Below are 72,089 nucleotides of genomic sequence, written 5' to 3'. Positions count from 1 at the left end.
TTTTTTTCGCTTGTTTTAATTGAGCCTATCCAACCAACGTGTTTAACCAACGTGTTAAACCAACATGTTTAACCAACGTGTTTAACTAAGCAACCAACGTGTTTAACCAACCAACCAACCAATCAATCAATGCATGTTTCCGTTTCATGTGTTTCATACGGGATCCAAGGTGGTTTTTTTTGCTTGTTTTAATTTAGCCTATCCAATCAACGTGTTTAACCAACGTGTTTAACCAACGTGTTAAACCAACATGTTTAACCAACGTGTTTAACTAACCAACCAACGTGTTTAACCAACCAACTAACCAATCAATCAATGCATGTTTCCGTTTCATGTGTTTCATACGGGATCCAAGGTGTTTTTTTTTCGCTTGTTTTAATTAAGCCAATCCAACCAACGTGTTTAACCGACGTGTTTAACCAACGTGTTGAACCAACATGTTTAACCAACGTGATTAACTAACCAAACAACGTGTTTAACCAACCAATCAATCAATCAATCAATGCATGTTTATGTTTCATGTGTTTCATACGGGATCCAAGTTTTTTTTTCGCTTGTTTTAATTGAGCCTATCAAGGTGTTTAACCAATCAACGTGTTTAACCAACCAACATGTTTAACCAACGTGTTTAACCAACCAACGTGTTTAACCAACCAATCAATCAATCAATGCATGTTTCCGTTTCATCTGTTTCATACGGGATCCAAGGTCTCTTTTTTTTCTTCCCTTGTTGTAATTGAGCCTTTCCAATGTGTTTAACTTACCAACGTGTTTAACCAACGTGTTTAACCAACATGTTTAACCAAACCAACTTGTTTAACCAACCAACCAACCAACCAATCAAACAACCAATGCATGTTTCTGTTTCATGTGTTTAATACGGAATCTAATGTCTCTTTTTTTTCGCTTGTTTAAATTAACCCTATACCACGTGTTTAACCAATGTGTTTAACCACACAATGTGTTTAACCAACCAACCAACCAATCAATCAATCAATCAATTCCATTAATTAATGCAAGTTTCCGTTTCAGGTGTTTAATACGGAATCCAAGGTCTCTTTTTTTTTGCTTGTTTCAAGAGACCCTATATCAAGTGTTTAATTAATAAACCAATCAACCAACTAATCAATAAATTAATCAATCAATATATATGATATTTTTATTTATGACAGTATAATTAAAAGAAAATGGAAGGAAAGACCTATCAATTATTCAAGAAGAATTGAACTTTAATTATTATTATTATTCTTCTTGTTCCGCCAAACTTTGACAAAATTTCCCTCCGTAACCGTAAGACGTGTCGCTTTCATGTTCACACTTTGTATCGGTGTCATGAATACCTATCCGGAACTCACCCTGTGAGTCGAAATATTTTGTCGGTTCGGAGTAATCCCTCCGAAACCCAAAAACCTTGTTATCGTTCCAACACCGTAACCGTAATAGGTAGAAAAAAAATGAAGGGTGAAATTTGTTCAGGACCAGACCCCAGTTCTTCGTTACATTTGGATCGAAAAGATTCAACGACTCATTGGTAGGGTTATGCCCCTTTGAAAATTAACCGGTGTCGGTTGGCCACCAAAACTCAGAAACCGTAAGTCGTAGACACATAGGATCTTCACCAATCATCATCATTTCATGTATCTTTTAAAAATACCTCAAGGTCAAATTTGTATGTTGACCTTGACCTTTGACCTAACACCTTGTTATGGGATAATCTCAGAAACCATTATACTTACAGAAGTTTTAAATAGTGGAAAATGTTTGGGTCATTATGGCGCAACTTTGTTACATTTTGACCAGAGATTTGACCTTTCTATAAGGGGCATAACCCCTGTTTTAAGTTTTTGAAAAGACAAAATCAGCTTTTACTATATAACCAAAGGTCCTAGACCCTTAAGGTCTTCAGTAATGGCATTGGGGACCAATGACCTTGACGAAGGTCAAAAGGTCAAAGGTCAAGGTCATGTCCCAGATAGCGAATTTAGTGTTTTTAACCTTATTTAAAGGATTTTTAGTGTGTTTTCGAGCTTTTTAAGGTTGACCTTGACCTTTTCAATACATTCTACGTCTGTTGGAACATGTATTTTACATTAAAAAAGGAAAGACCTCTCAATTGTTCAAGAACAATTGACAGTTTAATTATTATTATTATTATTCTTTTTGTTCCGCCAAACTTTGACGAAGTTAGCCTCCGTAACCGTAAGACGTGTCGCTTTCATGTTCACACTTTGTATCGGTGTCATGAATACCTATCCGGAACTCACCCTGTGAGTCGAAATATTTTGTCGGTTCGGAGTAATCCCTCCGAAACCCAAAAACCTTGTTATCGTTCCAACACCGTAACCGTAATAGGTAGAAAAAAAACAAAGGGTGAAATTTGTTCAGGACCAGACCCCGGTTCTTCGTTACATTTGGATCGAAAAGATTCAACGACTCATTGGTAGGGTTATGCCCCTATGAAAATTAACCGGTGTCGGTTGGCCACCAAAACTCAGAAACCTTAAGTCGTAGACACATAGGATCTTCACCAATCATCATCATTTCATGTATCTTTAAAAAATACCTCAAGGTCAAATTTGTATGTTGACCTTGACCTTTGACCTAACACCTTGTTATGGGATAATCTCAGAAACCATTATACTTACAGAAGTTTTAAATGGTGGAAAATGTTTGGGTCATTATGGCGCAACTTTGTTACATTTTGACCAAAGAGATTTGACCTTTCTATAAGGGGCATAACCCCTGTTTTAGGTTTTTGAAAAGACAAAATCAGCTTTTACTATATAACCAAAGGTCCTAGACCCTTAAGGTCTTCAGTAATGGCATTGGGGACCAATGACCTTGACAAAGGTCAAAGGTCAAAGGTCAAGGTCATGTCCCAGATAGCGAATTTAGTGTTTTTAACCTTATTTAAAGGATTTTTAGTGTGTTTTCGAGCTTTTTAAGGTTGACCTTGACCTTTTCAATACATTCTACGTCTGTTGGAACATGTATTTTACATTAAAAAAGGAAAGACCTCTCAATTGTTCAAGAACAATTGACAGTTTAATTATTATTATTATTCTTCCGCCAAACTTTGACGAAGTTAGCAGCCTAAACCGTAAGACGTGTCGCTTTCATGTTCACACTTTGTATCGGTGTCATGAATACCTATCTGGAACTCACCCTGTTAGTCGAAATATTTTGTCGGTTCGGAGTTATCCCTCCGAAACCAAAAAACCTTGTTATCGTTCCAACACCGTAACCATAATAGGTAGAAAAAAAACAAAGGGTGAAATTTGTTCAGGACCAGACCCCAGTTCTTCGTTACATTTGGGTCGAAAAGATTCAACGACTCATTGGTAGGGTTATGCCCCTATGAAAATTAACCGGTGTCGGTGGACCACCAAAACTCAGAAACCGTAAGTCGTAGAGACCTAGGATCTTCACCATTCATCATCAATTCATGTGACTTTGAAAAATACCTCAAGGTCAAATTTGTATGTTGACCTTGACCTTTGACCTAACACCTTGTTATGGGATAATCTCAGCAACCATTATACTTACAGAAGTTTTAAATAGTGGAAAATGTTTGGGTCATTACCGCAAAACTTTGTTACATTTTGACCAAAGAGATTTGACCTTTTTTTAAGGGGCATAAAGTCTGTTTTATGTTTCTGAAAAGACTAAATCAGCTTTTTCTATATAACCAAGGGTCCTAGACCCATGGGGCTTCAGCAATGACATTGGGAACTAATGACCTTGACAAAGGTCAAAAGGTCAAAGGTCAAGGTCATGTCCCAGATAGCGAATTTAGTGTTTTTAACCTTATGTAAAGGATTTTTAGTGTGTTTTAGAGCTTTCTAAGGTTGACCTTGACCTTTTCAATACATTCTACGTCTGTTGGATCAAGTATTTTACATTACAAAAGGAAAGACCTCTCAATTGTTCAAGAACAATTGACAGTTTAATTAAGGTCTTTCCTTTTACAAAAGGGAAAGACCTTACTGTATTTCTTTTGTTTATTAAGGTCTTTCCTTTTACTAAAGGGAAAGACCTTACTGTATTTCTTCTGTTTATTAAGGTCTTTCCTTTTACAAAAGGGAAAGACCTTACTGTATTTCTTCTGTTTATTAAGGTCTTTCCTTTTACAAAAGGGAAAGACCTTACTGTATTTCTTCTGTTTATTATTATTATTATTCTTCCGCCAAACTTTGACGAAGTTAGCAGCCTAAACCGTAAGACGTGTCGCTTTCATGTTCACACTTTGTATCGGTGTCATGAATACCTATCTGGAACTCACCCTGTTAGTCGAAATATTTTGTCGGTTCGGAGTAATCCCTCCGTAACCAAGAAACCTTGTTATCGTTCCAACACCGTAACCATAATAGGTAGAAAAATAACTAAGGGTGAAATTTGTTCAGGACCAGACCCCGGTTCTTCGTTACATTTGGATCGAAAAGATTCAACGACTCATTGGTAGGGTTATGCCCCTATGAAAATTAACCGGTGTCGGTTGACCACCAAAACTCAGAAACCGTAAATCGTAGACACCTAGGATCTTCACCAATCATCATCAGTTTATGTATCTTTATTATTATTATTAAGGTCTTTCCTTTTACAAAAGGGAAAGACCTTACTGTATTTCTTCTGTTTATTATTATTATTATTCTTCCGCCAAACTTTGACGAAGTTAGCAGCCTAAACCGTAAGACGTGTCGCTTTCATGTTCACACTTTGTATCGGTGTCATGAATACCTATCTGGAACTCACCCTGTTAGTCGAAATATTTTGTCGGTTCGGAGTAATCCCTCCGAAACCAAAAAACCTTGTTATCGTTCCAACACCGTAACCATAATAGGTAGAAAAAAAACAAAGGGTGAAATTTGTTCAGGACCAGACCTCGGTTCTTCGTTACATTTGGATCGAAAAGATTCAACGACTCATTGGTAGGGTTATGCCCCTATGAAAATTAACCGGTGTCGGTTGACCACCAAAACTCAGAAACCGTAAGTCGTAGAGACCTAGGATCTTCACCAATCATCATCAATTCATGTATCTTTGAAAAAAACCTCAAGGTCAAATTTGTATGTTGACCTTGACCTTTGACCTAACACCTTGTTATGGGATAATCTCAGAAACCATTATACTTACAGAAGTTTTAAATAGTGGAAAATGTTTGGGTCATTATGGCGCAAATTTGTTACATTTTGACCAAAGAGATTTGACCTTTCTATAAGGGGCATAACCCCTGTTTTAGGTTTCTGAAAAGACAAAATCAGCTTTTACTATATACCCAAAGGTCCTAGACCCTTGGGGTCTTCAGTAATGGCATTGGGGAGTAATGACCTTGACAAAGGTCAAAAGGTCAAAGGTCAAGGTCATGTCCCAGATAGCGAATTTAGTGTTTTTAACCTTATATAAAGGATTTTTAGTGTGTTTTGGAGCTTTTTAAGGTTGACCTTGACCTTTTCAATACATTCTACGTCTGTTGGAACGTGCATTTTACATTACAAAAGGAAAGACCTCTCAATTGTTCAAGAACAATTGACAGTTTAATTCTTATTATTATTCTTCCGCCAAACTTTGACGAAGTTAGCAGCCTAAACCGTAAGACGTGTCGCTTTCATGTTCACACTTTGTATCGGTGTCATGAATACCTATCTGGAACTCACCCTGTTAGTCGAAATATTTTGTCGGTTCGGAGTAATCCCTCCGTAACCAAGAAACCTTGTTATCGTTCCAACACCGTAACCATAATAGGTAGAAAAATAACGAAGGGTGAAATTTGTTCAGGACCAGACCCCGGTTCTTCGTTACATTTGGATCGAAAAGATTCAACGACTCATTGGTAGGGTTATGCCCCTATGAAAATTAACCGGTGTCGGTTGACCACCAAAACTCAGAAACCGTAAATCGTAGACACCTAGGATCTTCACCAATCATCATCAGTTTATGTATCTTTGAAAAATACCTCAAGGTCAAATTTGTATGTTGACCTTGACCTTTGACCTAACACCTTGTTATGGGATAATCTCAGAAACCATTATACTTACAGAAGTTTTAAATAGTGGAAAATGTTTGGGTCATTACAGCACAACTTTGTTACATTTTGACCGAAGAGATTTGACCTTTTTTTAAGGGGCATAACACCTGTTTTAGGTTTTTTGGAAAGACAAAATCATCTTTTACTATATAACCAAAGGTCCTAGACCCATGGGGTCTTCGGCAATGACATTGGGGACTAATGACCTTGACAAAGGTCAAAAGGTCAAAGGTCAAGGTCATATCCCATATAGCGAATTTGGTGTTTTTAACCTTATTTGAAGGTTTTTCAGTGTGTTTTAAAGCTTTTCAATACATTCTACGTCTATTTGAACATGTATTTTACATTACAAAAGGAAAGACCTCTCAATTGTTCAAGAACAATTGACAGTTTAATTAAGGTCTTTCCTTTTTCTATAAGGAAAGACCTTACTGTATTTCTTCTGTTTATTATTATTATTCTTTTTCCGCCAAACTTTGACGAAGTTAGCAGCCTAAACCGTAAGACGTGTCGCTTTCATGTTCTCACTTTGTATCGGTGTCATGAATACCTATCCAGAACTCACCCTGTTAGTCGAAATATTTTGTCGGTTCGGAGTAATCCCTCCGAAACCAAAAAACCTTGTTATCGTTCCAACACCGTAACCGTAATAGATAGAAAAAAAACGAAGGGTGAAATTTGTTCAGGACCAGACCCCGGTTCTTCGTTACATTTGTTTCGAAAAGATTCAACGACTCATTGGTAGGGTTATGCCCCTTTGAAAATTAACCGGTGTCGGTGGACCACCAAAACTCAGAAACCGTAAATCGAAGAGACCTAGGATCTTCACCATTCATCAACAATTCATGAGACTTTCAAAAATACCTCAAGGTCAAATGTGTATGTTGACCTTGACCTTTGACCTAACACCTTGTTATCAGAACAACTCAAAAACCATTATACTTACAGAAGTTTTAAATAGTGGAAAATGTTTGGGTCATTACGGCGCAACTTTGTTATATTTTGACAGAAGAGATTTGACCTTTTTTTAAGGGGCATAAATCCTGTTTTAGGTTTTGAAAAGACAAAATCAGCTTTTACTACATAACCAAAGGTCCTAGACCCATGGGGTCTTCAGCAATGACATTGGGGACTAATGACCTTGACAAAGGTCAAACTATCAAAGGTCAAGGTCATGTCCACAGATAGCGAATTTAGTGTTTTTGACCTTATTTTAAGGATTTTTAGTGTGTTTTCAAGCTTTTTAAGGTTGATCTTGACCTTTCAACCCTTTATTGAATATCTCGAAAACGATTATACTTACAGAAATAGTAAATAGTGAAAAATGTTGAGTTGACTAAGGCGCAACTTTTTTACATTTTGACCGAAGAGCTTTGACATACACTTTAGGGGCATAACCCCCGTTAGGGGTTTCTGAAAAGACAAAATTAGCGTTAACTCTTGAACCAAAGGTCCTAGACCTATGGGGTCTCTTATAATGACAATGTGGACCAATGACCTTTTTCAAGGGTCACAAAGTCAAAAGTCAAGGTCATATTCTAAATAGCGAATTTGTTGTTTTTGCCATATTTTAACGGTTTTATGTGCGTTTGAGAGCTTTTCAATGCATTCTATGACTATTGGTAAGTTTGTTCCTTAGTTATCTGCCCAAATAAGAACATTTACCTGAATCATAATGGATAGACAAAGCCTAAAGAGTTGAAATTATACAGGATGTTAATTTTTGACGGGATCATATAATCAATTGTGATAGTTTCAGAAGTCTTGAAGTGGAAAATGGTGGATCATTAAGGCTCAACTTTGTAATATTTAGCCCAAAGATATTTGACCTTTCTTTGAAGGCATAACCATAATTGACAGTAAAAAAAAATCTAGCCATGTTAACATTCACAGTATCATTAGATGAAATAATAATTTGAGAATGTGTTCATGGGACACAGATGATGCCCCCTGTTAAAGGGAGATAACTCAAGATCGGTAAAAGTGACAATACCCAAATTTCTACTTGATCAAAGTTTTGTGGTAATAAGCATTGTGTATACGTTTCATAACACTTAAATTAGAGAACGGAAACAAAAAATTTAGCAATTTCTCCATTTGAAAAATAGCATAACTCTAGAACAATGAAAGTGATGCCAAAATTCGAACTTGATCTGTTTTTTGTGGTAATTAGCATTGTGTATAAGTTTCATAACATTTGGTTGAGGGAAACTAAAGTTAATGAACAGAAACCAATAATTCAGCAATATTTCCATTTGTAAAGCTGCATTACTTTAGAAAGGTAAAAGTGATACCACCAAAATTTAAAATTGATCTGTGTTTTGTGGTTATAAGCATTGTGTATGGATTTCATACCATTTGGTTCAGGCAAACTAAAGTTATTAGATCAGAAACAAAAATTCAGCAATATTTCCATTTGTAAAGGGGCACGACTCTAGAACGGTAAAAGTGACGTCACCAAGTTTCAAACTTGGTCTGTGTTTAAAGATAATAAGCATTGTATATAAGTTTCATAACATTTGGTTAAGGCAAACTAAAGTTAGAGAACGGAATTAATCCAAAAAATTAGTAATTTTTCAATTTGTAAAGGGGCATAACTATAGAATAGATAAAGTGACACCATCAAAATTCAATCTTGATCTGTTTTTTGTGGTAATAAGCATTGTGTATAAGTTTCATATTATTTGTTTGAGGAAACTAAAGTTAGAGACCGGAAACAAATTATGGGATGTATGGAGATGCAGACGGACAAGGGTAAAACTAAGTGCCCCTTTCGCTATGGCAGGAACATACAAAAAATGGTTCTTGCTGTTTGCAAAAGAGCATGCTGGTAGGGTGAACAAGTGAAACTTTGAGCTACTGCTCACTGATGATACCCCCGCCGCAAGTGGATAATATTAATAGTGTAAAAATATGGAAGTGTTCGGTAAACAGGAAGTTGTCGAGTGATGAATCTGAAAACGCATCACACCGTAAAGCTGACTTATATAAATCCTGAAACCAAATTTCAGAAATCCATGTATTGTAGTTCCTGAGAAAAATGTGACGAAAATTTTCAACTTGGCTATCATGTGTACTCATACAAGTGTTCGGTAAACAGGAAGTTGTCAAGTGATCAATCTGAAAACGCATCACACAATAAAGCTGACTTAGATAAACCCTGAAATCAAATTTCAGAAATCCTTGTATTGTAGTTTCTGAGAAAAATATGACAAAAATTTTCAACTTGGCTATCATGTGTAAAATCATACAAGTGTTCGGTAAACAGGAAGTTGTCAAGTGATCAATCTGAAAACGCATCACACGGTATAGCTGACTTAGATCAACCTTGAAACCAAATTTCAGAAATCCGTGTATTGTAGTTCCTGAGAAAATGCGACGAAAAATATTCATGGGACGGACGGACTGACTGACGGAAGGACAGACAGAGGTAAAACAGTATACCCCCCCTTTATTAAAGCGGGGGTATAATGAATAACAAAAATGTAAAAGACAGTTAATACATTTAATCATATGGTAATCAAATACAAAATTATTGTAAAAACATAATTATTTTCCTAGTAAAAGTGTACATTCAACCTAGCTAAACCATGATTCTTCTTTTAGTGAAAGCAAGTTTTGTGTATTAATATTGAAAACACCTTAATTTAAATAAATAACATGACAAGCACATGTTCCTTAAATTTTGATTTCCTGAAATTCCTGTACTTGTTAGAAACATTTTAAGTATTAGTCGAACTTTCAAAATTGTTCCTAATTAAATAAAAATATGTAAAATTATTTAATAGTATACTTTGTCTGGTGTCTTTGGGTATAAAAGGACTTTGTACCTATAATAACACATGTAAATGTGAATATTGTCACTGTCCAGAATGAAAATTCAAATTAATTATTCACCGCTCCACCATTCCTCCTTTGCATATATATATTGCATATATAAATCTTCAATAAAAAGATTTAATGCCAATAAATTATTGTTCAAGATAAACTTTGGAATAGTATTGTCTGAGGATACAGAAGTAAACTAGACAAAATGATCAGTAATCACCACAAAGCCACAGAATTTATTGTTGGTATAGTTGGTTTGTTTCTTATTTTCAATTTCTATCTTCATTTTACTGAACAAAAACAATCTGATGTTTTGGATTTAAATCCCTTTCGCCTAGGATGCACAAATCATCAAGGTTAAAATAAAATAGCACCATAGATTGCTGTTTGTCTATAATATGTATATAGATATGGCTGAGTAGTCTAGAGCACTAGATACAGTGATGGCAGTGTTGTCTCGATATCCCAATAGCACGAGTTCTATTCCCAACAGGGGAAGAACACAAATTTGCTTCCAAACATATGCAGATTAAACATTGTTGTCTTGATATTTAGAGTAATTATGAATTAAATGTGGTTTCACAACTGTGTATCACCTTCACTAATGATCCAATGGATGGATTTGTCATAGATTTGTCACTTGTTTAAACGTACTTATATATATATGCTATTTTCTGAAGAAAAAAAACATGCTGATAAAAAGGCTTACAGACAAGTACATCAATAGCAAATGATACAGTTGTACAGCTGTGAATTCGAAGTAACAGTATATAGTATAAAACAAATACAGAAAAATATGAATTATAGTGAATACAGAGGATAAATTTCTCTATTATTTTATGTTAAGATTTAAAGTTTTTATACTACTGACAGTTTTGATACTTTCATTAGACTTTTCAATTTCAAGTATATTACAGTCAGTTAAACATGTTTATAATGTATTTCTTACACAGTTAGCAATGCAAATAAAATATTTGTTCATTGAAAATTTAAACATGGTACATACTCATTAATTGGAATTGTGCAAATTACATTTAAAGTTTTAACTGATATATAAATGCTTGTGGCTACAGGAAATAAGCTTTATTAACAGTACAAATAAATTTACCAGAAAAAAAAAACTATGCATTGTCTTCTAACTGTAAAAAACAACAACTTTAATACATTATCATTACATGGCATACAAGCTTCAAAACTCTAACAATTGAGCTATTCAATATAAGGACATCATTTCTTCTTATGCAGTCATTTACAAAGTATACACACAATATATCTATTACATTTCATTCTCAACCAAAACTATACAGTCCATCTGACCAATAAATAACACACATCTTAAAAAAATGAGCACATCTAAAACCCAGGGCATACATATAAATTACCATTTACTGTAGTAAATTCAATTTTGAGACAATGACATTGGAATCAAGGGTCAATGTCAGAGTGACCATGATCTTTATGCATACAAAGTGTTGTCTATTTATTTGCTACAGTACACAAGTTATGCACAGTACACAAATCAGACAATGCTTTACTTGCATAAAGATCAAAGGTCAAAATCAAACAGAGTGACCTGACTTGATATAGGACCCCCCACCCCAATCCCATGATGCATCAGCAACCAGATTATTTAACCTACATTCTACAGTACAAGTTATGCACAGTACACAAATCAGACCATGCTTTACTTGCTGTTGCATAAAGATCAAAGGTCAAAGTCAAACAAAGCGACCTGACTTGATATAGGACCCTCACCCCCCCCCCCCCCCAAAGTGCATCAGCAACCAGATTATTTAACCTAAATTCTACAGTACAAGTTATGCACAGTACACAAATCAGACAATGCTTTACTTGCATAAAGATCAAAGGTTGAAGTCAAACAGAGTGACCTGACTTGACATAAGACCTCACCCCCATCCCATGGTGCATCAGCAACCATATTATTATACATACATTCTACAGTACAAGTTATGCACAGTACACAAACCAGACATTAAATGCTTTACTTTTAAATTTTATAAGGGTCAAAGTCAAACAGAGTGACCTGACTTGGATATATGACCCCCACCCCCCACCAAAAAAAATCCCAGGGTGCATCAGCAAACCAGGTTAGTTAACCTACAATCTACAGTACAAGGTATGCACAGGACACAAATCAGACAAGGTTATATTATCACTGGTGTCAAAAGTCCATGTCAAGGTCATATAAATGAACTGACTTTGGTATAAGACACATCCTCAGCACATGACACAACAGCTTACCAAGTTTGGCTGGTCTTAGTTTTGTGAAACAAAAGTTGTGAGCTGGACTTGAATTGGACAAACATTTACTTTAATAGGGAATAAAGGTCTAAGCTATGGTCAGTGTGACCTGACATTTCTTTATCACATTCCAAAGCCCATGAAGCAGACAGACAGACATATATAGCTTCAAAATCTTTGTTTTCAGGGGGTAATAGTTATTCAGCAGTGCATCCTATGTTAAAGCAATTTGATAAATATTAACATTGATTATTACAATTTGAATTCGACATGAAACCAATTGTTAATAAAATGGTAATGAAACAACCTACTTATTTAGTCTTTACTAGAGGCAATATTAAGTGGGATACATAACTTTTATATAGACACATTACCTTTAACCATTTTTTTATCCTTTGTTTAACAAAGGTTCAATACAATTCATGCTTATGTAATTATTATTTTTTTACAAACATTTGGTCTCAATAGCCTTGTAATATCTTGGAGAAAGAAAGAGTAGCGTTTTACCTCCCATGTTCTATTTATAGTAACATGGGGCATGTTAATTGGATGGCGAGCTGAACAAACATACCATTTTAACTAGACATCCTTAGAATGACTCAGGCCATGATTTGTTTAAATTGACCCAGCAGTTTTAGGGGAGAAATTTTAAAAAGTTTCCAGACAACTGAAAGACAACAGATGACGCTTTCAAACATACAATAATAGACAACACAGGACAGTTGGCCCTTAGACAGTTTGCATTAGTTATCTTTTGTAAATACTATTTGATCGAACCTACCTTTACATAATGCTGTATTTTAATCTTATATCTCCTATTTCTTTTTACTTCTCAATCATAAATAGACATCTCTCAGCTGATGATATATATTCATCAACTATCTAACCCATTGGCAAGTGCTGTATTAAAATTACCAAAGCATGCACAAAAAGTTAGACAATTGATTTAACTTCTTTACTACTGACGACTACAAATTTGATCTGAAATTAAAGTAAACATATAAAACTCTTTTAATATTCAGTTAAGAAACAAATTCCACTTTATAATTTAGAGTTTGATACTTAGCTAAATAAAATAGGGAAACTATTAATAAACTTGAAATTTAAATACATAAAAAACATATACACAAAACTAGGTTGTTAGTACCGGCTTAGTATTTTGAAAAATAATATGTAGGGAAACTATTGATCATTTTGTACAAAATGAATTTTCCTTTAACATGTTTAAGGCACTCTTATCATTTTCTATTAATACTATACAGCTTTCAAGTAGTAGGATTTATTTCCAAAATGACAGATATTGCATCATGATAACTGTAATAAGTTGGAATAACACTTACTTGTACTTTTTCACAACTTTTGATATAAACATGGTCAATCAGTGTACCACCCTCTGTTGTTGCCTCTTGTACTAACTGTTCAAATCCGAATGAAGCCATAAAATCTTGTATTGATCTGCCACCCTTTATAATGTCTTGATTAAAGTCTCCTAAAACAATAATACTGCTTGAAAGCTGTACCAATTCTGACAAAAGAGCATGAACATTTCTTAAAAATAGTTCAATTTGGTATTTTTGAGTTCTATATATTGTAGCAATTACAACATTCATTTTGGGAACTTTGAAAATTATACATTCAAGATTTTTTTGAGATATATCAAATTCTTCATACTCAGAATCTGATTTAACATATACGCCAACTCCACCATGACTCATTTCTTGTAAAGAAGCATACAAAGGATTATTTGATGCAAATGCTGCTGACCTTGGCAAATGATGAAGTTTATAATTAGGAAGGTGAACATCATCACTACAAGATTCCAACCATGTTTCAGTCAAACAGATATAATTTGCATTTTGGAAGTCTGAATTGGCTTTCAAATCATTTTGGTGAGCCTTTAGACCTTGAATATTGTGGTAAACTATTGACAAACCTGCTTTATGATTTGAAACTATGGTGTCATTTTGAGACAAAAAAAAATCCATGGATTTGATTCCCTCCATTATATCAGGATCACTGTATATTTTTTTGTTCAAAGTTTTATCATCAATTGGTAATATAGTCAACCCCTTTTTTGAAGTAACTCTACTCAATGCAACATATGCCTGACCATAAGCAAAACATTTATTCAAGCAGACAACTGCCTGTGGCACTGTCAAACCCTGAACCTTGTGAACAGTACATGCCCATGCTAGCTGCAGAGGATACTGTTTTCTTGTTCCATTACTGAATGGTATATTTTCTGTAGATGGTTCTAATCCAACACATCTTTTTCCATTTATTATCTTCTGTATTTTTGCATTTTTTCCAACTCTATCATTATCAAAATGAATATATATGTTGTTTGGTAATGCTCCTTTTGAAAATTCTGAAATACTTAGAACAGTACCCATAACACCATTCACCAAACCATCACTGACTGCTTCATTTTTTATCATCATCACACGAGCTCCTTCTGCTAACAGGATTGATGTTGGAAGACAAATATTAGTTTTTGCAAAATTCTGTCTTCTCTTCGTAAGTTTCCCTGTTGTCTTATCCTTTTCAAAATCTTGAGCTTCAATTAATTTGGGCTCACTTGACAACTTCATAATCATTTCATTATTGTACATGTTAATTTCATTATTAGTAGCATAAATGTGCAGAGCTTCATCTGGTCCGCTATCTATGCACTCTTTCAACATTTCTTGATCTGAAGATTTTAGTGGATAATTGTTCTGTTTGACCCTTAGTCTATTCAACAACTGGGCAAACAAACTATCTTCTCTCTGTCTCATGACTTCATCTAATTCCACAACAGAAAAAAGATCATTCCACAGATAATTCAAAGGATTTGATGGATCATTAACATAAAGTTTATCTGACCTTTTTGATTTTACTGGTGGTAATTGATAGAAATCACCCACTGCTATCACTGAAACTCCTCCATAAGGATACTTCTCAGGCCTTTTCTTAATTTGACGCAACCTTTCATGAATAAAAAATAACAACCTTTTGTTGACCATTGAGACTTCATCTATGATGAGAATTTGTAAATTCTCTAATTTGGACCTCAAACTATTCAGCTTATCTTCTCCAAGCATAGCTTTCTCAACAGATAAACCTTTAAAAATGGAAAGTGAACTGTGAATTGTCAATCCATTTATATTAAAAGCTGCCGTGCCAGTTGGTGCCGTTAACAACACAGTCAAATCATCAGGATTTGGGGAACAGTGCGCAAGAATTCTTGTGGCCTCATAATACAAGCATTTAATCAAATGGCTTTTGCCTGTTCCGGCTCCTCCAGTTACAAAAACATGAAATGGCGGTGGATTCTTACCATTCACTTTTAAATTGCACCACTCTCTGATCTTAAAAAATATGCGCTTTTGTTTCTCATTCAAAGTTCTCAACAACGGTATAACTTCAGACCGTGTAAAACTTGTTTTTTGAACCATTTCATTTTTATCAGTTGACTTGTCAGTTTGATTCAAATCTGGTATTCCTAATTCAGGACTATCTACCTCTTGAGTGGTTGTGTTTTCACCAATTTCATTACATTCATGTCTTTCTTTCTCTGTTTCTGGACATAGTTGTGCCCATGCATCCTCTTGATATCCTCTTTCTTCCAATTGTTTCTCTGCAATCTCTAGCTCCTGGTCTTTCTTCACAAATTTTGACATGTTAAAGTTGACTATATTTTGAACTGAACTGAGGTCTTCCATCTGACTGTACCTTATGAATCCGGAGTTATAAAAATCTGCATATGATAAAAACTGTGGTGGTTTCAATTGTTCATTTAATCTGTAAGGCAAAAACAACTGTAATATACTTTGGTAGTATTGTTCAGGAGCTGACTCTACAGAAAATCTTGCATATTTGATAACAGCATCAGAAGTTCTTGTTCTCTTTCTTATATACCCCATATCATTCTTAAGTTTGAATGTAGTGTCCTCATTAATTTTATTTGGTATCTGTGTCTCTGCCAACACTGAAAATTCGGAACAAAATGTTGCTAAACACATCTGATCAAATCGTTCTAAATCAGGCCTATCTTTATACCTGTCAGTAATACTTTTCAGCCAAATATCATCACTATCACCATCATCATCATCATCATCATCATCATCATCACTGCCATCATCTATAGACTTCTTCATCTTTAATGTTTTTGATTTTTGTTGAAGTTCTTTGAGGGGTATACTCATTCTGCATGGGTTTTCTCCTAGTGGAATGAATTGCACTTTTCTTGAACACTCTTTCAAACGTAAACCTATGACTCTGAAAACAGCTTCTTGTGTACTGAGTTCGCGAAAGTGAAAGTATGCTGTACCTACTTTTTTCATAGTCCGCTGTGCATCCAAATTTCCATCAGCTGCCTCAGTTTTTGTCTGCTGCAGCAACAAGCCGAGTTCACGTTCTGATTTGCTTATATAGCTTATAATGTAAACCACACATGAGTAGGCATCCAAAATGTACTGAATATCCATATTTGCATTCCATGATTTTAGCAGATGAGGATTGTACTGATTAATAAACAACTCATCTTTATTTCTCTTCAATACTACAGTATTTCTGTTTGTTATCCATCTAAAACATTCTTGAAAATCCTCTTGAGACAATCCGGCTTTCAAAAATAATTCACTGGTAGTCAAAGTTTTATCTTCACACTCTTTAATTACATTCCATAAACATGCTAACATCTGTTTTGCTTTTAAGATACTGCCCTTAGATTCTGATTTCTTATTTATATCACCATCGGTATGTTTATCATGATGATCATTATCATCATGTTTCATTGGACATGGTATAAATATCTTTTCAGATGGTTTACTGCTTTCAGAATCTGACTTCTTACCATCATCAGCATCTTCATCATGTTCCTTATCCTCCTCATTGTCTTCAATTGGACGGGATATAAATGTTTTTTCAGATGGTGGTCTTGGGAAATTGAACCGACACTCTGTTCCTTTTTTGCGACAACTTTTTGAGTGGTTTTTGCTATGCTGTTGAACAGTTTTAACAATGTCAGTAAGCTCTGGGTCATCACTTTCCAATGGTAATTTGCAAGAGATATATTTATCAATGAACTTTGTAACAGTATCATCATCGTCTACTCCAAATTTGGGGGCATCTTCTACCCAAAATACACAATGAGTATGTGGAGAACCTCTCTGTTGAAATTCAACTCTATAAAAGTAGTCAATCACATGACCAATTGGTTCAGCACCTGACATTATTACATCTTTAAGAAATTTATGAAATCTGTGATCAAACATTCTTGTAGTTGTAACAGGGTTACTACAAAGGACTTTACATTTTTCATCCCAACTAAGACTGTCAACATTACGAATATCTCCTTGTTGCTTCAGTATGGTTTCTACAATTTCTTTCCATCTAAAATCTGCAGATGAGAATGAAGCAAAGAATGACGGTATACCTAACTGTCTAATCATACAAAAAATATCCTTCTGAACAGATTGCCAATACGGTGGTGTTCCTCGGACAGGCTTCATGAACTTGATTGCTTCATCTTTTCTAAATAATCCATTTAATGACTCCTTATTACACAGCATTTTACTTGTTACTTTCTGTCCATCTGAAAAAACTGACCCTTTCCGTAACGATATCTGTACGTTTGACATGACCCTATCTAGTTCAGACATATACTGGCTAAAGAATATGTAGGAAGTATCTCTAGCAAACCTGTTTTCAACACTCATTAATCTCAGATTAAAATATCTTAATAAAGATAGTTTCTCTTCTCTGTCCTCATTCCAAGTGTTTTTACCTGTAGGGTAATGCACTGGAAAGGTTTTTGCTTCAATGCCGTTTTCTTTCAGTAAACTGACTGGATTATTTCCTTCTGCAGGCGATAAATTAAACTCTTGATCAAACAATAAATCCAATGCGTCCTGTGCAATGTCAGCAGGTTGTAAGCATGTGTCCAACTGTACACCCTGTAAACTATCATCTAAATATGAATCAACTGCATCTTCCTGTTCTTTTTTGTCTGTTTTGTCCTCCAAGTTATCCTCTTTCACTCTGTCAATTCTTGTACAACTTTTATGGTCTTTTTTTTCAGCAACACAAATATTCTCTGATGATGGAATTGGATTCAACCACTCTCCATTTATTTCAACATTTGAATACCAATCATTCTTTTCTTTTAAAAAGGACAAGGCTTCTTCCAAATGTTTAGTGTCCACAAACTGATATTCCTCATAACCTTTGTACTGTAATTTTCTTTTGAGTTTTACTTTCACTAAACAATTATCATCTTCTGATCTAGGCAAAGTTGATGTGACCTTTGAAATATCTGATGGTACACAAACACATGGACCATGCACAGCTTTTTGTCCACCCTTAGGTAAAGCAACAATTTTCATGAAAGGTATATTTAATGAAATAAGGTGTTGTTCTAGTTGATTTAATCTGTTTAGTTCTAGTGGAATATCTTCTAAAGCCAAGTTGTTGGCAAAAGATTCAGCAGGTATTTTTCCTTTAAGAATCTTTCTATGGCATGTGTAACAAATCCAAAGTGTAGCTCTGCTGGCTCCCTGATATAAACATTCATCTTTGCATTCTTCTGAACATCTATGTAAATACTTCTCAGAAATACATATGTCTGCTATATCTTTGCCACAACCTGGTTTATACAATTCCCTTTTACATTGTACAACTTGATTTTCGAATAACAGTCTAAAGCAGCAAGAACAAACAAATTCTGGACCCTTACTTACATTTTTCCTAAAGTTTTCAATAACTTTTGTAACATCATTACTGTCCTCTTTGGCATTCTTTCTTCTAGTCAATATCTGATCTTTGACTTTACTTTTGAAATCATCATTATCAGCATATTTCTGAATGCTTGCCTGTTTGACCTTACTTTTAAAATTATCATCATCAGCATATTTCTGTATGCTTGCCTGTTTGACCTTACTTTTGAAATCATCATCATCAGCATATTTCTGTATGCTTGAGTTTCTGACATAACTGTTGTGTTCTATATCATTTGCATACTTTTGAATACTTTTTCTTTTCTTTGATTCCCTGTATTTAGCATCATTCCTATACTTTTCCTTACTTGTTTGACTTAACTTTTCTTTGTATGATCTGTCTTGTTCATACTTCCTATTTTGCTTTTCTAATTTATTGAATCTAAACTGACCATCCAACTGATACTTTAGTTTTTCTTTTTCAGTTTTTGTCAAACCTTGGTTTGGTGCTCGAGTTTTACAGACAGCTAGATCTTTACCTGGCCATTCCAAACAAGTTTTTTTCTTAATTAAACCAAAACTATTTTCATCTTCTTTTAAGCATTTCTTTGGAAAATTAAACTCATGTTGTTCATATTTTCTCTTCATTGTACCTTCATGAGATAGTTCATAGTGTAAGTTCATTTGGTCTTTCTCTGAACCGGATTGATTTCGTTTCTTGGCACTTTCTTTACTGTTTAATGTTACCGCTTCTTTACCACCAGGTAAAACAGAAATAACAACTTCATAGTGATTACCTACATTATTAAGATAAATTGCTTGATCATTCACATTATTCTTGCTACAGATTTGCTTTGAGGAGTATTTAATCCATTTACCTTCTAAATAGGTAAAAATGTCAGTTTTTAATAAATCAGCAGCAGCTATAATTTCTAACTCGGTTCCCCAAACATTGTCTTCTATCATATTAGTACGTTTCATATACTCATTGACTGTTTCAGAATCAAGAAAAGAATTGAACTGATGTGAATGACGCAAGATGTGGCGCACTAATTCATTTCTTATTTGTTTAAAGTTTTCTTGCCTGTTTGATACTGCATATGAAATAGCTCTGAATAAACAGTTGCCGTCTGCAGTGATTTGTTTTGATTTTAAAGGTGTACCTATATTGTGTGCTGGCATTAGCGGGTTTTTCAAAACAAATTTTGATTTAATATCTAAAATATTACAAAGTTTTTTTTTTGTATAATAATCAATTGGATTAAATAAATAGCATGTTTGAGTTGGGACACCAATAAATTCTACGTCAGAGTTGTTTTCATCCACTATAACCTCTCTATTGTTAATATTTCCAATAAATTTGTCAAGATTGTTAGTGGCAGAATCTTCATCTTGAATTTCGATGTTGATTCCTGTTACTTCAAATTCTGCATTTACATCTCCTTGCACAAAATTGTAAAAGTGTTGGTACAAACTGTTCACATCATTAATCTGAATAACAATGCTTTTACCACAGCTGTCTTGTAAACCAAAACAATTTCTAGCATGCGAATCAAATAAATACATTTTCCCATTTTGCCTAATAATGGCACTAGTAAAACCCCTTACACAAACAAAACATCCATCTGAATCAATAAGAGCCTCTTGAAGAGCATGATCCAAAGAAAGAACATTAAATTCAATTTTACCATTATTATCTATCAAAGCAAATATCGACTCTTTTCTGTTACACTTAACAATCATATCTCTTATTTCCACCATTTTCGGCAATTCTGTTACTAACAACTCTTCATTATCACCATGAATCCAAGTATACAAAATATTCCCTTCTATCAAGATTTTGTCCAAGAAAGTCATATTCCAATTATCAATCAAACTGAGTTTGCTGTAAGCTATGGCTGTTAATGAATTTGCTACACATTGTTTACCACTATTGTTTCTGAACCTGTCATCACCTTGATGGAAACTACCTTGCATCATAAATGGTTGATTAACTGAACATGTATTTTCTAAATTCCTTACCTCATTTCTAGTTTCTTCTTGATCTACTAAATTAAGGTCAGTTTCTTCATTTTCTGTTTTCCCCTGAATCAGCTTTCTTGATATTATTTTGCTGTAATGAGAAGAATCAGAGGAATGTTTATTGTTTCTAATATCAACTTTGCCACCTATAAAATTTATTTTATTTTTTGAACTACCATTCACTTTTACTGACTTGATATTATTGCTTTGTTCACTCCCTGAAGCTATGTTTAAATGAACATCAGGAGGCAACATTTTAAAGCCTGAACTACATACAGATTCTAACTTTGCTTTTTTTGTTTTTGGTGGTTCATCAAATTCTAATGTTAGCCTCATTTTCGATTCAATCTCGCAATCTGACTGGTCTGTTTGTAATGTTGATATGTTTATGTCTTTTATTTCTTGTGTTCTGTACACAGATTTGGGTTTAGTTTTTACTTCTGGTATAGGTTCAGTTTGCATTTCTTGCATTAGTTCATTGTTAATTTCTTGTTTAGATTCAGTATTGCATTCTTCAGTATTGATTTCTAGTATTGATTCAGTATTGTATATTGTAGTATTTGACTCAGTATTGTATAATCTAGTATTTGGTTCAGTACTGTTTATTCTTAGTATTGTTTCAGTATTGTATTCTTGAACCTTTTGCTTTGTTTCAATTATACTGGTGACATCTAATGATGTTTCTACCACCAGTTTCGTCTGTCCTGCAACACCAAGCTTTGGTGAGGGTACTCTCGGTGGAGTACAAACCCACGGTGGGGAGTCAGAGCTCAGTGGCATATCCATGCTTTGGATAGACAGGCTTCCCAGAGGAGGTTCTAACCTCTGGGCATTTGAAGGATTTTTCTCACAAGGAGAAGCCAACCTTCTGGCTAAGAGTTCTTCCTCACCTAGAGGTGCCAACTCTATAGAGGCAACACTGCTTTGTCGTCTACTTCTCATTCTCTCCTTCTGCTCTCTAGCTACAGTAGCTTTACTCTTTCTTTTACGACCCATTTTCTGTCAAAATAGAAAATCAACAAGTTAATAAACAACAGACTTTTGAGAGTCTGTATCACTCACCTTGTAAAAATACGCTATTTGATTTTTATTTTTCTGTGATTGTAATCATATATGTTTCCTTGTTAGTGTTATTTGTAAATCTTATTTAGTGGACTTTATGTAGATTTTGTATTGATGATCATTTTTACTGTTTCCAGTTTATACTTACATGTATCTATTCAAGCTTTCATAATAATTGGCAAAATAATAGAAATAAGAGAAAAAAAGCTGAAATTTTTTGCCTGCTTTACTAACCATGATTGGTTTTATGTTGATAGTCCTAAAGAAAAGTTTTAATACTAGTATCACATAAACTTAAAATTATCAATGATCCATGAAAATGAGGTCAAAATCAAATGAACCCTGCCAGACAGACATGTACACCTTACAATCATTCCATACACCAAACATAGTTGATCTATTGCTTATAGTATACAAGAAAAAGACCAAACCATAAAAACTTAATATTGACCAATGAACCATGAAAATGAGGTCAAGGACAAATGACACTTGCCAGAAAGACATGTACAGCTTACAATCATTCCATACACCAAATATAGTTCACCATTTGCTTATAGTATTAGAAAAACAGACCAAAACACAAAAACTAAGCATTGACCAATGAACCATGAAAATGAGGTCAAGGACAAATGACACCTGCCAAGGAGACATGTACACCTCACAATTAGTCCATACACCAAATATAGTTGACCTATTGCTTATGGTATTACAAAAACAGACCAAAACACGAAAAATTTACATTGACCAATGAACCTTGAAAATGAGGTCATGGTTAGATGAAATCATGTCGACTTATTTGTAGATCTTATTGTGCTGAACATTTTTCAATATACTGTTCTATATACTGTTCCTCTCTATCGATTATCTTAATTAATTAAGGGGCTTATGCTTATATACAGATTTACATTGACCAATGAACCTTGAAAATGAGGTCATGGTTAGAAGAAATCATGTTGACTTATTTGTAGATCTTATTGTGCTGAACATTTTGCTATATACTGTTCTATATACTGTTCCTCTCTATCGATTATCTTAATTAATTAAGGGGCTTATGCTTATATACAAAATCTGAAAACTATGGGAGTACAGGACATTCCTGTAAACTAGAGGCTCTAAAGAGCCTGTGTCGCTCACCTTGGTCTATTGGTATGTGAATATTTAACAAAGGACACAGATGGATTCATGACAAAATTGTGTTTTGGTGATGGTGATGTGTTTGAAGATCTTACTTTACTGAACATTCTTGCTGCATACAATTATCCCTATTTATAATGATTGGCCCATTAGTTTCAGTGGAAAATGACAAATTTTATAAAAATTGTTAAAAATTTACTATAAAGGCCAATAACTCCTTAGGGGGTCAATTGACCATTTTGGTCATGTTAGACTTATTTTTAGGTCTTACTTTGCTGTAAATTGTTGCTGTTTACAGTTTATCGCTATCTATATTAATATTCAAGTTTATTACAAAAAACGGCAAAATTTCCTTAAAATTACCAATTCAGGGGCAGCACTCTAACAACCCGTTGTCCAATTCATCTGAAAATTTCAGAGCAGGTAGATCTTGACCTGATTAACAATATTAACCCCAATCAGATTTGCTCTAAATGATTTGGTTTTTGAGTTATAAGCCAAAAACTGCATTTTACCCTTTTGTTCTATTTATAGACATGGCGGCCATCTTGGTTCGTTGGCCGGGTCACCACACACAATTTTAAAACAAGATACCCCAATGATGATTGTGGCCAAGTTTTATTTTATTTGGCCCAGTAGTTTCAGAGGAGAAAATTTTTGTAAAAGATAACTAAGGTTTACGAAAAATGGTTAAAAATGGACTATAAAGGGCAATAACTCCTTAAGGGGTCAACAGACCATTTTGGTTCTGTTGACTTATTTGCAGATCTTACTTTGATGAACATTTTTGCTGTTTACAGTTTATCTTTATCTATAATAATATTCAAGATAATAACCAAAAACAGCAAAATTTCCTTAAAAATACCAATTCAGGGGCAGCACTCTAACAACCAGTTGTCCAATTCATCTGAAACTTTCAGAGCAGATAGATCTTGACCTGATATAAACCCAATCAGATTTGCTCTAAATGCTTTGGTTTTTGAGTTATAAGCCAAAAACTGCATTTCACCCCTATGTTCTATTTTTAGCCATGGCGGCCATCTTGGTTGGTTGGCCGGGTCACCTGAAACAATTATCAAACTCTAAATACCCTAATGATGATTTTGGCCATGTTTAGTAAAATTTGACCCAGTAGTTTCAGAGGAGAAGATTTTTGTAAACGTTAAAGACAACAAACGCCAAGTGATTGAAAAAGCTCACTTGGCCCAGCCCTTCGGGCCAGGTGAGCTAAAAACATGAAGAGCTATGATCCAGATTTGCAGTGTTAAATTCAATAAAATATATTTGTTTTATACATTATTGATTTTATTCTTTCAATAAAGTTTATAAATAACATTCCGTCTATTTTTTGTCTATCAGTACATGAAAAAAGAACCAGACATTATCTATTAATAAATAAATTTGTTTTCCTTGACCGGTACTTTTTAATTAAACAACAAACAGATTTGTTTAAAATGTTGTTCAATATTGCACCAGTATTTATCATCTTTTTTCATGCATTTACTGCTTAGTGTCTGTAGCTGTATCATTGTGTATCATTGACCTCAATAGTTTCATTTTATTCAAAGTTGTAAAGGGTTTTTGGTTGACAGGAGTGTTATATGTGATAAAATATAAGAATTAGAATGTATTTTTCATGAAAAACAAAAGTAAAGGTTGAATGTTTAAAATTAAGTCTTTATAATTTTATTTCCTGTCATGTCAAAAATGTAAACAAATCACCCCAAGCTTGTTTTTTCTGACTGTTAATGACGCCTTTACACTAAATCCATTGAATGTTGGATGTGTACTGATTGATAATTAAGTTTTAGATGCATGATTTTTTTTATTAGTTGTTATTGGCTTCGAACTAGCTGTCAGTAACTGCGAGTACTCACAGATCTGTACTTAGTGTCTTTTTGTTGTTTACATGTACAAGTACCCGTGTTTTTGTTAGATTTATTTCTATGTGTATCGATCAGACAAGTTAAGCCTTTTCAACTGATTTTTATAGTTTGTTCTAATATTTGTACTGTTACTGTAGGTTAGGGGAGGGTCGGCTAGTTTAACTCTGCCAATTTCTGTATGTGCCCGTCCCAAGTCAGGAACCTGTAATTCAGTTGCTGTCTTTTGTTGCCGTGTTACATATTTGTTTTTTTATATAAATTTCTTGAAAAACTTCATATGTGAGAGCGCTAACAATACCAGACAGTCACCAGTTTTTTCTCTGTCCACTGCAATGTGTCGCATGGGGACAAATAAAGGCAACAGCAGTATACCGCTGTTCAAAAAGCATAAATCCATGGACAAAAAACCAAATTGGGGTAACAAACTAAAACCGAGGGAAATGCATTAAAAATAAGAGGAGAACGACACAACACTGAAATGTAACACACACAGAAATGGACCAAGCATCAGACAAAACCCAACGAGAATAACAAATAAAACATTAAATATAACAAAAACAGTGAAACCCCAGTTCCTTGTTTTTGCACGCCTGATTGTGATTGGCTGGCAAAATAATTTATGACAGTTATTGTTTGATTTTCTTTATTAATTTGTTCTTCAAATCACAGTTGTTATGATCCTCAGTTTGCAAAGAATTCCACTCAAACGGATGCTAGGGGCCGTCTTAAACTTGCAGCGAAGTGAGAGATTTTATTCCTTGTTGAAGACCTCACTATGACTTTGAGATGAAGAACAGCAATAAAAGCACTGATCCTTTGCTTTTTGTGTGTTTGATATGCATGAATCATGATATTTGTTTGTGTCATGGATAGATACCCCAAATCCTTTCTTTTATATTACATACACTGTTCACTAATTTATGATAATATATCAATGGCCTTTAGGAATTATTTATTTGCTTTGTTTCAAGCACATTTAACAAATCACAAGGGGAGGTTTTACTTGAATAAGTCCAAGAAAAAAAATGTGCAGGGTTCCCACTTACAATGGCGTTTCAGAAAGGAAGTTCTACGCAGAATTCTGGGATAGATAATCATCCCATCTCGGACCATATTCAAGTCGGACCACGAACACTCGGACCAATTATAAAACAACTCGGACCATTTAAAAAGACAACTCGGATCATGTACGAAAGCTCATATACTACAAAAACACAAGCTGCAGAAAATACAGATCTCAGTGGCGGATCAAAAGAGGGGCGTTTGACCGAGTTTGACAATACATTCTACTTCTATTGGAACATGTATTTTATATTACAAAAGGAAAGACCTCTCAATTGTTCAAGAACAATTGACAGTTTAATTATTATTATTATTCTTCCGCCAAACTTTAACGAAGTTAGCAGCCTAAACCGTAAGACGTGTCGCTTTCATATTCACACATTGTATCGGTGTTATAAATACCTATCCGGAACTCACCCTGTTAGTCGAAATATTTTGTCGGTTCGGAGTTATCCCTCCGAAACCCAAAAACCTTGTTATCATTCCAACACCGTAACCGTAATAGGTAGAAAAAAAACAAAGGGTGAAATTTGTTCAGGACCAGACCCCGGTTCTTCGTTACATTTGGATCGAAAAGATTCAAGGACTCATTGGTAGGGTTATGCCCCTATGAAAATTAACCGGTGTCGGTTGACCACCAAAACTCAGAAACCATAAGTCGTAAACACTTAGGATCTTCACTATTCATCATCAATTCATAAATCTTTGAAAAATCACTCAAGGTCAAATTTGTATGTTGACCTTGACCTTTGACCTAGAACCTTGTTATGGGATAATCTCAGCAACCATTTTACTTACAGAAGTTTTAAATAGTGGAAAATGTTTGGGTCAGTACGGCGCAACTTTGTTACGTTTTGACCGAAGAGATTTGACCTTTTTTTAAGGGGCATAAAGTCTGTTTTAGGTTTCTGAAAAGACAAAATCAGCGTTTTCTATATAATTAAAGGTCCTAGACCCATGGGGTCTTCGGCAATGACATTGGGGACTAATGACCTTGACAAAGGTAAAAAAGTCAAAGGTCAAGGTCATGTCCCATATAGCGAATTTGGTGTTTTTAACCTTATTTAAAGGTTTTTCAGTGTGTTTTAACGCTTTTCAATACATTCTACGTCTATTTGAACATGTATTTTAAATTACATAAGGAAAGACCTCTCAATTGTTCAAGAACAATTGACAGTTTAATTATTATTATTATTCTTCCGTTAAAACTTTGACAAATTTAGCCGCGTTAACCGTAAGACGTGTCGCTTTCATATTCACACTTTGTATAGGTGTCATGAATACCTATCTGGAACTCACCCTGTGAGTCGAAATATTTTGTCGGTTCGGAGTTATCCCTCCGAAACCCAAAAACCTTGTTATCGTTCCAACACCGTAACCGTAATAGGTAGAAGAAAAACGAAGGGTGACATTTGTTCAGGACCAGACCCCAGTTCTTCGTTACATTTGGATCGAAAAGATTCAACGACTCATTGGTAGGGTTATGCCCCTATGAAAATTAACCGGTGTCGGTTGGCCACCAAAACTCAGAAACCGTAAGTTGTAGACACATAGGATCTTCACCAATCATCATCATTTCATGTATCTTTAAAAAATACCTCAAGGTCAAATTTGTATGTTGACCTTGACCTTTGACCTAACACCTTGTTATGGGATAATCTCAGAAACCATTATACTTACAGAAGTTTTAAATGGTGGAAAATGTTTGGGTCATTATGGCGCAACTTTGTTAAATTTTGACCAAAGAGATTTGACCTTTCTATAAGGGGCATAACCCCTATTTTAGGTTTTTGAAAAGACAAAATCAGCTTTTACTATATAACCAAAGGTCCTAGACCCTTGGGGTCTTCAGTAATGGCATTGGGGACCAATGACCTTGACAAAGGTCAAAAGGTCAAAGGTCAAGGTCATGTCCCAGATAGCGAATTTAGTGTTTTTAACCTTATTTAAAGGATTTTTGGTGTGTTTTCGAGCTTTTTAAGGTTGACCTTGACCTTTTCAATACATTCTACCTCTGTTGGAACATGTATTTTACATTAAAAAAGGAAAGACCTCTCAATTGTTCAAGAACAATTGACAGTTTAATTATTATTATTATTCTTCCGCCAAACTTTGACGAAGTTAGCAGCCTAAACCGTAAGACGTGTCGCTTTCATGTTCACACTTTGTATCGGTGTCATGAATACCTATCTGGAACTCACCCTGTTAGTCGAAATATTTTGTCGGTTCGGAGTAATCCCTCCGAAACCAAAAAACCTTGTTATCGTTCCAACACCGTAACCATAATAGGTAGAAAAAAAACAAAGGGTGAAATTTGTTCAGGACCAGACCTCGGTTCTTCGTTACATTTGGATCGAAAAGATTCAACGACTCATTGGTAGGGTTATGCCCCTATGAAAATTAACCGGTGTCGGTGGAACACCAAAACTCAGAAACTGTAAGTCGTAGAGACCTAGGACCTTCACCAATCATCATCAATTCATGTATCTTTGAAAAAAACCTCAAGGTCAAATTTGTCTGTTGACCTTGACCTTTGACCTAACACCTTGTTATGGGATAATCTCAAAAACCATTATACTTACAGAAGTTTTGAATAGTGGAAAATGTTTGGGTCATTATGGCGCAACTTTGTTACATTTTGACCAAAGAGATTTGACCTTTCTATAAGGGGCATAACCCCTGTTTTAGATTTCTGAAAAGACAAAATCAGCTTTTACTATATAACCAAAGGTCCTAGACCCTTGGGGTCTTCAGTAATGGCATTGGGGACTTATGACCTTGACAAAGGTCAAAAGGTCAAAGGTCAAGGTCATGTCCCAGATAGCGAATTTAGTGTTTTTAACCTTATATAAAGGATTTTTAGTGTGTTTTGGAGCTTTTTAAGGTTGACCTTGACCTTTTCAATACATTCTACGTCTGTTGGAACATGTATTTTACATTACAAAAGGAAAGACCTCTCAATTGTTCAAGAACAATTGACAGTTTAATTATTATTCTTTTTGTTCCGCCAAACTTTGACGAAGTTAGCAGCCTAAACCGTAAGACGTGTCGCTTTCATGTTCTCACTTTGTATCGGTGTCATGAATACCTATCCGGAACTCACCCTGTTAGTCGAAATATTTTGTTGGTTCGGAGTAATCCCTCCGAAACCAAAAAACCTTGTTATCGTTCCAACACCGTAACCGTAATAGATAGAAAAAAAGCGAAGGGTGAAATTTGTTCAGGACCAGACCCCGGTTCTTCGTTACATTTGGATCGAAAAGATTCAACGACTCATTGGTAGGGTTATGCCCCTATGAAAATTAACCGGTGTCGGTTGACCACCAAAACTCAGAAACCGTAAGTCGTAGACACCTAGGATCTTCACCAATCATCATCAATTCATGTATCTTTGAAAAAAACCTCAAGGTCAAATTTGTATGTTGACCTTGACCTTTCACCTAACACCTTGTTATCAATACAACTCATTAATCTTAATACTTACAGACGTTTTAAATAGTGGAAAATGTTTGGGTCATTATGGCGCAACTTTGTTACATTTTGACCAAAGAGATTTGACCATTTTTTAAGGGGCATAATCCCTGTTTTAGGTTTCTGGAAAGACAAAATCAGCTTTTACTATATAACCAAAGATCCTAGACCCATGGGGTCTTCAGCAATGACATTGGGGACTAATGACCTTGACAAAGGTCAAAAGGTCAAAGGTCAAGGTCATGTCCCAGATAGCGAATTTAGTGTTTTTAACCTTATATAAAGGATTTTTCGTGTGTTTTCGAGCTTTTTAAGGTTGACCTTGACCTTTTCAATACATTCTATGTCTGTTCGAACATGTATTTAACATTACAAAAGGAAAGACCTCTCAATTGTTCAAGAACAATTGACAGTTTAATTATTATTATTATTAAGGTCTTTCCTTTTACTAAAGGGAAAGACCTTACTGTATTTCTTCTGATTATTAAGGTCTTTCCTTTTACTAAAGGGAAAGACCTTACTGTATTTCTTCTGATTATTATTATTATTCTTCTTGTTCCGCCAAACTTTGACAAAATTTCCCTCCGTAACCGTAAGACGTGTCGCTTTCATGTTCACACTTTGTATCGGTGTCATGAATACCTATCCGGAACTCACCCTGTGAGTCAAAATATATTGTCGGTTGGGAGTAATCCCTCCGAAACCCAAAAACCTTGTTATCGTTCCAACACCGTAACCGTAATAGGTAGGAAAAAAATGAAGGGTGAAATTTGTTCAGGACCAGACCCCGGTTCTTCGTTACATTTGGATCGAAAAGATTCAACAACTCATTGGTAGGGTTATGCCCCTATGAAAATTAACCGGTGTCGGTTGGCCACCAAAACTCAGAAACCGTAAGTCGTAGACACATAGGATCTTCACCAATCATCATCATTTCATGTATCTTTAAAAAATACCTCAAGGTCAAATTTGTATGTTGACCTTGACCTTTGACCTAACACCTTGTTATGGGATAATCTCAGAAACCATTATACTTACAGAAGTTTTAAATGGTGGAAAATGTTTGGGTCATTATAGCGCAACTTTGTTACATTTTGACCAAAGAGATTTGACCTTTCTATAAGGGGCATAACCCCTGTTTTAGGTTTTTGAAAAGACAAAATCAGCTTTTACTATATAACCAAAGGTCCTAGACCCTTAAGGTCTTCAGTAATGGCATTGGGGACCTATGACCTTGACAAAGGTCAAAAGGTCAAAGGTCAAGGTCATGTCCCAGATAGCGAATTTAGTGTTTTTAACCCTATTTAAAGGATTTTTAGTGTGTTTTCGAGCTTTCTAAGGTTGACCTTGACCTTTTCAATACATTCTACGTCTGTTGGAACATGTATTTTACATTAAAAAAGGAAAGACCTCTCAATTGTTCAAGAACAATTGACAGTTTAATTATTATTATTATTCTTCTTGTTCCGCCAAACTTTGACAAAATTTCCCTCCGTAACCGTAAGACGTGTCGCTTTCATGTTCACACTTTGTATCGGTGTCATGAATACCTATCCGGAACTCACCCTGTGAGTCGAAATATTTTGTCGGTTCGGAGTAATCCCTCCGAAACCCAAAAACCTTGTTATCGTTCCAACACCGTAACCGTAATAGGTAGAAAAAAAATGAAGGGTGAAATTTGTTCAGGACCAGACCCCGGTTCTTCGTTACATTTGGATCGAAAAGATTCAACGACTCATTGGTAGGGTTATGCCCCTATGAAAATTAACCGGTGTCGGTTGGCCACCAAAACTCAGAAACCGTAAGTCGTAGACACATAGGATCTTCAACAATCATCATCATTTCATGTATCTTTAAAAAATACCTCAAGGTCAAATTTGTATGTTGACCTTGACCTTTGACCTTACACCTTGTTATGGGATAATCTCAGAAACCATTATACTTACAGAAGTTTTAAATGGTGGAAAATGTTTGGGTCATTATGGCGCAACTTTGTTACATTTCGACCAAAGAGATTTGACCTTTCTATAAGGGGCATAACCCCTGTTTTAGGTTTTTGAAAAGACAAAATCAGCTTTTACTATATAACCAAAGGTCCTAGACCCTTAAGGTCTTCAGTAATGGCATTGGGGACCAATGACCTTGACAAAGGTCAAAAGGTCAAAGGTCAAGGTCATGTCCCAGATAGCGAATTTAGTGTTTTTAACCTTATTTAAAGGATTTTTAGTGTGTTTTCGAGCTTTTTAAGGTTGACCTTGACCTTTTGAATACATTCTAGGTCTGTTGGATCATGTATTTTACATTAAAAAAGGAAAGACCTCTCAATTGTTCAAGAACAATTGACAGTTTAATTAAGGTCTTTCCTTTTACTAAAGGGAAAGACCTTACTGTATTTCTTCTGATTATTATTATTATTATTAGGTCTTTCCACTTTTCGTGGAAAGACCTATTGTTTTTCTTCTGATTATTTTTTTTTTTTTTTTTCTTCTGCTGTCTGAGATGCTTTTTTGTTTTACAACATATCGAATGGATGTTTGGTCAATGATGTTGTACAGTAATGGAGGTTTCAAAACTCACCCTGTGTGACCGAACACTTATTCTTATAGGAGTTATCTCCCCGCGTCCCCTTTTTCTTGTTATCGCTATATCTCAAAAACCGTATAAGATTTTTACAAACTATTTTCACCAAATTGTTTGTCTACTCTTAAGAATGATTTGTTTTACTTTGACTGGGTTGATCAGAAGACATCTTATGGAAGTTATTTCCCTTTGAAAATTTAAAATAAACGATATGTTGGGTTAATTCATACAGTATAAGTTGTAGAGGCCAACAGTCTTTTGATATGAAGTCCTTGGTCCATAAAAAGGAAATTGAGGTCAAGGTCAAAGGTCAAGGTCATGTTATAAATTTTGAATTTTGCTTGTTATCGTTATTCAAAAGAAACTGTAACAGTTGATGATATGATATGTTTGCAAAATCACTGTTTACAATAAGGCGCAACTTCAACTTATTCAGTCGAAGTGTTTTGGTTAACCCTTATAGGAGTTTTCTCCCCTTATGTATTTGAAATCGTTATTTCTCCACAACCATACATGTGATTGACCTCGGACCTTCTAATTTGAGTTCACTGACCCATGACCTTGAAATTGAGGTCAAGGTCAAAGGTCAAAGTCATGTTATAAATTTTGAATTTTGCATGTTATCGTTATTTCAAAAGAAACTGTAACAGTTAATGATACGATGTGTTTGCCTAATTACTGTTTACAACAAGGGGCAACTTCAACCCATTTAAGTCGAAGTGTTTTGGTCAACCCTTATAGGAGTGTTCTCCCCTTTTGTTTTTGAAATCGATATTTCTCTACAACCATACAAGTAATTGACCTGGGGTCTTCTAATTTGAGTTCACTGACCCATGACCTTGAAATAAAGGTCAAGGTCAAAGGTCAACTTGACGTTCTAGATTTTGACCTTTGCTTTAAATTAGTTTTTGTTCATTATAAAACAATCAAATCTTCTGTATATACCTATTAGTCTTATTTTTCTATATCAGTTGAGGTACCAAATAACATCAACAAGGAGTGACCCTTTCTAACTTTTTTTTCTAAATTTCATTCTAATTATTGAGGTGGAAAGACCTTCAATTGTTCTCTGAAGAATTGGTTTTTAATATTGTTCTTACATCTCTTCTGAAAAAAAAAATCCACCACCTTGTTATCACTTAAACTCTGAAACTACAAGTCCAATCGATCCCAAAATTTACAGTCAGCAGGGCATACATGTACTAAAGGTTCATAAAACAACGTGGTGCCGATATCTCTCAAGACTTTTCCTAGAGAAAAAGAATGGCAATGCCGTAAAAATCGCTTGCTAGGTCCGTAATTCTCAATGAAATCCTACAATAAAAATGTCCGCTCCTGGATTGAAAAACTTATCTGTTACAAACTGGTGCTGAAAAATGTACATTTTAAGAAAATAATCCTTAAACGTGTTTTAAAGTTACACCGGATCAAATAAATCCAAATCATGCACTGCTGGTGAACTGTGATCAAAATGTCAATTTCCTATAATGACCAAAGAAATTACATTGTGTACATTCCATCTCTATAGATGTTGTCTGTCCAACGTCCCGACCTAAAGAGAAATAAAAAGACTAAGTTTTTCTTAATATAAACACGCGTCACGTGGTGTCTCCTCAATCTGGCGCGCGCGCTGGACCTAAAATAAAATAAAAACTTTCCAAACTAAACATGAAACTTCTCCGGTAACACAATACTAGACCCCTTACAGAAACAAACAAACAAACAAACAAACAAACAAACAAACAAACAAAACAAACAAACAAACACCCCCCCCCCCCCCCAAATCAATCTGTTTCAAAGGGGGAAAGACCGTTTACAATTGCTTTTTGAAAGCAATTGATTTATATTATTGTTCTTACATCTCTTCTGAAAAAAAAATCCACCTCCTTGTTATCACTTCAACACTGAAACTACAAGTCCAATCGATCCCAAAATTTACAGTCAGCAGGGCATACATGTACTAAAGGTTCATAAAACAACTTGGTGCCGATATCTCTCAAGACTTTTCCTAGAGCAAATAAATGGCAATGCCGTGAAAATCGCTTTCTAGGTCCGTAAATCTCAGTGAAATCCTACAATAAAAATGTCCGCTCCTGGATTGAAAAACTTGTCTGTTACAAACTGGTGCTGAAAAATGTACATTTTAAGAAAATAATCCTTAAACGTGTTTTAAAGTTACACCGGATCAATTAAATCCAAATCATGCACTGCTGTTGAACTGTGATCAAAATGTCAATTTCCTACAATGACAAAAGAAATTACATTGTGTACATTCCATCTCTATAGATGTTGTCTGTCCAACGTCCCGACCTAAAGAGAAATAAAAAGACTAAGTTTTTCTTAATATAAACACGCGTCACGTGGTGTCTCCTCAATCTGGCGCGCGCGCTGGACCTAAAATAAAATAAAAACTTTCCAAACTAAACATGAAACTTCTCCGGTAACACAATACTAGACCCCTTACAGAAACAAACAAACAAAACAAACAAAACAAACAAACACCCCCCCCCCCCTCAATCAATCTATGTTTCAAAGGGGGAAAGACCGTTTACAATTGCTTTTTGAAAGCAATTGATTTATATTTATTATTATTCTTCTTGTTCCGCCAAACTTTGACAAAATTTCCCTCCGTAACCGTAAGACGTGTCGCTTTCATGTTCACACTTTGTATCGGTGTCATGAATACCTATCCGGAACTCACCCTGTGAGTCGAAATATTTTGTCGGTTCGGAGTAATCCCTCCGAAACCCAAAAACCTTGTTATCGTTCCAACACCGTAACCGTAATAGGTAGAAAAAAAATGAAGGGTGAAATTTGTTCAGGACCAGACCCCAGTTCTTCGTTACATTTGGATCGAAAAGATTCAACGACTCATTGGTAGGGTTATGCCCCTTTGAAAATTAACCGGTGTCGGTTGGCCACCAAAACTCAGAAACCGTAAGTCGTAGACACATAGGATCTTCACCAATCATCATCATTTCATGTATCTTTTAAAAATACCTCAAGGTCAAATTTGTATGTTGACCTTGACCTTTGACCTAACACCTTGTTATGGGATAATCTCAGAAACCATTATACTTACAGAAGTTTTAAATAGTGGAAAATGTTTGGGTCATTATGGCGCAACTTTGTTACATTTTGACCAGAGATTTGACCTTTCTATAAGGGGCATAACCCCTGTTTTAAGTTTTTGAAAAGACAAAATCAGCTTTTACTATATAACCAAAGGTCCTAGACCCTTAAGGTCTTCAGTAATGGCATTGGGGACCAATGACCTTGACGAAGGTCAAAAGGTCAAAGGTCAAGGTCATGTCCCAGATAGCGAATTTAGTGTTTTTAACCTTATTTAAAGGATTTTTAGTGTGTTTTCGAGCTTTTTAAGGTTGACCTTGACCTTTTCAATACATTCTACGTCTGTTGGAACATGTATTTTACATTAAAAAAGGAAAGACCTCTCAATTGTTCAAGAACAATTGACAGTTTAATTATTAAGGTCTTTCCTTTTTCTATAAGGAAAGACCTTACTGTATTTCTTCTGTTTATTAAGGTCTTTCCTTTTTCTATAAGGAAAGACCTTACTGTATTTCTTCTGTTTATTATTATTATTCTTTTTCCGCCAAACTTTGACGAAGTTAGCAGCCTAAACCGTAAGACGTGTCGCTTTCATGTTCTCACTTTGTATCGGTGTCATGAATACCTATCCAGAACTCACCCTGTTAGTCGAAATATTTTGTCGGTTCGGAGTAATCCCTCCGAAACCAAAAAACCTTGTTATCGTTCCAACACCGTAACCGTAATAGATAGAAAAAAAACGAAGGGTGAAATTTGTTCAGGACCAGACCCCGGTTCTTCGTTACATTTGTTTCGAAAAGATTCAACGACTCATTGGTAGGGTTATGCCCCTTTGAAAATTAACCGGTGTCGGTGGACCACCAAAACTCAGAAACCGTAAATCGAAGAGACCTAGGATCTTCACCATTCATCAACAATTCATGAGACTTTCAAAAATACCTCAAGGTCAAATGTGTATGTTGACCTTGACCTTTGACCTAACACCTTGTTATCAGAACAACTCAAAAACCATTATACTTACAGAAGTTTTAAATAGTGGAAAATGTTTGGGTCATTACGGCGCAACTTTGTTATATTTTGACAGAAGAGATTTGACCTTTTTTTAAGGGGCATAAATCCTGTTTTAGGTTTTGAAAAGACAAAATCAGCTTTTACTACATAACCAAAGGTCCTAGACCCATGGGGTCTTCAGCAATGACATTGGGGACTAATGACCTTGACAAAGGTCAAACTATCAAAGGTCAAGGTCATGTCCACAGATAGCGAATTTAGTGTTTTTGACCTTATTTTAAGGATTTTTAGTGTGTTTTCAAGCTTTTTAAGGTTGATCTTGACCTTTCAACCCTTTATTGAATATCTCGAAAACGATTATACTTACAGAAATAGTAAATAGTGAAAAATGTTGAGTTGACTAAGGCGCAACTTTTTTACATTTTGACCGAAGAGCTTTGACATACACTTTAGGGGCATAACCCCCGTTAGGGGTTTCTGAAAAGACAAAATTAGCGTTAACTCTTGAACCAAAGGTCCTAGACCTATGGGGTCTCTTATAATGACAATGTGGACCAATGACCTTTTTCAAGGGTCACAAAGTCAAAAGTCAAGGTCATATTCTAAATAGCGAATTTGTTGTTTTTGCCATATTTTAACGGTTTTATGTGCGTTTGAGAGCTTTTCAATGCATTCTATGACTATTGGTAAGTTTGTTCCTTAGTTATCTGCCCAAATAAGAACATTTACCTGAATCATAATGGATAGACAAAGCCTAAAGAGTTGAAATTATACAGGATGTTAATTTTTGACGGGATCATATAATCAATTGTGATAGTTTCAGAAGTCTTGAAGTGGAAAATGGTGGATCATTAAGGCTCAACTTTGTAATATTTAGCCCAAAGATATTTGACCTTTCTTTGAAGGCATAACCATAATTGACAGTAAAAAAAAATCTAGCCATGTTAACATTCACAGTATCATTAGATGAAATAATAATTTGAGAATGTGTTCATGGGACACAGATGATGCCCCCTGTTAAAGGGAGATAACTCAAGATCGGTAAAAGTGACAATACCCAAATTTCTACTTGATCAAAGTTTTGTGGTAATAAGCATTGTGTATACGTTTCATAACACTTAAATTAGAGAACGGAAACAAAAAATTTAGCAATTTCTCCATTTGAAAAATAGCATAACTCTAGAACAATGAAAGTGATGCCAAAATTCGAACTTGATCTGTTTTTTGTGGTAATTAGCATTGTGTATAAGTTTCATAACATTTGGTTGAGGGAAACTAAAGTTAATGAACAGAAACCAATAATTCAGCAATATTTCCATTTGTAAAGCTGCATTACTTTAGAAAGGTAAAAGTGATACCACCAAAATTTAAAATTGATCTGTGTTTTGTGGTTATAAGCATTGTGTATGGATTTCATACCATTTGGTTCAGGCAAACTAAAGTTATTAGATCAGAAACAAAAATTCAGCAATATTTCCATTTGTAAAGGGGCACGACTCTAGAACGGTAAAAGTGACGTCACCAAGTTTCAAACTTGGTCTGTGTTTAAAGATAATAAGCATTGTATATAAGTTTCATAACATTTGGTTAAGGCAAACTAAAGTTAGAGAACGGAATTAATCCAAAAAATTAGTAATTTTTCAATTTGTAAAGGGGCATAACTATAGAATAGATAAAGTGACACCATCAAAATTCAATCTTGATCTGTTTTTTGTGGTAATAAGCATTGTGTATAAGTTTCATATTATTTGTTTGAGGAAACTAAAGTTAGAGACCGGAAACAAATTATGGGATGTATGGAGATGCAGACGGACAAGGGTAAAACTAAGTGCCCCTTTCGCTATGGCAGGAACATACAAAAAATGGTTCTTGCTGTTTGCAAAAGAGCATGCTGGTAGGGTGAACAAGTGAAACTTTGAGCTACTGCTCACTGATGATACCCCCGCCGCAAGTGGATAATATTAATAGTGTAAAAATATGGAAGTGTTCGGTAAACAGGAAGTTGTCGAGTGATGAATCTGAAAACGCATCACACCGTAAAGCTGACTTATATAAATCCTGAAACCAAATTTCAGAAATCCATGTATTGTAGTTCCTGAGAAAAATGTGACGAAAATTTTCAACTTGGCTATCATGTGTACTCATACAAGTGTTCGGTAAACAGGAAGTTGTCAAGTGATCAATCTGAAAACGCATCACACAATAAAGCTGACTTAGATAAACCCTGAAATCAAATTTCAGAAATCCTTGTATTGTAGTTTCTGAGAAAAATATGACAAAAATTTTCAACTTGGCTATCATGTGTAAAATCATACAAGTGTTCGGTAAACAGGAAGTTGTCAAGTGATCAATCTGAAAACGCATCACACGGTATAGCTGACTTAGATCAACCTTGAAACCAAATTTCAGAAATCCGTGTATTGTAGTTCCTGAGAAAAATGCGACGAAAAATATTCATGGGACGGACGGACTGACTGACGGAAGGACAGACAGAGGTAAAACAGTATACCCCCCCTTTATTAAAGCGGGGGTATAATGAATAACAAAAATGTAAAAGACAGTTAATACATTTAATCATATGGTAATCAAATACAAAATTATTGTAAAAACATAATTATTTTCCTAGTAAAAGTGTACATTCAACCTAGCTAAACCATGATTCTTCTTTTAGTGAAAGCAAGTTTTGTGTATTAATATTGAAAACACCTTAATTTAAATAAATAACATGACAAGCACATGTTCCTTAAATTTTGATTTCCTGAAATTCCTGTACTTGTTAGAAACATTTTAAGTATTAGTCGAACTTTCAAAATTGTTCCTAATTAAATAAAAATATGTAAAATTATTTAATAGTATACTTTGTCTGGTGTCTTTGGGTATAAAAGGACTTTGTACCTATAATAACACATGTAAATGTGAATATTGTCACTGTCCAGAATGAAAATTCAAATTAATTATTCACCGCTCCACCATTCCTCCTTTGCATATATATATTGCATATATAAATCTTCAATAAAAAGATTTAATGCCAATAAATTATTGTTCAAGATAAACTTTGGAATAGTATTGTCTGAGGATACAGAAGTAAACTAGACAAAATGATCAGTAATCACCACAAAGCCACAGAATTTATTGTTGGTATAGTTGGTTTGTTTCTTATTTTCAATTTCTATCTTCATTTTACTGAACAAAAACAATCTGATGTTTTGGATTTAAATCCCTTTCGCCTAGGATGCACAAATCATCAAGGTTAAAATAAAATAGCACCATAGATTGCTGTTTGTCTATAATATGTATATAGATATGGCTGAGTAGTCTAGAGCACTAGATACAGTGATGGCAGTGTTGTCTCGATATCCCAATAGCACGAGTTCTATTCCCAACAGGGGAAGAACACAAATTTGCTTCCAAACATATGCAGATTAAACATTGTTGTCTTGATATTTAGAGTAATTATGAATTAAATGTGGTTTCACAACTGTGTATCACCTTCACTAATGATCCAATGGATGGATTTGTCATAGATTTGTCACTTGTTTAAACGTACTTATATATATATGCTATTTTCTGAAGAAAAAAAACATGCTGATAAAAAGGCTTACAGACAAGTACATCAATAGCAAATGATACAGTTGTACAGCTGTGAATTCGAAGTAACAGTATATAGTATAAAACAAATACAGAAAAATATGAATTATAGTGAATACAGAGGATAAATTTCTCTATTATTTTATGTTAAGATTTAAAGTTTTTATACTACTGACAGTTTTGATACTTTCATTAGACTTTTCAATTTCAAGTATATTACAGTCAGTTAAACATGTTTATAATGTATTTCTTACACAGTTAGCAATGCAAATAAAATATTTGTTCATTGAAAATTTAAACATGGTACATACTCATTAATTGGAATTGTGCAAATTACATTTAAAGTTTTAACTGATATATAAATGCTTGTGGCTACAGGAAATAAGCTTTATTAACAGTACAAATAAATTTACCAGAAAAAAAAAACTATGCATTGTCTTCTTACTGTAAAAAACAACAACTTTAATACATTATCATTACATGGCATACAAGCTTCAAAACTCTAACAATTGAGCTATTCAATATAAGGACATCATTTCTTCTTATGCAGTCATTTACAAAGTATACACACAATATATCTATTACATTTCATTCTCAACCAAAACTATACAGTCCATCTGACCAATAAATAACACACATCTTAAAAAAATGAGCACATCTAAAACCCAGGGCATACATATAAATTACCATTTACTGTAGTAAATTCAATTTTGAGACAATGACATTGGAATCAAGGGTCAATGTCAGAGTGACCATGATCTTTATGCATACAAAGTGTTGTCTATTTATTTGCTACAGTACACAAGTTATGCACAGTACACAAATCAGACAATGCTTTACTTGCATAAAGATCAAAGGTCAAAATCAAACAGAGTGACCTGACTTGATATAGGACCCCCCACCCCAATCCCATGATGCATCAGCAACCAGATTATTTAACCTACATTCTACAGTACAAGTTATGCACAGTACACAAATCAGACCATGCTTTACTTGCTGTTGCATAAAGATCAAAGGTCAAAGTCAAACAAAGCGACCTGACTTGATATAGGACCCTCACCCCCCCCCCCCCCCCCAAAGTGCATCAGCAACCAGATTATTTAACCTAAATTCTACAGTACAAGTTATGCACAGTACACAAATCAGACAATGCTTTACTTGCATAAAGATCAAAGGTTGAAGTCAAACAGAGTGACCTGACTTGACATAAGACCTCACCCCCATCCCATGGTGCATCAGCAACCATATTATTATACATACATTCTACAGTACAAGTTATGCACAGTACACAAACCAGACATTAAATGCTTTACTTTTAAATTTTATAAGGGTCAAAGTCAAACAGAGTGACCTGACTTGGATATATGACCCCCACCCCCCACCAAAAAAAATCCCAGGGTGCATCAGCAAACCAGGTTAGTTAACCTACAATCTACAGTACAAGGTATGCACAGGACACAAATCAGACAAGGTTATATTATCACTGGTGTCAAAAGTCCATGTCAAGGTCATATAAATGAACTGACTTTGGTATAAGACACATCCTCAGCACATGACACAACAGCTTACCAAGTTTGGCTGGTCTTAGTTTTGTGAAACAAAAGTTGTGAGCTGGACTTGAATTGGACAAACATTTACTTTAATAGGGAATAAAGGTCTAAGCTATGGTCAGTGTGACCTGACATTTCTTTATCACATTCCAAAGCCCATGAAGCAGACAGACAGACATATATAGCTTCAAAATCTTTGTTTTCAGGGGGTAATAGTTATTCAGCAGTGCATCCTATGTTAAAGCAATTTGATAAATATTAACATTGATTATTACAATTTGAATTCGACATGAAACCAATTGTTAATAAAATGGTAATGAAACAACCTACTTATTTAGTCTTTACTAGAGGCAATATTAAGTGGGATACATAACTTTTATATAGACACATTACCTTTAACCATTTTTTTATCCTTTGTTTAACAAAGGTTCAATACAATTCATGCTTATGTAATTATTATTTTTTTACAAACATTTGGTCTCAATAGCCTTGTAATATCTTGGAGAAAGAAAGAGTAGCGTTTTACCTCCCATGTTCTATTTATAGTAACATGGGGCATGTTAATTGGATGGCGAGCTGAACAAACATACCATTTTAACTAGACATCCTTAGAATGACTCAGGCCATGATTTGTTTAAATTGACCCAGCAGTTTTAGGGGAGAAATTTTAAAAAGTTTCCAGACAACTGAAAGACAACAGATGACGCTTTCAAACATACAATAATAGACAACACAGGACAGTTGGCCCTTAGACAGTTTGCATTAGTTATCTTTTGTAAATACTATTTGATCGAACCTACCTTTACATAATGCTGTATTTTAATCTTATATCTCCTATTTCTTTTTACTTCTCAATCATAAATAGACATCTCTCAGCTGATGATATATATTCATCAACTATCTAACCCATTGGCAAGTGCTGTATTAAAATTACCAAAGCATGCACAAAAAGTTAGACAATTGATTTAACTTCTTTACTACTGACGACTACAAATTTGATCTGAAATTAAAGTAAACATATAAAACTCTTTTAATATTCAGTTAAGAAACAAATTCCACTTTATAATTTAGAGTTTGATACTTAGCTAAATAAAATAGGGAAACTATTAATAAACTTGAAATTTAAATACATAAAAAACATATACACAAAACTAGGTTGTTAGTACCGGCTTAGTATTTTGAAAAATAATATGTAGGGAAACTATTGATCATTTTGTACAAAATGAATTTTCCTTTAACATGTTTAAGGCACTCTTATCATTTTCTATTAATACTATACAGCTTTCAAGTAGTAGGATTTATTTCCAAAATGACAGATATTGCATCATGATAACTGTAATAAGTTGGAATAACACTTACTTGTACTTTTTCACAACTTTTGATATAAACATGGTCAATCAGTGTACCACCCTCTGTTGTTGCCTCTTGTACTAACTGTTCAAATCCGAATGAAGCCATAAAATCTTGTATTGATCTGCCACCCTTTATAATGTCTTGATTAAAGTCTCCTAAAACAATAATACTGCTTGAAAGCTGTACCAATTCTGACAAAAGAGCATGAACATTTCTTAAAAATAGTTCAATTTGGTATTTTTGAGTTCTATATATTGTAGCAATTACAACATTCATTTTGGGAACTTTGAAAATTATACATTCAAGATTTTTTTGAGATATATCAAATTCTTCATACTCAGAATCTGATTTAACATATACGCCAACTCCACCATGACTCATTTCTTGTAAAGAAGCATACAAAGGATTATTTGATGCAAATGCTGCTGACCTTGGCAAATGATGAAGTTTATAATTAGGAAGGTGAACATCATCACTACAAGATTCCAACCATGTTTCAGTCAAACAGATATAATTTGCATTTTGGAAGTCTGAATTGGCTTTCAAATCATTTTGGTGAGCCTTTAGACCTTGAATATTGTGGTAAACTATTGACAAACCTGCTTTATGATTTGAAACTATGGTGTCATTTTGAGACAAAAAAAAATCCATGGATTTGATTCCCTCCATTATATCAGGATCACTGTATATTTTTTTGTTCAAAGTTTTATCATCAATTGGTAATATAGTCAACCCCTTTTTTGAAGTAACTCTACTCAATGCAACATATGCCTGACCATAAGCAAAACATTTATTCAAGCAGACAACTGCCTGTGGCACTGTCAAACCCTGAACCTTGTGAACAGTACATGCCCATGCTAGCTGCAGAGGATACTGTTTTCTTGTTCCATTACTGAATGGTATATTTTCTGTAGATGGTTCTAATCCAACACATCTTTTTCCATTTATTATCTTCTGTATTTTTGCATTTTTTCCAACTCTATCATTATCAAAATGAATATATATGTTGTTTGGTAATGCTCCTTTTGAAAATTCTGAAATACTTAGAACAGTACCCATAACACCATTCACCAAACCATCACTGACTGCTTCATTTTTTATCATCATCACACGAGCTCCTTCTGCTAACAGGATTGATGTTGGAAGACAAATATTAGTTTTTGCAAAATTCTGTCTTCTCTTCGTAAGTTTCCCTGTTGTCTTATCCTTTTCAAAATCTTGAGCTTCAATTAATTTGGGCTCACTTGACAACTTCATAATCATTTCATTATTGTACATGTTAATTTCATTATTAGTAGCATAAATGTGCAGAGCTTCATCTGGTCCGCTATCTATGCACTCTTTCAACATTTCTTGATCTGAAGATTTTAGTGGATAATTGTTCTGTTTGACCCTTAGTCTATTCAACAACTGGGCAAACAAACTATCTTCTCTCTGTCTCATGACTTCATCTAATTCCACAACAGAAAAAAGATCATTCCACAGATAATTCAAAGGATTTGATGGATCATTAACATAAAGTTTATCTGACCTTTTTGATTTTACTGGTGGTAATTGATAGAAATCACCCACTGCTATCACTGAAACTCCTCCATAAGGATACTTCTCAGGCCTTTTCTTAATTTGACGCAACCTTTCATGAATAAAAAATAACAACCTTTTGTTGACCATTGAGACTTCATCTATGATGAGAATTTGTAAATTCTCTAATTTGGACCTCAAACTATTCAGCTTATCTTCTCCAAGCATAGCTTTCTCAACAGATAAACCTTTAAAAATGGAAAGTGAACTGTGAATTGTCAATCCATTTATATTAAAAGCTGCCGTGCCAGTTGGTGCCGTTAACAACACAGTCAAATCATCAGGATTTGGGGAACAGTGCGCAAGAATTCTTGTGGCCTCATAATACAAGCATTTAATCAAATGGCTTTTGCCTGTTCCGGCTCCTCCAGTTACAAAAACATGAAATGGCGGTGGATTCTTACCATTCACTTTTAAATTGCACCACTCTCTGATCTTAAAAAATATGCGCTTTTGTTTCTCATTCAAAGTTCTCAACAACGGTATAACTTCAGACCGTGTAAAACTTGTTTTTTGAACCATTTCATTTTTATCAGTTGACTTGTCAGTTTGATTCAAATCTGGTATTCCTAATTCAGGACTATCTACCTCTTGAGTGGTTGTGTTTTCACCAATTTCATTACATTCATGTCTTTCTTTCTCTGTTTCTGGACATAGTTGTGCCCATGCATCCTCTTGATATCCTCTTTCTTCCAATTGTTTCTCTGCAATCTCTAGCTCCTGGTCTTTCTTCACAAATTTTGACATGTTAAAGTTGACTATATTTTGAACTGAACTGAGGTCTTCCATCTGACTGTACCTTATGAATCCGGAGTTATAAAAATCTGCATATGATAAAAACTGTGGTGGTTTCAATTGTTCATTTAATCTGTAAGGCAAAAACAACTGTAATATACTTTGGTAGTATTGTTCAGGAGCTGACTCTACAGAAAATCTTGCATATTTGATAACAGCATCAGAAGTTCTTGTTCTCTTTCTTATATACCCCATATCATTCTTAAGTTTGAATGTAGTGTCCTCATTAATTTTATTTGGTATCTGTGTCTCTGCCAACACTGAAAATTCGGAACAAAATGTTGCTAAACACATCTGATCAAATCGTTCTAAATCAGGCCTATCTTTATACCTGTCAGTAATACTTTTCAGCCAAATATCATCACTATCACCATCATCATCATCATCATCATCATCATCATCACTGCCATCATCTATAGACTTCTTCATCTTTAATGTTTTTGATTTTTGTTGAAGTTCTTTGAGGGGTATACTCATTCTGCATGGGTTTTCTCCTAGTGGAATGAATTGCACTTTTCTTGAACACTCTTTCAAACGTAAACCTATGACTCTGAAAACAGCTTCTTGTGTACTGAGTTCGCGAAAGTGAAAGTATGCTGTACCTACTTTTTTCATAGTCCGCTGTGCATCCAAATTTCCATCAGCTGCCTCAGTTTTTGTCTGCTGCAGCAACAAGCCGAGTTCACGTTCTGATTTGCTTATATAGCTTATAATGTAAACCACACATGAGTAGGCATCCAAAATGTACTGAATATCCATATTTGCATTCCATGATTTTAGCAGATGAGGATTGTACTGATTAATAAACAACTCATCTTTATTTCTCTTCAATACTACAGTATTTCTGTTTGTTATCCATCTAAAACATTCTTGAAAATCCTCTTGAGACAATCCGGCTTTCAAAAATAATTCACTGGTAGTCAAAGTTTTATCTTCACACTCTTTAATTACATTCCATAAACATGCTAACATCTGTTTTGCTTTTAAGATACTGCCCTTAGATTCTGATTTCTTATTTATATCACCATCGGTATGTTTATCATGATGATCATTATCATCATGTTTCATTGGACATGGTATAAATATCTTTTCAGATGGTTTACTGCTTTCAGAATCTGACTTCTTACCATCATCAGCATCTTCATCATGTTCCTTATCCTCCTCATTGTCTTCAATTGGACGGGATATAAATGTTTTTTCAGATGGTGGTCTTGGGAAATTGAACCGACACTCTGTTCCTTTTTTGCGACAACTTTTTGAGTGGTTTTTGCTATGCTGTTGAACAGTTTTAACAATGTCAGTAAGCTCTGGGTCATCACTTTCCAATGGTAATTTGCAAGAGATATATTTATCAATGAACTTTGTAACAGTATCATCATCGTCTACTCCAAATTTGGGGGCATCTTCTACCCAAAATACACAATGAGTATGTGGAGAACCTCTCTGTTGAAATTCAACTCTATAAAAGTAGTCAATCACATGACCAATTGGTTCAGCACCTGACATTATTACATCTTTAAGAAATTTATGAAATCTGTGATCAAACATTCTTGTAGTTGTAACAGGGTTACTACAAAGGACTTTACATTTTTCATCCCAACTAAGACTGTCAACATTACGAATATCTCCTTGTTGCTTCAGTATGGTTTCTACAATTTCTTTCCATCTAAAATCTGCAGATGAGAATGAAGCAAAGAATGACGGTATACCTAACTGTCTAATCATACAAAAAATATCCTTCTGAACAGATTGCCAATACGGTGGTGTTCCTCGGACAGGCTTCATGAACTTGATTGCTTCATCTTTTCTAAATAATCCATTTAATGACTCCTTATTACACAGCATTTTACTTGTTACTTTCTGTCCATCTGAAAAAACTGACCCTTTCCGTAACGATATCTGTACGTTTGACATGACCCTATCTAGTTCAGACATATACTGGCTAAAGAATATGTAGGAAGTATCTCTAGCAAACCTGTTTTCAACACTCATTAATCTCAGATTAAAATATCTTAATAAAGATAGTTTCTCTTCTCTGTCCTCATTCCAAGTGTTTTTACCTGTAGGGTAATGCACTGGAAAGGTTTTTGCTTCAATGCCGTTTTCTTTCAGTAAACTGACTGGATTATTTCCTTCTGCAGGCGATAAATTAAACTCTTGATCAAACAATAAATCCAATGCGTCCTGTGCAATGTCAGCAGGTTGTAAGCATGTGTCCAACTGTACACCCTGTAAACTATCATCTAAATATGAATCAACTGCATCTTCCTGTTCTTTTTTGTCTGTTTTGTCCTCCAAGTTATCCTCTTTCACTCTGTCAATTCTTGTACAACTTTTATGGTCTTTTTTTTCAGCAACACAAATATTCTCTGATGATGGAATTGGATTCAACCACTCTCCATTTATTTCAACATTTGAATACCAATCATTCTTTTCTTTTAAAAAGGACAAGGCTTCTTCCAAATGTTTAGTGTCCACAAACTGATATTCCTCATAACCTTTGTACTGTAATTTTCTTTTGAGTTTTACTTTCACTAAACAATTATCATCTTCTGATCTAGGCAAAGTTGATGTGACCTTTGAAATATCTGATGGTACACAAACACATGGACCATGCACAGCTTTTTGTCCACCCTTAGGTAAAGCAACAATTTTCATGAAAGGTATATTTAATGAAATAAGGTGTTGTTCTAGTTGATTTAATCTGTTTAGTTCTAGTGGAATATCTTCTAAAGCCAAGTTGTTGGCAAAAGATTCAGCAGGTATTTTTCCTTTAAGAATCTTTCTATGGCATGTGTAACAAATCCAAAGTGTAGCTCTGCTGGCTCCCTGATATAAACATTCATCTTTGCATTCTTCTGAACATCTATGTAAATACTTCTCAGAAATACATATGTCTGCTATATCTTTGCCACAACCTGGTTTATACAATTCCCTTTTACATTGTACAACTTGATTTTCGAATAACAGTCTAAAGCAGCAAGAACAAACAAATTCTGGACCCTTACTTACATTTTTCCTAAAGTTTTCAATAACTTTTGTAACATCATTACTGTCCTCTTTGGCATTCTTTCTTCTAGTCAATATCTGATCTTTGACTTTACTTTTGAAATCATCATTATCAGCATATTTCTGAATGCTTGCCTGTTTGACCTTACTTTTAAAATTATCATCATCAGCATATTTCTGTATGCTTGCCTGTTTGACCTTACTTTTGAAATCATCATCATCAGCATATTTCTGTATGCTTGAGTTTCTGACATAACTGTTGTGTTCTATATCATTTGCATACTTTTGAATACTTTTTCTTTTCTTTGATTCCCTGTATTTAGCATCATTCCTATACTTTTCCTTACTTGTTTGACTTAACTTTTCTTTGTATGATCTGTCTTGTTCATACTTCCTATTTTGCTTTTCTAATTTATTGAATCTAAACTGACCATCCAACTGATACTTTAGTTTTTCTTTTTCAGTTTTTGTCAAACCTTGGTTTGGTGCTCGAGTTTTACAGACAGCTAGATCTTTACCTGGCCATTCCAAACAAGTTTTTTTCTTAATTAAACCAAAACTATTTTCATCTTCTTTTAAGCATTTCTTTGGAAAATTAAACTCATGTTGTTCATATTTTCTCTTCATTGTACCTTCATGAGATAGTTCATAGTGTAAGTTCATTTGGTCTTTCTCTGAACCGGATTGATTTCGTTTCTTGGCACTTTCTTTACTGTTTAATGTTACCGCTTCTTTACCACCAGGTAAAACAGAAATAACAACTTCATAGTGATTACCTACATTATTAAGATAAATTGCTTGATCATTCACATTATTCTTGCTACAGATTTGCTTTGAGGAGTATTTAATCCATTTACCTTCTAAATAGGTAAAAATGTCAGTTTTTAATAAATCAGCAGCAGCTATAATTTCTAACTCGGTTCCCCAAACATTGTCTTCTATCATATTAGTACGTTTCATATACTCATTGACTGTTTCAGAATCAAGAAAAGAATTGAACTGATGTGAATGACGCAAGATGTGGCGCACTAATTCATTTCTTATTTGTTTAAAGTTTTCTTGCCTGTTTGATACTGCATATGAAATAGCTCTGAATAAACAGTTGCCGTCTGCAGTGATTTGTTTTGATTTTAAAGGTGTACCTATATTGTGTGCTGGCATTAGCGGGTTTTTCAAAACAAATTTTGATTTAATATCTAAAATATTACAAAGTTTTTTTTTTGTATAATAATCAATTGGATTAAATAAATAGCATGTTTGAGTTGGGACACCAATAAATTCTACGTCAGAGTTGTTTTCATCCACTATAACCTCTCTATTGTTAATATTTCCAATAAATTTGTCAAGATTGTTAGTGGCAGAATCTTCATCTTGAATTTCGATGTTGATTCCTGTTACTTCAAATTCTGCATTTACATCTCCTTGCACAAAATTGTAAAAGTGTTGGTACAAACTGTTCACATCATTAATCTGAATAACAATGCTTTTACCACAGCTGTCTTGTAAACCAAAACAATTTCTAGCATGCGAATCAAATAAATACATTTTCCCATTTTGCCTAATAATGGCACTAGTAAAACCCCTTACACAAACAAAACATCCATCTGAATCAATAAGAGCCTCTTGAAGAGCATGATCCAAAGAAAGAACATTAAATTCAATTTTACCATTATTATCTATCAAAGCAAATATCGACTCTTTTCTGTTACACTTAACAATCATATCTCTTATTTCCACCATTTTCGGCAATTCTGTTACTAACAACTCTTCATTATCACCATGAATCCAAGTATACAAAATATTCCCTTCTATCAAGATTTTGTCCAAGAAAGTCATATTCCAATTATCAATCAAACTGAGTTTGCTGTAAGCTATGGCTGTTAATGAATTTGCTACACATTGTTTACCACTATTGTTTCTGAACCTGTCATCACCTTGATGGAAACTACCTTGCATCATAAATGGTTGATTAACTGAACATGTATTTTCTAAATTCCTTACCTCATTTCTAGTTTCTTCTTGATCTACTAAATTAAGGTCAGTTTCTTCATTTTCTGTTTTCCCCTGAATCAGCTTTCTTGATATTATTTTGCTGTAATGAGAAGAATCAGAGGAATGTTTATTGTTTCTAATATCAACTTTGCCACCTATAAAATTTATTTTATTTTTTGAACTACCATTCACTTTTACTGACTTGATATTATTGCTTTGTTCACTCCCTGAAGCTATGTTTAAATGAACATCAGGAGGCAACATTTTAAAGCCTGAACTACATACAGATTCTAACTTTGCTTTTTTTGTTTTTGGTGGTTCATCAAATTCTAATGTTAGCCTCATTTTCGATTCAATCTCGCAATCTGACTGGTCTGTTTGTAATGTTGATATGTTTATGTCTTTTATTTCTTGTGTTCTGTACACAGATTTGGGTTTAGTTTTTACTTCTGGTATAGGTTCAGTTTGCATTTCTTGCATTAGTTCATTGTTAATTTCTTGTTTAGATTCAGTATTGCATTCTTCAGTATTGATTTCTAGTATTGATTCAGTATTGTATATTGTAGTATTTGACTCAGTATTGTATAATCTAGTATTTGGTTCAGTACTGTTTATTCTTAGTATTGTTTCAGTATTGTATTCTTGAACCTTTTGCTTTGTTTCAATTATACTGGTGACATCTAATGATGTTTCTACCACCAGTTTCGTCTGTCCTGCAACACCAAGCTTTGGTGAGGGTACCCTCGGTGGAGTACAAACCCACGGTGGGGAGTCAGAGCTCAGTGGCATATCCATGCTTTGGATAGACAGGCTTCCCAGAGGAGGTTCTAACCTCTGGGCATTTGAAGGATTTTTCTCACAAGGAGAAGCCAACCTTCTGGCTAAGAGTTCTTCCTCACCTAGAGGTGCCAACTCTATAGAGGCAACACTGCTTTGTCGTCTACTTCTCATTCTCTCCTTCTGCTCTCTAGCTACAGTAGCTTTACTCTTTCTTTTACGACCCATTTTCTGTCAAAATAGAAAATCAACAAGTTAATAAACAACAGACTTTTGAGAGTCTGTATCACTCACCTTGTAAAAATACGCTATTTGATTTTTATTTTTCTGTGATTGTAATCATATATGTTTCCTTGTTAGTGTTATTTGTAAATCTTATTTAGTGGACTTTATGTAGATTTTGTATTGATGATCATTTTTACTGTTTCCAGTTTATACTTACATGTATCTATTCAAGCTTTCATAATAATTGGCAAAATAATAGAAATAAGAGAAAAAAAGCTGAAATTTTTTGCCTGCTTTACTAACCATGATTGGTTTTATGTTGATAGTCCTAAAGAAAAGTTTTAATACTAGTATCACATAAACTTAAAATTATCAATGATCCATGAAAATGAGGTCAAAATCAAATGAACCCTGCCAGACAGACATGTACACCTTACAATCATTCCATACACCAAACATAGTTGATCTATTGCTTATAGTATACAAGAAAAAGACCAAACCATAAAAACTTAATATTGACCAATGAACCATGAAAATGAGGTCAAGGACAAATGACACTTGCCAGAAAGACATGTACAGCTTACAATCATTCCATACACCAAATATAGTTCACCATTTGCTTATAGTATTAGAAAAACAGACCAAAACACAAAAACTAAGCATTGACCAATGAACCATGAAAATGAGGTCAAGGACAAATGACACCTGCCAAGGAGACATGTACACCTCACAATTAGTCCATACACCAAATATAGTTGACCTATTGCTTATGGTATTACAAAAACAGACCAAAACACGAAAAATTTACATTGACCAATGAACCTTGAAAATGAGGTCATGGTTAGATGAAATCATGTCGACTTATTTGTAGATCTTATTGTGCTGAACATTTTTCAATATACTGTTCTATATACTGTTCCTCTCTATCGATTATCTTAATTAATTAAGGGGCTTATGCTTATATACAGATTTACATTGACCAATGAACCTTGAAAATGAGGTCATGGTTAGAAGAAATCATGTTGACTTATTTGTAGATCTTATTGTGCTGAACATTTTGCTATATACTGTTCTATATACTGTTCCTCTCTATCGATTATCTTAATTAATTAAGGGGCTTATGCTTATATACAAAATCTGAAAACTATGGGAGTACAGGACATTCCTGTAAACTAGAGGCTCTAAAGAGCCTGTGTCGCTCACCTTGGTCTATTGGTATGTGAATATTTAACAAAGGACACAGATGGATTCATGACAAAATTGTGTTTTGGTGATGGTGATGTGTTTGAAGATCTTACTTTACTGAACATTCTTGCTGCATACAATTATCCCTATTTATAATGATTGGCCCATTAGTTTCAGTGGAAAATGACAAATTTTATAAAAATTGTTAAAAATTTACTATAAAGGCCAATAACTCCTTAGGGGGTCAATTGACCATTTTGGTCATGTTAGACTTATTTTTAGGTCTTACTTTGCTGTAAATTGTTGCTGTTTACAGTTTATCGCTATCTATATTAATATTCAAGTTTATTACAAAAAACGGCAAAATTTCCTTAAAATTACCAATTCAGGGGCAGCACTCTAACAACCCGTTGTCCAATTCATCTGAAAATTTCAGAGCAGGTAGATCTTGACCTGATTAACAATATTAACCCCAATCAGATTTGCTCTAAATGATTTGGTTTTTGAGTTATAAGCCAAAAACTGCATTTTACCCTTTTGTTCTATTTATAGACATGGCGGCCATCTTGGTTCGTTGGCCGGGTCACCACACACAATTTTAAAACAAGATACCCCAATGATGATTGTGGCCAAGTTTTATTTTATTTGGCCCAGTAGTTTCAGAGGAGAAAATTTTTGTAAAAGATAACTAAGGTTTACGAAAAATGGTTAAAAATGGACTATAAAGGGCAATAACTCCTTAAGGGGTCAACAGACCATTTTGGTTCTGTTGACTTATTTGCAGATCTTACTTTGATGAACATTTTTGCTGTTTACAGTTTATCTTTATCTATAATAATATTCAAGATAATAACCAAAAACAGCAAAATTTCCTTAAAAATACCAATTCAGGGGCAGCACTCTAACAACCAGTTGTCCAATTCATCTGAAACTTTCAGAGCAGATAGATCTTGACCTGATATAAACCCAATCAGATTTGCTCTAAATGCTTTGGTTTTTGAGTTATAAGCCAAAAACTGCATTTCACCCCTATGTTCTATTTTTAGCCATGGCGGCCATCTTGGTTGGTTGGCCGGGTCACCTGAAACAATTATCAAACTCTAAATACCCTAATGATGATTTTGGCCATGTTTAGTAAAATTTGACCCAGTAGTTTCAGAGGAGAAGATTTTTGTAAACGTTAAAGACAACAAACGCCAAGTGATTGAAAAAGCTCACTTGGCCCAGCCCTTCGGGCCAGGTGAGCTAAAAACATGAAGAGCTATGATCCAGATTTGCAGTGTTAAATTCAATAAAATATATTTGTTTTATACATTATTGATTTTATTCTTTCAATAAAGTTTATAAATAACATTCCGTCTATTTTTTGTCTATCAGTACATGAAAAAAGAACCAGACATTATCTATTAATAAATAAATTTGTTTTCCTTGACCGGTACTTTTTAATTAAACAACAAACAGATTTGTTTAAAATGTTGTTCAATATTGCACCAGTATTTATCATCTTTTTTCATGCATTTACTGCTTAGTGTCTGTAGCTGTATCATTGTGTATCATTGACCTCAATAGTTTCATTTTATTCAAAGTTGTAAAGGGTTTTTGGTTGACAGGAGTGTTATATGTGATAAAATATAAGAATTAGAATGTATTTTTCATGAAAAACAAAAGTAAAGGTTGAATGTTTAAAATTAAGTCTTTATAATTTTATTTCCTGTCATGTCAAAAATGTAAACAAATCACCCCAAGCTTGTTTTTTCTGACTGTTAATGACGCCTTTACACTAAATCCATTGAATGTTGGATGTGTACTGATTGATAATTAAGTTTTAGATGCATGATTTTTTTTATTAGTTGTTATTGGCTTCGAACTAGCTGTCAGTAACTGCGAGTACTCACAGATCTGTACTTAGTGTCTTTTTGTTGTTTACATGTACAAGTACCCGTGTTTTTGTTAGATTTATTTCTATGTGTATCGATCAGACAAGTTAAGCCTTTTCAACTGATTTTTATAGTTTGTTCTAATATTTGTACTGTTACTGTAGGTTAGGGGAGGGTCGGCTAGTTTAACTCTGCCAATTTCTGTATGTGCCCGTCCCAAGTCAGGAACCTGTAATTCAGTTGCTGTCTTTTGTTGCCGTGTTACATATTTGTTTTTTTATATAAATTTCTTGAAAAACTTCATATGTGAGAGCGCTAACAATACCAGACAGTCACCAGTTTTTTCTCTGTCCACTGCAATGTGTCGCATGGGGACAAATAAAGGCAACAGCAGTATACCGCTGTTCAAAAAGCATAAATCCATGGACAAAAAACCAAATTGGGGTAACAAACTAAAACCGAGGGAAATGCATTAAAAATAAGAGGAGAACGACACAACACTGAAATGTAACACACACAGAAATGGACCAAGCATCAGACAAAACCCAACGAGAATAACAAATAAAACATTAAATATAACAAAAACAGTGAAACCCCAGTTCCTTGTTTTTGCACGCCTGATTGTGATTGGCTGGCAAAATAATTTATGACAGTTATTGTTTGATTTTCTTTATTAATTTGTTCTTCAAATCACAGTTGTTATGATCCTCAGTTTGCAAAGAATTCCACTCAAACGGATGCTAGGGGCCGTCTTAAACTTGCAGCGAAGTGAGAGATTTTATTCCTTGTTGAAGACCTCACTATGACTTTGAGATGAAGAACAGCAATAAAAGCACTGATCCTTTGCTTTTTGTGTGTTTGATATGCATGAATCATGATATTTGTTTGTGTCATGGATAGATACCCCAAATCCTTTCTTTTATATTACATACACTGTTCACTAATTTATGATAATATATCAATGGCCTTTAGGAATTATTTATTTGCTTTGTTTCAAGCACATTTAACAAATCACAAGGGGAGGTTTTACTTGAATAAGTCCAAGAAAAAAAATGTGCAGGGTTCCCACTTACAATGGCGTTTCAGAAAGGAAGTTCTACGCAGAATTCTGGGATAGATAATCATCCCATCTCGGACCATATTCAAGTCGGACCACGAACACTCGGACCAATTATAAAACAACTCGGACCATTTAAAAAGACAACTCGGATCATGTACGAAAGCTCATATACTACAAAAACACAAGCTGCAGAAAATACAGATCTCAGTGGCGGATCAAAAGAGGGGCGTTTGACCGAGTTTGACAATACATTCTACTTCTATTGGAACATGTATTTTATATTACAAAAGGAAAGACCTCTCAATTGTTCAAGAACAATTGACAGTTTAATTATTATTATTCTTTTTCCGCCAAACTTTGACGAAGTTAGCAGCCTAAACCGTAAGACGTGTCGCTTTCATGTTCTCACTTTGTATCGGTGTCATGAATACCTATCCAGAACTCACCCTGTTAGTCGAAATATTTTGTCGGTTCGGAGTAATCCCTCCGAAACCAAAAAACCTTGTTATCGTTCCAACACCGTAACCGTAATAGATAGAAAAAAAACGAAGGGTGAAATTTGTTCAGGACCAGACCCCGGTTCTTCGTTACATTTGTTTCGAAAAGATTCAACGACTCATTGGTAGGGTTATGCCCCTTTGAAAATTAACCGGTGTCGGTGGACCACCAAAACTCAGAAACCGTAAATCGAAGAGACCTAGGATCTTCACCATTCATCAACAATTCATGAGACTTTCAAAAATACCTCAAGGTCAAATGTGTATGTTGACCTTGACCTTTGACCTAACACCTTGTTATCAGAACAACTCAAAAACCATTATACTTACAGAAGTTTTAAATAGTGGAAAATGTTTGGGTCATTACGGCGCAACTTTGTTATATTTTGACAGAAGAGATTTGACCTTTTTTTAAGGGGCATAAATCCTGTTTTAGGTTTTGAAAAGACAAAATCAGCTTTTACTACATAACCAAAGGTCCTAGACCCATGGGGTCTTCAGCAATGACATTGGGGACTAATGACCTTGACAAAGGTCAAACTATCAAAGGTCAAGGTCATGTCCACAGATAGCGAATTTAGTGTTTTTGACCTTATTTTAAGGATTTTTAGTGTGTTTTCAAGCTTTTTAAGGTTGATCTTGACCTTTCAACCCTTTATTGAATATCTCGAAAACGATTATACTTACAGAAATAGTAAATAGTGAAAAATGTTGAGTTGACTAAGGCGCAACTTTTTTACATTTTGACCGAAGAGCTTTGACATACACTTTAGGGGCATAACCCCCGTTAGGGGTTTCTGAAAAGACAAAATTAGCGTTAACTCTTGAACCAAAGGTCCTAGACCTATGGGGTCTCTTATAATGACAATGTGGACCAATGACCTTTTTCAAGGGTCACAAAGTCAAAAGTCAAGGTCATATTCTAAATAGCGAATTTGTTGTTTTTGCCATATTTTAACGGTTTTATGTGCGTTTGAGAGCTTTTCAATGCATTCTATGACTATTGGTAAGTTTGTTCCTTAGTTATCTGCCCAAATAAGAACATTTACCTGAATCATAATGGATAGACAAAGCCTAAAGAGTTGAAATTATACAGGATGTTAATTTTTGACGGGATCATATAATCAATTGTGATAGTTTCAGAAGTCTTGAAGTGGAAAATGGTGGATCATTAAGGCTCAACTTTGTAATATTTAGCCCAAAGATATTTGACCTTTCTTTGAAGGCATAACCATAATTGACAGTAAAAAAAAATCTAGCCATGTTAACATTCACAGTATCATTAGATGAAATAATAATTTGAGAATGTGTTCATGGGACACAGATGATGCCCCCTGTTAAAGGGAGATAACTCAAGATCGGTAAAAGTGACAATACCCAAATTTCTACTTGATCAAAGTTTTGTGGTAATAAGCATTGTGTATACGTTTCATAACACTTAAATTAGAGAACGGAAACAAAAAATTTAGCAATTTCTCCATTTGAAAAATAGCATAACTCTAGAACAATGAAAGTGATGCCAAAATTCGAACTTGATCTGTTTTTTGTGGTAATTAGCATTGTGTATAAGTTTCATAACATTTGGTTGAGGGAAACTAAAGTTAATGAACAGAAACCAATAATTCAGCAATATTTCCATTTGTAAAGCTGCATTACTTTAGAAAGGTAAAAGTGATACCACCAAAATTTAAAATTGATCTGTGTTTTGTGGTTATAAGCATTGTGTATGGATTTCATACCATTTGGTTCAGGCAAACTAAAGTTATTAGATCAGAAACAAAAATTCAGCAATATTTCCATTTGTAAAGGGGCACGACTCTAGAACGGTAAAAGTGACGTCACCAAGTTTCAAACTTGGTCTGTGTTTAAAGATAATAAGCATTGTATATAAGTTTCATAACATTTGGTTAAGGCAAACTAAAGTTAGAGAACGGAATTAATCCAAAAAATTAGTAATTTTTCAATTTGTAAAGGGGCATAACTATAGAATAGATAAAGTGACACCATCAAAATTCAATCTTGATCTGTTTTTTGTGGTAATAAGCATTGTGTATAAGTTTCATATTATTTGTTTGAGGAAACTAAAGTTAGAGACCGGAAACAAATTATGGGATGTATGGAGATGCAGACGGACAAGGGTAAAACTAAGTGCCCCTTTCGCTATGGCAGGAACATACAAAAAATGGTTCTTGCTGTTTGCAAAAGAGCATGCTGGTAGGGTGAACAAGTGAAACTTTGAGCTACTGCTCACTGATGATACCCCCGCCGCAAGTGGATAATATTAATAGTGTAAAAATATGGAAGTGTTCGGTAAACAGGAAGTTGTCGAGTGATGAATCTGAAAACGCATCACACCGTAAAGCTGACTTATATAAATCCTGAAACCAAATTTCAGAAATCCATGTATTGTAGTTCCTGAGAAAAATGTGACGAAAATTTTCAACTTGGCTATCATGTGTACTCATACAAGTGTTCGGTAAACAGGAAGTTGTCAAGTGATCAATCTGAAAACGCATCACACAATAAAGCTGACTTAGATAAACCCTGAAATCAAATTTCAGAAATCCTTGTATTGTAGTTTCTGAGAAAAATATGACAAAAATTTTCAACTTGGCTATCATGTGTAAAATCATACAAGTGTTCGGTAAACAGGAAGTTGTCAAGTGATCAATCTGAAAACGCATCACACGGTATAGCTGACTTAGATCAACCTTGAAACCAAATTTCAGAAATCCGTGTATTGTAGTTCCTGAGAAAAATGCGACGAAAAATATTCATGGGACGGACGGACTGACTGACGGAAGGACAGACAGAGGTAAAACAGTATACCCCCCCTTTATTAAAGCGGGGGTATAATGAATAACAAAAATGTAAAAGACAGTTAATACATTTAATCATATGGTAATCAAATACAAAATTATTGTAAAAACATAATTATTTTCCTAGTAAAAGTGTACATTCAACCTAGCTAAACCATGATTCTTCTTTTAGTGAAAGCAAGTTTTGTGTATTAATATTGAAAACACCTTAATTTAAATAAATAACATGACAAGCACATGTTCCTTAAATTTTGATTTCCTGAAATTCCTGTACTTGTTAGAAACATTTTAAGTATTAGTCGAACTTTCAAAATTGTTCCTAATTAAATAAAAATATGTAAAATTATTTAATAGTATACTTTGTCTGGTGTCTTTGGGTATAAAAGGACTTTGTACCTATAATAACACATGTAAATGTGAATATTGTCACTGTCCAGAATGAAAATTCAAATTAATTATTCACCGCTCCACCATTCCTCCTTTGCATATATATATTGCATATATAAATCTTCAATAAAAAGATTTAATGCCAATAAATTATTGTTCAAGATAAACTTTGGAATAGTATTGTCTGAGGATACAGAAGTAAACTAGACAAAATGATCAGTAATCACCACAAAGCCACAGAATTTATTGTTGGTATAGTTGGTTTGTTTCTTATTTTCAATTTCTATCTTCATTTTACTGAACAAAAACAATCTGATGTTTTGGATTTAAATCCCTTTCGCCTAGGATGCACAAATCATCAAGGTTAAAATAAAATAGCACCATAGATTGCTGTTTGTCTATAATATGTATATAGATATGGCTGAGTAGTCTAGAGCACTAGATACAGTGATGGCAGTGTTGTCTCGATATCCCAATAGCACGAGTTCTATTCCCAACAGGGGAAGAACACAAATTTGCTTCCAAACATATGCAGATTAAACATTGTTGTCTTGATATTTAGAGTAATTATGAATTAAATGTGGTTTCACAACTGTGTATCACCTTCACTAATGATCCAATGGATGGATTTGTCATAGATTTGTCACTTGTTTAAACGTACTTATATATATATGCTATTTTCTGAAGAAAAAAAACATGCTGATAAAAAGGCTTACAGACAAGTACATCAATAGCAAATGATACAGTTGTACAGCTGTGAATTCGAAGTAACAGTATATAGTATAAAACAAATACAGAAAAATATGAATTATAGTGAATACAGAGGATAAATTTCTCTATTATTTTATGTTAAGATTTAAAGTTTTTATACTACTGACAGTTTTGATACTTTCATTAGACTTTTCAATTTCAAGTATATTACAGTCAGTTAAACATGTTTATAATGTATTTCTTACACAGTTAGCAATGCAAATAAAATATTTGTTCATTGAAAATTTAAACATGGTACATACTCATTAATTGGAATTGTGCAAATTACATTTAAAGTTTTAACTGATATATAAATGCTTGTGGCTACAGGAAATAAGCTTTATTAACAGTACAAATAAATTTACCAGAAAAAAAAAACTATGCATTGTCTTCTAACTGTAAAAAACAACAACTTTAATACATTATCATTACATGGCATACAAGCTTCAAAACTCTAACAATTGAGCTATTCAATATAAGGACATCATTTCTTCTTATGCAGTCATTTACAAAGTATACACACAATATATCTATTACATTTCATTCTCAACCAAAACTATACAGTCCATCTGACCAATAAATAACACACATCTTAAAAAAATGAGCACATCTAAAACCCAGGGCATACATATAAATTACCATTTACTGTAGTAAATTCAATTTTGAGACAATGACATTGGAATCAAGGGTCAATGTCAGAGTGACCATGATCTTTATGCATACAAAGTGTTGTCTATTTATTTGCTACAGTACACAAGTTATGCACAGTACACAAATCAGACAATGCTTTACTTGCATAAAGATCAAAGGTCAAAATCAAACAGAGTGACCTGACTTGATATAGGACCCCCCACCCCAATCCCATGATGCATCAGCAACCAGATTATTTAACCTACATTCTACAGTACAAGTTATGCACAGTACACAAATCAGACCATGCTTTACTTGCTGTTGCATAAAGATCAAAGGTCAAAGTCAAACAAAGCGACCTGACTTGATATAGGACCCTCACCCCCCCCCCCCCCCAAAGTGCATCAGCAACCAGATTATTTAACCTAAATTCTACAGTACAAGTTATGCACAGTACACAAATCAGACAATGCTTTACTTGCATAAAGATCAAAGGTTGAAGTCAAACAGAGTGACCTGACTTGACATAAGACCTCACCCCCATCCCATGGTGCATCAGCAACCATATTATTATACATACATTCTACAGTACAAGTTATGCACAGTACACAAACCAGACATTAAATGCTTTACTTTTAAATTTTATAAGGGTCAAAGTCAAACAGAGTGACCTGACTTGGATATATGACCCCCACCCCCCACCAAAAAAAATCCCAGGGTGCATCAGCAAACCAGGTTAGTTAACCTACAATCTACAGTACAAGGTATGCACAGGACACAAATCAGACAAGGTTATATTATCACTGGTGTCAAAAGTCCATGTCAAGGTCATATAAATGAACTGACTTTGGTATAAGACACATCCTCAGCACATGACACAACAGCTTACCAAGTTTGGCTGGTCTTAGTTTTGTGAAACAAAAGTTGTGAGCTGGACTTGAATTGGACAAACATTTACTTTAATAGGGAATAAAGGTCTAAGCTATGGTCAGTGTGACCTGACATTTCTTTATCACATTCCAAAGCCCATGAAGCAGACAGACAGACATATATAGCTTCAAAATCTTTGTTTTCAGGGGGTAATAGTTATTCAGCAGTGCATCCTATGTTAAAGCAATTTGATAAATATTAACATTGATTATTACAATTTGAATTCGACATGAAACCAATTGTTAATAAAATGGTAATGAAACAACCTACTTATTTAGTCTTTACTAGAGGCAATATTAAGTGGGATACATAACTTTTATATAGACACATTACCTTTAACCATTTTTTTATCCTTTGTTTAACAAAGGTTCAATACAATTCATGCTTATGTAATTATTATTTTTTTACAAACATTTGGTCTCAATAGCCTTGTAATATCTTGGAGAAAGAAAGAGTAGCGTTTTACCTCCCATGTTCTATTTATAGTAACATGGGGCATGTTAATTGGATGGCGAGCTGAACAAACATACCATTTTAACTAGACATCCTTAGAATGACTCAGGCCATGATTTGTTTAAATTGACCCAGCAGTTTTAGGGGAGAAATTTTAAAAAGTTTCCAGACAACTGAAAGACAACAGATGACGCTTTCAAACATACAATAATAGACAACACAGGACAGTTGGCCCTTAGACAGTTTGCATTAGTTATCTTTTGTAAATACTATTTGATCGAACCTACCTTTACATAATGCTGTATTTTAATCTTATATCTCCTATTTCTTTTTACTTCTCAATCATAAATAGACATCTCTCAGCTGATGATATATATTCATCAACTATCTAACCCATTGGCAAGTGCTGTATTAAAATTACCAAAGCATGCACAAAAAGTTAGACAATTGATTTAACTTCTTTACTACTGACGACTACAAATTTGATCTGAAATTAAAGTAAACATATAAAACTCTTTTAATATTCAGTTAAGAAACAAATTCCACTTTATAATTTAGAGTTTGATACTTAGCTAAATAAAATAGGGAAACTATTAATAAACTTGAAATTTAAATACATAAAAAACATATACACAAAACTAGGTTGTTAGTACCGGCTTAGTATTTTGAAAAATAATATGTAGGGAAACTATTGATCATTTTGTACAAAATGAATTTTCCTTTAACATGTTTAAGGCACTCTTATCATTTTCTATTAATACTATACAGCTTTCAAGTAGTAGGATTTATTTCCAAAATGACAGATATTGCATCATGATAACTGTAATAAGTTGGAATAACACTTACTTGTACTTTTTCACAACTTTTGATATAAACATGGTCAATCAGTGTACCACCCTCTGTTGTTGCCTCTTGTACTAACTGTTCAAATCCGAATGAAGCCATAAAATCTTGTATTGATCTGCCACCCTTTATAATGTCTTGATTAAAGTCTCCTAAAACAATAATACTGCTTGAAAGCTGTACCAATTCTGACAAAAGAGCATGAACATTTCTTAAAAATAGTTCAATTTGGTATTTTTGAGTTCTATATATTGTAGCAATTACAACATTCATTTTGGGAACTTTGAAAATTATACATTCAAGATTTTTTTGAGATATATCAAATTCTTCATACTCAGAATCTGATTTAACATATACGCCAACTCCACCATGACTCATTTCTTGTAAAGAAGCATACAAAGGATTATTTGATGCAAATGCTGCTGACCTTGGCAAATGATGAAGTTTATAATTAGGAAGGTGAACATCATCACTACAAGATTCCAACCATGTTTCAGTCAAACAGATATAATTTGCATTTTGGAAGTCTGAATTGGCTTTCAAATCATTTTGGTGAGCCTTTAGACCTTGAATATTGTGGTAAACTATTGACAAACCTGCTTTATGATTTGAAACTATGGTGTCATTTTGAGACAAAAAAAAATCCATGGATTTGATTCCCTCCATTATATCAGGATCACTGTATATTTTTTTGTTCAAAGTTTTATCATCAATTGGTAATATAGTCAACCCCTTTTTTGAAGTAACTCTACTCAATGCAACATATGCCTGACCATAAGCAAAACATTTATTCAAGCAGACAACTGCCTGTGGCACTGTCAAACCCTGAACCTTGTGAACAGTACATGCCCATGCTAGCTGCAGAGGATACTGTTTTCTTGTTCCATTACTGAATGGTATATTTTCTGTAGATGGTTCTAATCCAACACATCTTTTTCCATTTATTATCTTCTGTATTTTTGCATTTTTTCCAACTCTATCATTATCAAAATGAATATATATGTTGTTTGGTAATGCTCCTTTTGAAAATTCTGAAATACTTAGAACAGTACCCATAACACCATTCACCAAACCATCACTGACTGCTTCATTTTTTATCATCATCACACGAGCTCCTTCTGCTAACAGGATTGATGTTGGAAGACAAATATTAGTTTTTGCAAAATTCTGTCTTCTCTTCGTAAGTTTCCCTGTTGTCTTATCCTTTTCAAAATCTTGAGCTTCAATTAATTTGGGCTCACTTGACAACTTCATAATCATTTCATTATTGTACATGTTAATTTCATTATTAGTAGCATAAATGTGCAGAGCTTCATCTGGTCCGCTATCTATGCACTCTTTCAACATTTCTTGATCTGAAGATTTTAGTGGATAATTGTTCTGTTTGACCCTTAGTCTATTCAACAACTGGGCAAACAAACTATCTTCTCTCTGTCTCATGACTTCATCTAATTCCACAACAGAAAAAAGATCATTCCACAGATAATTCAAAGGATTTGATGGATCATTAACATAAAGTTTATCTGACCTTTTTGATTTTACTGGTGGTAATTGATAGAAATCACCCACTGCTATCACTGAAACTCCTCCATAAGGATACTTCTCAGGCCTTTTCTTAATTTGACGCAACCTTTCATGAATAAAAAATAACAACCTTTTGTTGACCATTGAGACTTCATCTATGATGAGAATTTGTAAATTCTCTAATTTGGACCTCAAACTATTCAGCTTATCTTCTCCAAGCATAGCTTTCTCAACAGATAAACCTTTAAAAATGGAAAGTGAACTGTGAATTGTCAATCCATTTATATTAAAAGCTGCCGTGCCAGTTGGTGCCGTTAACAACACAGTCAAATCATCAGGATTTGGGGAACAGTGCGCAAGAATTCTTGTGGCCTCATAATACAAGCATTTAATCAAATGGCTTTTGCCTGTTCCGGCTCCTCCAGTTACAAAAACATGAAATGGCGGTGGATTCTTACCATTCACTTTTAAATTGCACCACTCTCTGATCTTAAAAAATATGCGCTTTTGTTTCTCATTCAAAGTTCTCAACAACGGTATAACTTCAGACCGTGTAAAACTTGTTTTTTGAACCATTTCATTTTTATCAGTTGACTTGTCAGTTTGATTCAAATCTGGTATTCCTAATTCAGGACTATCTACCTCTTGAGTGGTTGTGTTTTCACCAATTTCATTACATTCATGTCTTTCTTTCTCTGTTTCTGGACATAGTTGTGCCCATGCATCCTCTTGATATCCTCTTTCTTCCAATTGTTTCTCTGCAATCTCTAGCTCCTGGTCTTTCTTCACAAATTTTGACATGTTAAAGTTGACTATATTTTGAACTGAACTGAGGTCTTCCATCTGACTGTACCTTATGAATCCGGAGTTATAAAAATCTGCATATGATAAAAACTGTGGTGGTTTCAATTGTTCATTTAATCTGTAAGGCAAAAACAACTGTAATATACTTTGGTAGTATTGTTCAGGAGCTGACTCTACAGAAAATCTTGCATATTTGATAACAGCATCAGAAGTTCTTGTTCTCTTTCTTATATACCCCATATCATTCTTAAGTTTGAATGTAGTGTCCTCATTAATTTTATTTGGTATCTGTGTCTCTGCCAACACTGAAAATTCGGAACAAAATGTTGCTAAACACATCTGATCAAATCGTTCTAAATCAGGCCTATCTTTATACCTGTCAGTAATACTTTTCAGCCAAATATCATCACTATCACCATCATCATCATCATCATCATCATCATCATCACTGCCATCATCTATAGACTTCTTCATCTTTAATGTTTTTGATTTTTGTTGAAGTTCTTTGAGGGGTATACTCATTCTGCATGGGTTTTCTCCTAGTGGAATGAATTGCACTTTTCTTGAACACTCTTTCAAACGTAAACCTATGACTCTGAAAACAGCTTCTTGTGTACTGAGTTCGCGAAAGTGAAAGTATGCTGTACCTACTTTTTTCATAGTCCGCTGTGCATCCAAATTTCCATCAGCTGCCTCAGTTTTTGTCTGCTGCAGCAACAAGCCGAGTTCACGTTCTGATTTGCTTATATAGCTTATAATGTAAACCACACATGAGTAGGCATCCAAAATGTACTGAATATCCATATTTGCATTCCATGATTTTAGCAGATGAGGATTGTACTGATTAATAAACAACTCATCTTTATTTCTCTTCAATACTACAGTATTTCTGTTTGTTATCCATCTAAAACATTCTTGAAAATCCTCTTGAGACAATCCGGCTTTCAAAAATAATTCACTGGTAGTCAAAGTTTTATCTTCACACTCTTTAATTACATTCCATAAACATGCTAACATCTGTTTTGCTTTTAAGATACTGCCCTTAGATTCTGATTTCTTATTTATATCACCATCGGTATGTTTATCATGATGATCATTATCATCATGTTTCATTGGACATGGTATAAATATCTTTTCAGATGGTTTACTGCTTTCAGAATCTGACTTCTTACCATCATCAGCATCTTCATCATGTTCCTTATCCTCCTCATTGTCTTCAATTGGACGGGATATAAATGTTTTTTCAGATGGTGGTCTTGGGAAATTGAACCGACACTCTGTTCCTTTTTTGCGACAACTTTTTGAGTGGTTTTTGCTATGCTGTTGAACAGTTTTAACAATGTCAGTAAGCTCTGGGTCATCACTTTCCAATGGTAATTTGCAAGAGATATATTTATCAATGAACTTTGTAACAGTATCATCATCGTCTACTCCAAATTTGGGGGCATCTTCTACCCAAAATACACAATGAGTATGTGGAGAACCTCTCTGTTGAAATTCAACTCTATAAAAGTAGTCAATCACATGACCAATTGGTTCAGCACCTGACATTATTACATCTTTAAGAAATTTATGAAATCTGTGATCAAACATTCTTGTAGTTGTAACAGGGTTACTACAAAGGACTTTACATTTTTCATCCCAACTAAGACTGTCAACATTACGAATATCTCCTTGTTGCTTCAGTATGGTTTCTACAATTTCTTTCCATCTAAAATCTGCAGATGAGAATGAAGCAAAGAATGACGGTATACCTAACTGTCTAATCATACAAAAAATATCCTTCTGAACAGATTGCCAATACGGTGGTGTTCCTCGGACAGGCTTCATGAACTTGATTGCTTCATCTTTTCTAAATAATCCATTTAATGACTCCTTATTACACAGCATTTTACTTGTTACTTTCTGTCCATCTGAAAAAACTGACCCTTTCCGTAACGATATCTGTACGTTTGACATGACCCTATCTAGTTCAGACATATACTGGCTAAAGAATATGTAGGAAGTATCTCTAGCAAACCTGTTTTCAACACTCATTAATCTCAGATTAAAATATCTTAATAAAGATAGTTTCTCTTCTCTGTCCTCATTCCAAGTGTTTTTACCTGTAGGGTAATGCACTGGAAAGGTTTTTGCTTCAATGCCGTTTTCTTTCAGTAAACTGACTGGATTATTTCCTTCTGCAGGCGATAAATTAAACTCTTGATCAAACAATAAATCCAATGCGTCCTGTGCAATGTCAGCAGGTTGTAAGCATGTGTCCAACTGTACACCCTGTAAACTATCATCTAAATATGAATCAACTGCATCTTCCTGTTCTTTTTTGTCTGTTTTGTCCTCCAAGTTATCCTCTTTCACTCTGTCAATTCTTGTACAACTTTTATGGTCTTTTTTTTCAGCAACACAAATATTCTCTGATGATGGAATTGGATTCAACCACTCTCCATTTATTTCAACATTTGAATACCAATCATTCTTTTCTTTTAAAAAGGACAAGGCTTCTTCCAAATGTTTAGTGTCCACAAACTGATATTCCTCATAACCTTTGTACTGTAATTTTCTTTTGAGTTTTACTTTCACTAAACAATTATCATCTTCTGATCTAGGCAAAGTTGATGTGACCTTTGAAATATCTGATGGTACACAAACACATGGACCATGCACAGCTTTTTGTCCACCCTTAGGTAAAGCAACAATTTTCATGAAAGGTATATTTAATGAAATAAGGTGTTGTTCTAGTTGATTTAATCTGTTTAGTTCTAGTGGAATATCTTCTAAAGCCAAGTTGTTGGCAAAAGATTCAGCAGGTATTTTTCCTTTAAGAATCTTTCTATGGCATGTGTAACAAATCCAAAGTGTAGCTCTGCTGGCTCCCTGATATAAACATTCATCTTTGCATTCTTCTGAACATCTATGTAAATACTTCTCAGAAATACATATGTCTGCTATATCTTTGCCACAACCTGGTTTATACAATTCCCTTTTACATTGTACAACTTGATTTTCGAATAACAGTCTAAAGCAGCAAGAACAAACAAATTCTGGACCCTTACTTACATTTTTCCTAAAGTTTTCAATAACTTTTGTAACATCATTACTGTCCTCTTTGGCATTCTTTCTTCTAGTCAATATCTGATCTTTGACTTTACTTTTGAAATCATCATTATCAGCATATTTCTGAATGCTTGCCTGTTTGACCTTACTTTTAAAATTATCATCATCAGCATATTTCTGTATGCTTGCCTGTTTGACCTTACTTTTGAAATCATCATCATCAGCATATTTCTGTATGCTTGAGTTTCTGACATAACTGTTGTGTTCTATATCATTTGCATACTTTTGAATACTTTTTCTTTTCTTTGATTCCCTGTATTTAGCATCATTCCTATACTTTTCCTTACTTGTTTGACTTAACTTTTCTTTGTATGATCTGTCTTGTTCATACTTCCTATTTTGCTTTTCTAATTTATTGAATCTAAACTGACCATCCAACTGATACTTTAGTTTTTCTTTTTCAGTTTTTGTCAAACCTTGGTTTGGTGCTCGAGTTTTACAGACAGCTAGATCTTTACCTGGCCATTCCAAACAAGTTTTTTTCTTAATTAAACCAAAACTATTTTCATCTTCTTTTAAGCATTTCTTTGGAAAATTAAACTCATGTTGTTCATATTTTCTCTTCATTGTACCTTCATGAGATAGTTCATAGTGTAAGTTCATTTGGTCTTTCTCTGAACCGGATTGATTTCGTTTCTTGGCACTTTCTTTACTGTTTAATGTTACCGCTTCTTTACCACCAGGTAAAACAGAAATAACAACTTCATAGTGATTACCTACATTATTAAGATAAATTGCTTGATCATTCACATTATTCTTGCTACAGATTTGCTTTGAGGAGTATTTAATCCATTTACCTTCTAAATAGGTAAAAATGTCAGTTTTTAATAAATCAGCAGCAGCTATAATTTCTAACTCGGTTCCCCAAACATTGTCTTCTATCATATTAGTACGTTTCATATACTCATTGACTGTTTCAGAATCAAGAAAAGAATTGAACTGATGTGAATGACGCAAGATGTGGCGCACTAATTCATTTCTTATTTGTTTAAAGTTTTCTTGCCTGTTTGATACTGCATATGAAATAGCTCTGAATAAACAGTTGCCGTCTGCAGTGATTTGTTTTGATTTTAAAGGTGTACCTATATTGTGTGCTGGCATTAGCGGGTTTTTCAAAACAAATTTTGATTTAATATCTAAAATATTACAAAGTTTTTTTTTTGTATAATAATCAATTGGATTAAATAAATAGCATGTTTGAGTTGGGACACCAATAAATTCTACGTCAGAGTTGTTTTCATCCACTATAACCTCTCTATTGTTAATATTTCCAATAAATTTGTCAAGATTGTTAGTGGCAGAATCTTCATCTTGAATTTCGATGTTGATTCCTGTTACTTCAAATTCTGCATTTACATCTCCTTGCACAAAATTGTAAAAGTGTTGGTACAAACTGTTCACATCATTAATCTGAATAACAATGCTTTTACCACAGCTGTCTTGTAAACCAAAACAATTTCTAGCATGCGAATCAAATAAATACATTTTCCCATTTTGCCTAATAATGGCACTAGTAAAACCCCTTACACAAACAAAACATCCATCTGAATCAATAAGAGCCTCTTGAAGAGCATGATCCAAAGAAAGAACATTAAATTCAATTTTACCATTATTATCTATCAAAGCAAATATCGACTCTTTTCTGTTACACTTAACAATCATATCTCTTATTTCCACCATTTTCGGCAATTCTGTTACTAACAACTCTTCATTATCACCATGAATCCAAGTATACAAAATATTCCCTTCTATCAAGATTTTGTCCAAGAAAGTCATATTCCAATTATCAATCAAACTGAGTTTGCTGTAAGCTATGGCTGTTAATGAATTTGCTACACATTGTTTACCACTATTGTTTCTGAACCTGTCATCACCTTGATGGAAACTACCTTGCATCATAAATGGTTGATTAACTGAACATGTATTTTCTAAATTCCTTACCTCATTTCTAGTTTCTTCTTGATCTACTAAATTAAGGTCAGTTTCTTCATTTTCTGTTTTCCCCTGAATCAGCTTTCTTGATATTATTTTGCTGTAATGAGAAGAATCAGAGGAATGTTTATTGTTTCTAATATCAACTTTGCCACCTATAAAATTTATTTTATTTTTTGAACTACCATTCACTTTTACTGACTTGATATTATTGCTTTGTTCACTCCCTGAAGCTATGTTTAAATGAACATCAGGAGGCAACATTTTAAAGCCTGAACTACATACAGATTCTAACTTTGCTTTTTTTGTTTTTGGTGGTTCATCAAATTCTAATGTTAGCCTCATTTTCGATTCAATCTCGCAATCTGACTGGTCTGTTTGTAATGTTGATATGTTTATGTCTTTTATTTCTTGTGTTCTGTACACAGATTTGGGTTTAGTTTTTACTTCTGGTATAGGTTCAGTTTGCATTTCTTGCATTAGTTCATTGTTAATTTCTTGTTTAGATTCAGTATTGCATTCTTCAGTATTGATTTCTAGTATTGATTCAGTATTGTATATTGTAGTATTTGACTCAGTATTGTATAATCTAGTATTTGGTTCAGTACTGTTTATTCTTAGTATTGTTTCAGTATTGTATTCTTGAACCTTTTGCTTTGTTTCAATTATACTGGTGACATCTAATGATGTTTCTACCACCAGTTTCGTCTGTCCTGCAACACCAAGCTTTGGTGAGGGTACTCTCGGTGGAGTACAAACCCACGGTGGGGAGTCAGAGCTCAGTGGCATATCCATGCTTTGGATAGACAGGCTTCCCAGAGGAGGTTCTAACCTCTGGGCATTTGAAGGATTTTTCTCACAAGGAGAAGCCAACCTTCTGGCTAAGAGTTCTTCCTCACCTAGAGGTGCCAACTCTATAGAGGCAACACTGCTTTGTCGTCTACTTCTCATTCTCTCCTTCTGCTCTCTAGCTACAGTAGCTTTACTCTTTCTTTTACGACCCATTTTCTGTCAAAATAGAAAATCAACAAGTTAATAAACAACAGACTTTTGAGAGTCTGTATCACTCACCTTGTAAAAATACGCTATTTGATTTTTATTTTTCTGTGATTGTAATCATATATGTTTCCTTGTTAGTGTTATTTGTAAATCTTATTTAGTGGACTTTATGTAGATTTTGTATTGATGATCATTTTTACTGTTTCCAGTTTATACTTACATGTATCTATTCAAGCTTTCATAATAATTGGCAAAATAATAGAAATAAGAGAAAAAAAGCTGAAATTTTTTGCCTGCTTTACTAACCATGATTGGTTTTATGTTGATAGTCCTAAAGAAAAGTTTTAATACTAGTATCACATAAACTTAAAATTATCAATGATCCATGAAAATGAGGTCAAAATCAAATGAACCCTGCCAGACAGACATGTACACCTTACAATCATTCCATACACCAAACATAGTTGATCTATTGCTTATAGTATACAAGAAAAAGACCAAACCATAAAAACTTAATATTGACCAATGAACCATGAAAATGAGGTCAAGGACAAATGACACTTGCCAGAAAGACATGTACAGCTTACAATCATTCCATACACCAAATATAGTTCACCATTTGCTTATAGTATTAGAAAAACAGACCAAAACACAAAAACTAAGCATTGACCAATGAACCATGAAAATGAGGTCAAGGACAAATGACACCTGCCAAGGAGACATGTACACCTCACAATTAGTCCATACACCAAATATAGTTGACCTATTGCTTATGGTATTACAAAAACAGACCAAAACACGAAAAATTTACATTGACCAATGAACCTTGAAAATGAGGTCATGGTTAGATGAAATCATGTCGACTTATTTGTAGATCTTATTGTGCTGAACATTTTTCAATATACTGTTCTATATACTGTTCCTCTCTATCGATTATCTTAATTAATTAAGGGGCTTATGCTTATATACAGATTTACATTGACCAATGAACCTTGAAAATGAGGTCATGGTTAGAAGAAATCATGTTGACTTATTTGTAGATCTTATTGTGCTGAACATTTTGCTATATACTGTTCTATATACTGTTCCTCTCTATCGATTATCTTAATTAATTAAGGGGCTTATGCTTATATACAAAATCTGAAAACTATGGGAGTACAGGACATTCCTGTAAACTAGAGGCTCTAAAGAGCCTGTGTCGCTCACCTTGGTCTATTGGTATGTGAATATTTAACAAAGGACACAGATGGATTCATGACAAAATTGTGTTTTGGTGATGGTGATGTGTTTGAAGATCTTACT

The 72,089-nt window shown here is 34.2% G+C and overlaps 3 protein-coding genes across 3 annotated transcripts; all 3 read right to left on the bottom strand.

Annotated features, from left to right (window-relative positions):
• Window positions 1–13,048: 13,048 nt before the first annotated feature.
• On the bottom strand, window positions 13,049–21,834 carry LOC134716610 (uncharacterized). The gene is made up of 4 exons (XM_063579619.1): window positions 21,726–21,834; window positions 20,106–20,926; window positions 13,456–19,805; window positions 13,049–13,096 (listed from the first exon to the last, which is right to left on the bottom strand). The coding sequence occupies exons 2-4, from the start codon at window positions 20,791–20,793 to the stop codon at window positions 13,049–13,051; spliced, it is 7,086 nt and encodes a 2,361-aa protein (XP_063435689.1). The 5' UTR covers window positions 20,794–20,926; window positions 21,726–21,834.
• A 20,701-nt stretch (window positions 21,835–42,535) lies between these two features.
• LOC134716608 (uncharacterized) lies at window positions 42,536–50,989 on the bottom strand. Its single transcript, XM_063579618.1, has 2 exons — window positions 50,881–50,989; window positions 42,536–50,081 (listed from the first exon to the last, which is right to left on the bottom strand). Exon 2 carries the CDS (start codon window positions 49,946–49,948, stop codon window positions 42,536–42,538), a length of 7,413 nt encoding a protein of 2,470 aa, XP_063435688.1. The 5' UTR covers window positions 49,949–50,081; window positions 50,881–50,989.
• LOC134716607 (uncharacterized) lies at window positions 50,037–70,796 on the bottom strand. The gene is made up of 4 exons (XM_063579617.1): window positions 70,688–70,796; window positions 62,418–69,888; window positions 50,267–50,989; window positions 50,037–50,081 (listed from the first exon to the last, which is right to left on the bottom strand). The coding sequence occupies exons 2-4, from the start codon at window positions 69,753–69,755 to the stop codon at window positions 50,037–50,039; spliced, it is 8,106 nt and encodes a 2,701-aa protein (XP_063435687.1). The 5' UTR covers window positions 69,756–69,888; window positions 70,688–70,796.
• Window positions 70,797–72,089: the final 1,293 nt, after the last annotated feature.

This window comes from Mytilus trossulus, chromosome 4, assembly GCF_036588685.1.
Source record: "Mytilus trossulus isolate FHL-02 chromosome 4, PNRI_Mtr1.1.1.hap1, whole genome shotgun sequence".
NCBI lineage: Eukaryota > Metazoa > Mollusca > Bivalvia > Mytilida > Mytilidae > Mytilus > Mytilus trossulus.
Note: the sequence above shows the minus strand (reverse complement) of the source record. Positions and strands in the feature narration are given on the sequence as shown.

Bases quoted from the DNA above. Each gene is read 5' to 3' on its own strand.
- LOC134716610 (XM_063579619.1), bottom strand. From the start codon at position 20,793: ATGATGCAAGGTAGTTTCCATCAAGGTGATGACAGGTTCAGAAACAAT. The intron at 19,806-20,105 runs GTGTCCCAACTC...ATTCTGAAACAG, and splicing joins CTCTGACGTAGAATTTATTG to TCAATGAGTATATGAAACGT. The intron at 13,097-13,455 runs GTAAGTGTTATT...CTTTAATTTCAG, and splicing joins AAAGTTGTGAAAAAGTACAA to ATCAAATTTGTAGTCGTCAG.
- LOC134716608 (XM_063579618.1), bottom strand. From the start codon at position 49,948: ATGATGCAAGGTAGTTTCCATCAAGGTGATGACAGGTTCAGAAACAAT.
- LOC134716607 (XM_063579617.1), bottom strand. From the start codon at position 69,755: ATGATGCAAGGTAGTTTCCATCAAGGTGATGACAGGTTCAGAAACAAT. The intron at 50,990-62,417 runs GTAAGTGTTATT...CTATTTTGACAG, and splicing joins AAAGTTGTGAAAAAGTACAA to AAAATGGGTCGTAAAAGAAA. The intron at 50,082-50,266 runs GTATGTAGTTCA...TTCTCATTACAG, and splicing joins AAAAAGCAAAGTTAGAATCT to CAAAATAATATCAAGAAAGC.